Raw genomic sequence first — 71,673 nt, 5'->3', positions numbered from 1 at the left:
AAATCCTACAAGAACGGCACATTACTTCACCCACCATCCCACCAAAGCCAGGTCTGGTCAGGGCATCTCATCTGTACAGCCCCAATCTGCCTTTTAGGAGGACAGATTCTGAAGTAGATGATAATCTAGGTTAGTTTTGTTTCAACTTCAAAGTCCCTCCGTCCAAACTAAGGTCCCTATATTATAACCCACACTCTGGTCTACAAAGCTGAACGGGTTCCTAGCTGCAAAACTCATGTCTGGGTTCCTGATAATGAGATAATATCTAAGAAACCACCAGTTTCTTTCATCCAGATATACTAGATAAAAGTCTCAAATATCAAGGATATATCTAGACCAGCTGTGGGTCAGATGCTTCTACTGCGTGTGTATTTTTGTCACAGAATCAGCTCACTTGCATTACTATTTGGGAATTAGAGACTCAGCAGCCTCTGAGCTGAACGTGGCCTCACAGAGTGCCTTCTTGGGGGGCTCTCTGTTGTACCTTACTGTCAAATGTGATGGGAAATCGATGATGAACAGGAGATCCCTAATCACCATGGATACTTGTCTCTGCATGGTGTCAAAATCTGAGTTGGCTGTTTATTTTATCATATTTTTCATATGACTAATTTACTTTAGGAAGAGGAGGGGAAAGGAGGAGGCTATTTGGGGCTGAAATAAAAAATGAGAGAAGGGAAATTTGGCAGTGACTCTCAGATGGAGCTGCTAGGAGGTGCCCAGAAATCTGTCCCATATCTGCATCCCCTGAGCTTGTTGTCCACTCTCATGCTTTGTTCTGTGCTCGCAGCAGGATCTCGGGGGAACACAGCTGCTGCAGCTGCTTGTAGACCAAAAGGTGACCTTTTGAGTAGCCAAAGAATGATGCATTATTTAGTGCATTCCTGGCTAAAATGGAAATGAAATGATTTCGTGAGCAGAATGCTTTGTTTGTCCTTTCACTTGGATGCATTCTCTTTGCACCACACAACAGTGTGGTGTACGCACCACTCCTCGTGGTTTCTTCTGGGTAAAGCTTTGATAAGACAGGTACTGCACTTTGAAAACACTGATGGTTAACCAGAGAGACCCTACTAGCCAAATGTAATAAATCTCAGTTTAGAGGCACTAAGTTTTCAGAAAATAACTTATATTTAAATAATGCGTAGGAGTGAAAGCTTCCTGGTGAAGTGTATGTCTCTAGACTATCAGCTGATACTGCTAAGTATCATAACCAGCTGTTATTTCAACATGAAGTATTTTAATCCTTTCAATTAATCAAGAGTCTCTTGGAAGGTGCCATAGCAGGACATTAATTATGGGGATGTTTAACGAATAGAGTATTTGTCATTCACATAGACAGACTTTTCAGCAACTGCCACCCAGTGATATCTGATAGCCAGCTACTTAGGCACTCTGCTTGTCATTGGGCAAAGGAGAGAAGGCAGATGGGAACAATTTTTCACAATGTCTAACTTTATATTTCCTATGTGGTCTTCCAGACAGAGATTCAAAGAACCTGAGGCTGGAGCCTACCTCTCCTGCGGACTGTGAATGAAGACTGCAGTATACTTTGCTGCAAGTCCATCTGCTCTTGAACTTTATAAATACCTTTAAAAAGATCTATCTAACAGTGTTTTTCCTTTGAAGTTTCCAACACCATTTCTGAAGGCTTCAAAGTGGTGTTATTCACATGTTTCAGATGAAGAGAGCTGAATTGTCAAGGTAACAACTGGTTTGAGAATGACCAGTTTTCTCCCAGAGATGAGCATGTGGAAGGACCTGGGGGAAGACCCAGTGCTTCCCAGGGATTTCACCGAGCTCAACAAGCCCTGAAATGTAGGGAGGAAAAGAAATCTGCACAAAGGAAGAGGTACCCAGCAGACCATGCTATCTCATTGGACAACTCAGTGATAAAATTTCTTCATAAAATGCTAAGTGTCTGCTTCTATGGTATTATTTTTATTAGTAAAAGATTAGACGGTGTAAGGCAAGTAAACAGGGATTCTGTAAATGAATGCAGTGTTTAAGTTGCTTGGTACTGTCTTAATTGTTACAACAAACAGCACAAGATGACAAAAAATGACCACCTTTCTACTAAGAAGATAACTGCCTTTAAAAAGAAAGGAATGAAACTCAGCTCTATGATTTCTAGGATCCTAATTAATTCAAACAGACACAACTAGAGAAGTGTAAACACCTGAGCAGCTTTCAGCCATTCCTCTGGCGTGTTCGTACTTCGAGTCCTTATTTCTAACCTCAGTGTCTGCTCATCCTTTTGCAGCACCCTTCAAACCAGCCTCCCCCAAAAGATCCAGCAGACATGGTCTGAGAGAAGAGCTGAGCAGAAGCTGGTAAGCATTCACTGCAGGGAGTTCTAAGTGCTGTGGGATTTAGTCAAACAGCAAAGAACAAGCTTCTACTATGACTCATCTGGTGTAGAACTAGTGCTAAGTATTGTACATAATTAAGACAACATTATTACAGTGAGATAGCACTTCTTTTTTTGGCATGGTTAAAGTCTTGAAAAGGTGTAATGTTTTCAGCTTTGAGAGCTGTGAAGAAGATGAAGACTTCTGATGGGAGTTCATTCTAAAAGATATCATGGCTACAGTGAATTTAGATCATAACTTGCGTTATTCCTGAAGCGCTGCGTGTATATTTCAGTTGCCTTCATGAAAGGCTGTGATTTTTTGTGAGAATAAACACAACCTTAGATTAGATAAGGCTTGCAACAATGGCCTTTGTAGACATTCCAAGGTTTGCTGATTTTTATGTCACAAATCACATATCTTATTTTGAGCTACATTTCTTAAAGAGGTGCTATTGGTATTTCAAGTAACAGACATGAAAAATTATATTTACCATTGAATGCAAATGTTGGCAGTAGTGGTTCTGGAGAACTATAGATTCAACATTTGAACACTGACTGTTAGCAGGTATGGAACAGAAGTATTAGTCAGCCAATGGCCCTATCAATGGGAAAGGTTAAGCAAGTAGCTCGTTAAGATTTGCCTACTTGCCCCAACTTTTTTTTTCAGAGGTCCACAAATCAACTTCACTTTTTATGAATGCATGTTCTTGATTACAATTTCTAGTGGTATAGTGTAAACAAATTCAGCTTATTGGTTGATCAAAAGCCATTTATTCAGGTTACTTCCTTCTCATTATCCTTAACTAGTAACTGCTCTTTATGGTGTTATGCTATTGTTTCTGTTCGTTGATTAGCTGCTGACTTGCAAGCAAGAGCTGGGAAAGCAGACTGCAAGATGGTGACATGGACAATTTTAAGTGATGGGACTTTGAATGAACCCATTTCCACCTGTGTATTCCAGTGGATTTCTTTGAAGCATGCTTATGCTCTTACTTGAAAATACATTGGGTACTTCTTCAACCTAATGTTACCACCACTTTTCTTATCATTTTCTAACATGCTGCTTGTACCTCATTTTTGTGCACATCTTCAAGGAATTATCCAAGTAAGTTACAAGGACTACAGATTTTCAGGAGGAATCCTAGGCAAACAAGGCACTTAGGTCAAGATGTCTGAGCCACAGCCAGTGAGACCCTTATTTTTGTACGAGTTGAACAAACTATAATTTTTTACAAGTCTGAAGATTAAAAATTCCAAAGGCTTTTCTGAGAAAATGATCATTTAATATAAAAGATCAGTTCCTGGTTTGTTTGCACTGCTGATTTCCGGATGAGACTCCAATCTATTAGTGAAGTAGTAAATGCTTCCTCAGCAACCAACCATTGATGTTTTGAAAGGAAATCAAAAGCACCGTAAGGCTGTTGAAGAAAATGGTTTGAAAGGAAAAGAGTGAAAGATCATACCATTCCTATGAGAGCTGCAAAAGTTTGTAAAGATTACAGCTGAGGAGAGAGATGGGCCAGAGAGAGATCAAGGAGTCAAGGAGAAGATATCTGCCTGTAGAGCTTTGTCCTGGCATGCCTTCTTCCAGGCTCACAACTTAAAACTTTGTAGAGGTTGATCTGTTAGGGGCGCACAACCAAAGGTGGAATTGTGGAAGAGAATGGATAAGCAAGAGATATAATGGATAAGATGGAGAGGGCACCTGTTGACCATGGTTATTACCTTGGACTTTGTATGGCTTTGACAGGATTTAAACAGCTTCTGGACATGTGAGAGAAGTACTGCGTGCGGCTATTGTTCCTAATGTAGGGTTTCAACATTAGCTGAGCATCCAGGCACTTTGCTGTGGGTGCATGCTGGAGTTGCCCTTCTGATGCAGTCTCTCAGCTGATCCAACTTCTATCTTTACTCCAACCATAAGCTCACTACAAAAACAAAAGGAAAAGCATTTGTATTCCACTGTGCACGTTGATAGTAATTTTATGGATGTAGCAGAGCACTACAGAAAGAAACAGGTATGTGGAACGTTTAGAAGGTATTAGTTTCTTGCATTCTCCTTTTTTGAACCACACTGCAAAAGGTTGTAGTGGGAATAGCAAAGGAAAGAACTTGCAAACTTCACAAAAATCAAAGCCTACAGCTTGTGCTGGATGGGTATATTTGGCACACATCTGTGATTATGAAATACTTTTAAATTGCTTTTGAACTTCATCTGTATAATGATTCATCCTTTCAATTTCCTTTTCTCCATCCAGAACATCCGCCACTAGCAAACCAACCAGTTGTGATGTTTTACAATCCACATTTGAACCTACTTCTCAAAACATTGCACACTTCCTTAAATAAGCAAACTCGTCTCGTTTGCACAAAGATAAGGTCAGTCTTGGGAGTGAAAGATGGATCAACAACCCACTTTGGCAACCATCTTTGAAACGAGTCAAGAAGCAGTGGCACAAGAGACTTGTTAAACTCCAACATCATGTTGCAGAAATGCAACATCAACAGGCAGCTCAAGTGTTTCTGTACAAACAGATACTGCACAGCCTTGATTTGGTAGAGCTAAGCCCATTACAGAAATTAGGCATATGCCTAAAGATGGAATTACTTACATGACTGAGGTTAAGATGTGCTTAAGTGTTTTGTTGTGTATGGGCCTACACACTACATCTGTGTTTGTATTAAGAGGAAAAGCTGTTCTACAAGACATGCGGGCATTTTAAAATGTATTTTTGTTCTGAACTGGAACAGGAAGTTTTACACTGAAATGAAATTTAGGAAATCTTTAATTCCAGAAATCTTGTAATTGAGCATACTTGAAACATTGTGTGTCAGTACTGTTGAAATGCTTTGTGACATTAAGATTGAAACATTACATGCCCACATATGGTACTAAATTAATTAGAACCAACTGTCAACTAAGCATGCCGGGATTGCCTGTATTGTGCATTGCCCACACCCTGGATGCAGGAAGACCTCTGGTCTGATCTAGCTTCTTGGCTGAGGTGCAATGCTCCAGGAACACTGTTCAACCTACCACAAGGATATTCATCTGTGTATGATGTAGAACTGGACATACTAAACCCAGCTCAGCCCAATGGCTTTATGGAAGGACACCTCAAGTTTCTTGTACCAGGTCTTGTTGTGACTGCTTTAGGGACACAGGGCGCAGACCCTGTGCTTGTGCTTGTAGATGGTTTGGGTCTTTCTTGGCTTACTGGTTCTGGCCCAGATGTATCCAAGATGACTCCACACTGTCCAGGAGCCATGGTAGTTTGGGCACAGCACAAATAGATGACCCACATTTGCATCTGATGCTGTATATGACAAGTGAACCCCTATGGAGCTGAAGGCTGCAGCTCTGCAGCAACCAGTCTGGGAATAGGACTGAGCTGCAGGTACTTAAACTTGAGCTTTTTGCAGAAACTTTAAGGTTCCCTTCCCTGAGTTCCTCAATCCTGTCCTGCCAGAGACATCCCGGTACCTGGGTACTGCAACCTGGCTGCAAACTTAAAAGCTAAAATGACCAAATCAAAGCTAAACATGTATTGGTAACTTCTTAATGTTTTATCATAATCAATTGTGATTTTCTTGCAAAATTTTTCAGTGTTGTGGAATCAGCGTTCACTATAAGGAGACTGATGCTTCGGAAAAAATTCAAGCAGCTCTGTGAGTATATAGCAATAATGACAGACAAAGTCTTACCAGACTGAATATATTGTTTGCTTTGCCTGCCTCTAGACACAATGGTGGTTCAACAGGGAGTAGGTATTTGTCAATAGTCTCTGAAAGAGGATCAACTCTTTCCCCTGATCTTCAAGTTACAGTGCCTCTTCTCCATCCTTGCCTGATGGACCAAGTAAGATTGATCCCTGGGCCAAGAGCTTTTCTTTGGGTTTGTGGGGTCAAGAGGACAAAGTGGTACTGAAGCTGTTGCTTTCAAGAAGTCTCTTTCTTTGGCCCAAACACACAGCATGTGTGGTGAAATTTATTCGGACAAATATTATATCTGAAATGGCTTTTCCTGCTAAGTCTCTGGGTAGTTATGGCTTTGCTTTGTTGTCCTGTCCTTTTGTTTTAGGGTTGAAATAAAAATCTAAGGTCCACAGCCTTAGAAACTGTTTCTATCAGCTTCTGGGTCAGCTGGCTATGGCAGAGTTGCCCAGTCCCATTTTTTGAGAGGTGTTCTTTCATCCTTTAAGGCCTCAACTCCAGCAAAACACAAAACAGTAAACTTTGCTGGAGCTTGTGAATATTGTCTCTTATGAAAGACCCCATTGCCCTAGCTAGGCTCCTCTCTTACACTTTCTGTAAGAAACTAGGGTAGCCCCTAGTACCCAACCAAATCAGTGGTTTGGATTTAAATGTCAGTAAGAATAGGAGTGGGAACCTGGATTGTGTGTCAATAACAGAAAATACGATTGTTTTCTTATTTTGCTGCAGTTACTACATGTTATATTTCTGTCTGAGGAAGTAAAACGCCTTCACAGACGAGTACAAAAAGATGTGTGTTTTTCCAAGCCTGAACTCATGTGCTTGTATGTACTTTACTGTAATCTGACACATGTTGTAAGAAAATATATTTTAGGTAATTGCCAGTGGCAGCCGCATATTCTGAAAGAAAAAAGTGTATTCAACTGTATACAGTGTGTATAATGATTTGCAGCAGTATCTTCCATAAAAGTAAAGGATAATTTAGCACTTGAAAGCCAGGCCTTAAAAGCAAAAAAAAAAATCCTTTTCTTTTTCTGTGCCTAGGCTAGGATTCATCTCACCTCACTGTAGACACATATGGTAGGGCCCATCACCCCAAGCTCCCTTTGCAGTCAATACAGGGAACAGGCACTTTTAGGCCATGATTCATCTGACCTATTTACATGTCTGCTGTAGGAGGAGATGAATCACTGCCTAGACGAGATCTGTGCGGAGGATAAAGGGAGCCGACGATGGCCAGCTCAGATGTAGATGATTATACAAATCTACAGTTTGAATTTAGGCTTGCAGTTTGGAACAACAATTTTTCAGAGAAGAGTTAAATCTTGTAAGCTACATTTTTCCCAGCAGAATGTGTGTATGAATATATATATATATGTTTTTTTTCTTCCTGCAACAGAAACAGTTTCAACAATATCTTATGAAAACTGGCCCTATATCCCCTTCTCCAAATGTTCTACCATCTGAAGAGCTGCCACTTCATCTCTCTCTGCCTCTGCCCTTCTTTCACACATACAGACGTGTACACATGCCATATTTCAGAGCTGGGCCCTCTGAATTTTCAGCATTAACTCAAAATATACTCGTCTGTGTGTGGTAGCCAGAGCTGTTACACAGAGATATATTAGCTGGTTTTGGTTTTTAAAAAAACCCAAAGCAAAATATGCAAACAAAACCACCAAATGAACATTTCTGAAATTTGCTTCTGTTTAAAAATACCATTTTTAATTCATCTTTTCTGCTAGAATCTGCTGTACTCTGCCTGCAGCCTTAGTGAGGCAGGGCATCATAGGAAGGGGAATATTGGTTTCTGGGAGACAAGAAATGATGGAAAGGGAAGGAGGAGACAGACCTGATCATCTAAGAAAGGGTGCAAGTTGCGAGTGAAGCTCTGAGAAGACAAGAGGGAGGTGATGTTGTATTATTATGTATAGAAGATTAGAGTGGAAGGAGTCTGGTTTACGGGGAGTGAGGAGAATGTCCTCGCAGGTGGGCTTGTGCACGTACTATAGTATAATATCCCAGTTCATCTGAACATGGGCCATCTAGACTGCAAATGGCACGAGGGTAATATATTAAAAAGGGAAGAAAAGATGCTGCCCCGTTGCAGGGCTTTGCAGTGCTCAGCTGCTGCCGAGGAGTGCTTGGTGTAGCTACAGCAGAGTAGTGGTAGGCAAAATATCCCTCCCATCCAGCCGCTGGCACGCAGCACAGCAACCCGTTTATGCGAGCACCTGGTTGATCAGTTTGCTTGTGACAGATCTTGGCACTCCCTCCCCTCTGGCTGTAAAGCTTTACTGACTCTTGTGTTTTGCAGGATTATTTTTTTTTCCCCACAAACTCTTGTCTGGCATGGGAGGACTTGGAACAGAGCGATACTGGCTCCGGCGACAACAGGAAACCGCGTTTTGGATAACCCATCACAGTGCAAGCTTTCCAGCCGTTTAAGGGCTTTTCTGTGGGGGGTGGGAAGGAAAGGCTGTCCATCATCCAAAGTCCCATTGCAGTCAGTGGGAACAGCGCCTGTGACCGCAAAGGTCTTTGGCAAAGACCACGAGCATCTGAAGGCTGCCTCTGAGAAACGGGCATGGGCTCGCAGCTCCCCATGGGGGTGCAGCCCAGAAGTGGCTTCAGGAAGAGAGAGTGCTCTTTTACTGGTCATCTCAGTGCATCATTCATTAAATATAAGGCCCTACAGGAAAACCAGGGCTTCGTGTTCTCCGTGCCCCTCCTGCATCAGCCCTGACGTCAGTCGTTTCAAACCATGGAAGTTAAATTGAGGCCAGCACAGTCTAATAGGCAAGGGAGAGCAAATGCTAAGAAGTCAAGGTAATGAGAAAATACCTGCCATCTGGAGCTGTCATAAGCACGAATTTACATCACTCCCCGCAAAATAAATAAATTACATCCTGCGCAGCATTACTCTCCCTGGATGCAAAGCCCCGCTCCCGCTGCTGCCGCCAAAAATTTTGGCCTCCCCTCTTCCTGCGTGATGGTCGGCTTCTGCCGAAAGCCCCAGAGAGATGCACGTGGGCAACGGGGAGACCTCCTGGCAACCCCTGGCTGTTGGAGCGCGACGGCTGGAGCGGGATCTGTTCAGCTGCATCCGCTCGCTCCCTTCCTTCCTCGCCCTGACGGAAAGTTTTCCTCCCGGCTCTGACAGCGCCGCAGCCACTCGGGGAAGCACATGACTTCCTCGGGAGACGGCGTTTCTTATTTGTGTTGCAGGCCTCCAGCAGGCATGGCACCGAGGCAGTATTTATATCAGTTTTTGTAACGTCGTCGCGGCAGTTTTTGTAATTTTGGGAACCGGAGCGCTGGCTGGAAGTGGAGAGAGAGGCACAAGGCACACCACGCCACGTAGAAATCAGGGTGGAAGGAAAAAAAAAAAAAAGGAAAAAAAAAAGGAAAAAAAAAAAATCAGCAGCCAGCCTCCTCCCCCAGAAAGCTCATTGTGTTTCTGGGTGCCAGGGGGGGCCGCTTGCCCTCCAGATGGTTACCGCAGGGCCCATCTGCCTAAAAGTGAGTCAATGGAAATTGCAACTCAGGAGGCCAGCAACAGGACCAGATCTGTCCTGGCAGGATGACTGCCTCCTGGGGCAGCAGGGCAGGGGAAGGGGAGTCCCCCAGCTATGGTGGCTTTCCATGCCACATGCCTAAGACTCCACTAGGGAGGCAGGAGAAAGCCTGAGCCCTTTTATTGTGGGACTGAGCGGTGCAAATAGCAAGGCTGCCTCCAAAACCTCTGCAGCCTAGTGCTGTGCCTCAGCAATCGGCCCTAGCAGGCTCATTAGCCAGGCCACAACGCTGTGCTGGTGCAGCCATTCTGTTCCCAGGTCCCTGCTGTGGAGGTGTCCTGGCTTGTGTGGAGCTACCTTGCTGTGGCCTCTGCTGGGAAATCCTCAGGGAATCGGGATGGGGTCCTGTCTTCCAGATGATTTACCTGCTGCTTCCTGTAGCAGGTATGTGACCCGATTCTCTCCTCTTCTGCCTCCTGCCTTAACTTCAGTGGTGTTAAGCCAGAAGATGTTTGAGGCTTCACTGATGCTATGGGTCTGAAAAGCCATAGCTGACTGAAAGAGAGTAGAGTCCTCTTCACCATGTTTCCTCGCTCCTTCCTCTACCCTGCAACTGAAGCAAGTAAGTGCCCACAGCTCATCCCTCTGTGTAAGAGGGAGTCTCTGCTGCCCAGACATACTCCTGGTGAGTGACTTGTACCTCTGCCAAACAGCAGTGGCTGGCAGGACAATGGGCCTGAATTTGTCCCTGTACACTGCTTTTTCTCCATGTAACTTCCATGTAACTACTGATCTGTGGAGTTACATCTGGCAGAGGAGGTGTCACACCATCCCCAGTTATCTTCCAGCTTGGTGGAACTGAAGAGTTGGTGTGGAGCTAAATTGCTTCCACCAGGCACTGCCCAGACCCCAGTTGTTTGGTGATGCACATTTTATCATGGACAAGAGCTGAAGGTAATTTGCCCCAAACATAGCTGTTTGGGGCAAAATACCTTCACCTTCCTGAACTGCACAGGGTCTTAAGAAAAAGGTCCTCTCCACTGGGTCATCAACAAGGTCTCCATGTCCACATGCCCCACAGTCCTCTGAAAGGACTGCCGTGAGGCGTCTCCCTGGAAGCACTCTCAAAACCAACACCTGAAGTTGCATGGCAGGCACCCTGCAGTAGAGACACCATTAAAGACTGGCAACATGGTGAGCACAGCTTAATGGGTTGTGTCCCTCAGAAATCCCTTCCAGTCTCCCAATTCATATGCCCTTGTGCCGTGAACAGCTCTACTCTGCCTTCCTAAAAACTGAAAATTTAGCATCCAAGTTGTATTCTTAGCCCAAGCACCTCGAAATGCTCCCAGTGAGCAGGGCTGGGGTCAGGCAGGAAGGGAGAGGGAGGGAGGAAGCGAAGACGTGCCCATAGTGGTGACAGATCCTCCGAGGTGGTGTGGGGAGGGCTTGGCAACCCTTTCAGCACTGTCCTATTGCAACAGGAGGGAGGAGGATATACAGAGATTACTTAAAAGCCCCCAACTTTCTCCAGGCCTCTATTGCACTTCAGAAATTCTGCAAGAAAAGGAAAAAAAAAAAGACTATCTGAAAAGAAGGTACCCTTGCTAACTAAAAAAATTCCTTTAGGCGCTTACTGCTATTAAATAATTGCTACATTTTGAATTGCTGTTTTCAGGAGCTTTGGGAAGAAGTCATGTTCTCAGCCATGACTATTTTCTTAGAAGGGTGGCATGGCTTTCATTGCTACATGCTTATGCTGAAATAGATGTGAAAGCAGTTTTGACTAGCTCAAAGTCTCTGATCAGCCTACATCTGAGATTTACCTTAAGGTCATTAGTGGGAGAGAAATAAGTGGATAAGTGCTTTTTTCTTTCTTCTTTTTTTTCTTCCCCTCCCTTCCCCCTTTCCTCTTTCTCTCTCTCACACTCTTTTTCAAAAGTGGATTTTCTGGGTGCAGGAATTAACCCTTCAGATATTGAGCGTTTGTGTGCATAGGAACAAAAATACAATTCTCCAGTAATCATCCACAGACTGTTGTAGGCTGTAGTATTTGGGATGATTGCAGTATGACTTAGAATGTCATTTTATTAGTGGGATGTATGTGTGTGATGCAGTTTCTGGAAATAATTTGCTAATTTGGATTCAATAATGCCATTTTGAAGGGTGGGAGAGTGAATGATTTTCCAGTTCTTTTACCTGAAACTCCCTAATATTTTTAATGCCCTGTTTCTCCTAGGCAAATACTTCTGTGCTAGGCTTCCCTCTCCTTCTCCCCCCCCCGCTTCTTCTCTTATTCATGTGTTTTGACAAACACAAAATGCCTTCCAATCCTTAGAGAGCTGTACTCCATCATTAGACTGATGTTTTCTGCCTCTCAGTTTTTATTTATGTGAGTCTAAAAATGTGTAGCTCACTGGCACCCCATACTGTTTTTGATTTCTCCCATCTTACATGTGCCACGCCGGCTTATGTTTGCTTTTTCCTTGCACTATTTCTCTCTTTCATGGTGTTACAACATTTTAAATACAGGATGACTGAAACAACGGACATAGAGAAGAGGCCTCCTCTGAATGGGAGAAGAGCCCTCCCACCAAACAACTCCAATGATGAAGAAAATGAGGTCCCTGAGATGGAGGCTTTTGGATTGATACCTAGAGGATTTAATCCAAAAGGTACAGCATACAATTAAGACATGAGTCTATTTTACATCTGCTATACTCACCTCTACCCAGGTCTTAATTAAAACCAAACCATTTTTTGCTTAGTATTGTAGTTCATGTCCCACAAGCTTCTAGAGCTCCTCGCATGTTTTGATCTCAGATAGCTTTTTGTTGCTGCTTAGGGACAAAACTTACTATAAACACCCATGTGCAAGCAGTGTCACCTGAGGTTAAGGGTAGGGAAAGTGAGGAGCAGAGAAGTTGTGTGACCTGTTTTCAGCTTGAACTGTGGGAGTGGTTAAAAAAAAAGGAAAGAACGGGTTTTCTGATTAAGAATGTTGATCACAATCACAGAGTCACTGTAGAAACTGCTGGCTTCAGGCATGGCTGTGGCAGCACTGGGGTGAAAGGGGCAGGAGGACCGTGCCCCTCTTAATGGCCCCTCAGGTTTGGATGGCCTTAAATTGACTGTAAAATTACTGCAAAGTGCTGGCTGGCAGGGATAACTTTTGCTAGCTGTTCAACTTTCTCATAAAAATGACTGCAAAACTAAAAGGAATGCCCATAGTTTTAATTATTCTCCTGTGAAAAGTATTTTGATCGTTTTGTTGGGAAGTCAAAGCAGTATCATGTAGGGCATGGGCAAGTCAAATCACTTTCTCAGTGCCAACTTTGCGGAATGAACCTGAAAAAAATTAGATAAGATTTGGTTTAAAAGAAATCAGGATTGCCTCCTGAATGAGTTACCAGACAAATGATGTTGACTTTTTGGCTTGTTTGAAATGAACAGCAGAACTTGTTGAACGTGGCAGCTCAGGGTAGCCAGATGTAATAATACTTAATGCTTGTATGGGACTTTTCATCCAGGGTTGAAAGAGTGCTTAATAAATGTGGGCAAGCATTAATTACTGCATTTCAGACATCAGGAAACATGCAAAGAGATTTTAAGCAACAAGGTCAAATTTTTATTGCAAAGCTTTATTTCTGTCTTCCTAATCATGTGCCTTCACCACCACACCCCCACACCCCCATTTTAATGCAGACACATTTCTTCAAAAAGTGTTTCTTTTAAAAAATGCCTGAAAAAACCAACTGGCATGTTAAGACTGTAGAAATTTGCTTGAATGTTTTCAAACCACCCTCTAGCTCTGGGGCAAGTATGTGTGTTTAAATTGTCAAATGTAATGCAATACAGGTCCTGACTAGATATCATTTCAAAACCAGAATGCTCACAGAAGCTGAAGATGTGTAAGGATGTAGGATACCTTAGAAGGAATGCAGCCTGTAGCTAAAGCCCACCAGTACCAGGAGAAAGGCTCCTATTGCTTTTTGATGTGCTTCACATCAGGCTCTGAATGAAGCGTGGTACTGGTGGGTGGGAGCCTCTTGCTTTTCAGAAATGCAGTGGAAACTGAGGAATGTCAGGTCAAGTGAGTTGAGGCAGGAACCCAACGTGAGTTTAAGGTGATGCTGCTGGTAAGGAAAACAGCCCTTATCCAAAACAAGGGTTTGTGTGGCCATAGGATAAACCTGGCTATAGGACTGGTGTGGCTGAAAAATAAATTTGTGCATAACAGCAAAACTCTCCTTGTACACCTGGATCAGCTCTGCTGTGCAGTTCAGTTCTGCAATGCCTGTAGCAGCAACATTCAAGGGGTAACCTGAAGGGAAGGGACAGCAGCAGCGTTCCTGTTTCAGGGCACATCAGCTGTGATGTAAGCCTGTGATACCAGCTGATGTAAGTGCGGTCCCTGGATACGCTGTTTTGGGGTAGGATGCTTAAGTCACTTGTCAGACCACGTTAAGTGTTTATGGTCCAATGCAGCTCAGACTGGGACTTACATTCAGGAGCTCTGACGGTGTTGTGCTTGGGGAATAAAGTGAGGGTCTGCAGGCAGAGCAGGGCGGCAGAGTACAACCAGGGCCACCAGCACATCCTCATAGGGGGCTGCTTGTGCCGCCTCCTTCCCCTGCGCACACCTCTGCCCTTCTGGGTTGTCCAAATCTTTTTGTAGTGGTTTCCACATTTCATTGGAAGGACATAACACACTGAAAAAAAAGCATGCAAATGCTTTTATCCTTGCTGTTACAACTGAGGTGTTTTCTAGCTTTTGGGGGTAGGATTGGACATCTGCTCTAAACATTCAGACGTCAGTGTTGTCGCCTGTGTCAGATCATAGGCAACACAGAGCTATGCAGCGAGTGGAGGTGAGGGCACAGGCTCTCCGGAGAGACAGTGGTTGTCACTTCCAGGGTGATCCGTATCCTTCTCTCAGCTCCACTGGCTGCAGCAACCAGCCACCAACTGGCCATAATAAGACGTTTCATCCCAGGCTCGCATCATTTAGATGCTTAAATTTAACTGAATCTTGCCCTTGATCTCCGCAGTGTAGGTGTCTACAGCTGAGCTAGTCACCCTCGTTTCCCTTGACAGCCAACAGAGAGAAACAGGCATTTTTAGGGTGTGATTCATTTGACCTATTTTAGCTACTACTCTGGGATGAGGTAAAACCCTGTGCTTGACTAGCTCTCTGCTGACACCCACTTCTACGCCGCTGAATCACAGCCGGAGTGAGCGGTGGAGGCTGCTGGGGACAGCTGCCTCCCCAGCCCGGTCAGTGGGATGCCTGCTGCAGGAGCCCAGCTTGCTTGCGGGAGGAGATGCTCAGTGTGGAGGACGAGCAGCCCCTGAGCACTTCTTCAGCGAGAAGCCTATGTCTCCGTGAAAACGCCCCGTGCTGTGTCCTCCCCCTGGCTCTTCCTAGCCAGCTCATCTCACCGCAATGTGTTACGAGTGGGCCTGGCGCTGGCAGCCGCTGGGTGGGAGGACGTAGCCCTGCAGCCCCATGGTCTGCAACCTCCCTCCATGCACCTTCTCTGCAAAGTTCGGCGACTTGCCAGGGAGTCGTGCTTGCCCCGCTAGCAGAGCAATGGGCACCTCCTGTGGAAACTCACACTATTCGTTTTACACTCCAGAACCTTTTCTCTCTGGTCTTCCAAGAAAGCCTGATGTTTGAAGGCTATTCTTGTTATTTGAAAAACAGCTCAAGCTTGTGCTCATTTATTTCCATGCAAGCTTAACATTGCAAGAGCTTTAAGAAAGCATCAGACTGCTGCCTCTCCTGCAGCAGACCAGGCTATGGGCAATCTGTCAAATGGATCTGACTTCAAAGGAGCCCTCGATGGCCGCCTGTCCCCCACAAACAGATGAGCAGCGACATGCACAACACCTGGACCCTTCCTTCTGATCATACTCTGGTGGTGGTGTTCACAAATTCCATTGCCCTGCTTATATTTTGTCTTCCGTAATTACCATTGCTGTAATTAACAGAGGCTCGTTCACAGGTTATCTTCATCTGGCAAGCTCAATGCACACTTTAACACTGAGAGTTAATGTGAGAGTGAAATGTGTTTTCTGCAGGTGTGTATGGCTGTGTTTTGACAGGAGCCTTGTAAAGTCCTGAGATAAAATGAAGCAAATGCTGAAGTGATGACCCAGGGCGCCTTAGCTTTGCAGCTCCTTGGAGGGGCTAATGTGAACAAAGGGCAGGGTCACTGTCGCCTTTTATTTCAGAACATGAGATGAAAACACAACAAACCCTGAACTCCATTTTTGTGCCTCCTTGGAAGGAGGGAGAAGCTGAGCCAAATTTACTGATAGCTTCACCCCTTGTAGAGCCCCAAGTTATGCAGCTTTTACATGCAGTGCTTTCAGCCTGGGAGAGAAAACAGGAGACAAAATGGGAGACACTCTCTCCTGCCCCTGCTTGATCCTTATCTGGAAAATTCCTGCCTCACATAATTTAATTGTGAGATTTCTCAGCATTATTGTGAGTGAGAATTGGTAAGATTTGCAGGGAGGGAGGCAAAGACATGCCCCACTCCACAGAGGGGCAATGAAAATGATTTCTGAGCAAGCTGCATTTAATGTTTCACACAGAAAACACCTCTGTAACTTCAGTCAGCGATAAAGCCAGAGAGGATCTACAGAAGTTACTCCAGAAGCCCGGCAAATTGAGCAGAGAATATCAATAACATCGCCATGGGACTTTAAGCCTGCCTCAGGATTGAACAGGGTATTCCAGTCTTTCTGCAGATTAGGGTTGGCAGGAGGTGGATGGTTTGGGGTTCAGTTCTCCAAGGCTTTTCCATGAAAGGATCATCATCTTGCTGTATCCTCAGGCAGTTTCCTTTCCTTCTGTTTCCCACAGGGCAGCACTAGGCAGGTGATGGTGACAATGCACGAGCAGGACCTGCTCCTGCAGCCCTTATTTCCCCCTCTCTGTTAGCTGTCCCCCAGAGCCCGGACTGGGTGTCTTGGCTGGGGCAGGAGAAGGACCATGGTGGCATCCAGGGGAGTTGCTGCCAGTGGGGCTCTGCTGATGTCTTGAAAACATCTCTGCAGACAGGCAGGGCTAATGCACAGGCTGCTGTAGCCTGGAGGCTACACACTTGAGACAGAGCCAGTCTCCAGGCAGTGTCTCCCTGCCTTCAAGGAAAAGCAGAGTACAAAGCTGCTGTCTGAGCTTCTGTGAAATGGGCCGCATTCAGCTTTTGATGACTTGACTATCCGACTCATTTGTTGAGCGCATCATTCCTGCTCACAGTGTACCCAGCAGCAGGCCAAATTAACCACAATCACAAGCACACACAGCTCCACCAGCTGCTGTAAATGTGTACCTCTTTTTGCCAGGCATGAGTTTGGCTCTGACATTGTCAGTATGAAACGCAGACATTAGCTGGTTTCTAACTGTCAGCACCTGGAAAGACAAGCTGAGAGCTGCAAATCAGGCTCTACTCTTCCATCTCTCTCCTGGTTGTGAGCAGTAATGATCCTGCTGGCAGAGGTTTCATGACTGTCTGCCTGAGCGTATAGGCAAAAGAATGATGTCCAGTTTGTTTTCATGTCGTTGCTTGTTGTGTGAGAAGACTCCCATTATGAAGACTCCCGATATGGTACAGTCATGTAGCTCATGGTGACTGCAAGTGCCTTTGGCTATCCCAATGCCACCCCACGTTGTCATTAGCTGAGCAGACTAACTTCTAGCAGTGGTAGGCTATAACACTTTAGACAGCCCTAATTTGAAGTAAGCAAAGCTTTGCCTGTGCATGTTATAGATACCTACTGCTGTTTGCCTATAACTCTATGCTGTAATTATATACTGTAATGTTATATTTAGTTTTCATAAGAAGACACTAATAGCAGTGGAGGTGTACTGAGAAGCTGAGTCTAGACACATACAGTACACCAAAACCTTATTTAATACAGACAATCCAAGCTCTCAGCTGAATGTAAGATCATTAACTGCCTCTCAGGCTCCTCAGCACTCAATAGTGGTAGTGCTCTGCAAATATTAATGTATTTAAGCGTCACAAAACCCCTGTGACTTTGCATTTGACAAATGGAGGTCTGCAAGAAGGGAGACATGAAGCCACAGCTGTCAAAGGTCCACTGGTTGCACTGATAAACCTGTGACAATGAGGCCTAGACTTGCAGAAAGCCAGTGCCAAGTGAAATATAGAGCCCAACTCTCCTTGGGGACATTCAGCTTTCCACCCACAGCAATCTACCCTTTCTGCAATTGCTTTTGCCATTCACTAGAAGACTTGAAAACTCTGTGAAAATGGCAGGTGGACAGAGAAGCGTCAGTCCTTAAGTCCCTGCTCAGCCAGGAGGATGTAAGCCTCAAATAGATCAAGCAGGCGCCACTGCACAATGCTCCTCGATGAGGCAACACTGGGGAAGGGGAGGCAGGGCCTCTAATGATGTTGATATCAATATTGACATGCCAATATACTGACTCCTTCCCTCTACGTTCATTACGTGTCTTTGCAGATTACCTGCGTGTTGTGGACATTTACATGTTCAAGGATCCCCATGAGATTAACAAGCAGGAGCACCACACTGACAAGTACTACAACCCCAAGCTGATAGTGCGTCGGGGACAGCCTTTCCAAATCCAGATTGACTTCAACCGACCTTACAGGCCAGAGACGGACCAATTCTGGCTGGAGTACTTGATAGGTAAGTGCTTGGCAAAGGCTGTGTCATATCAGCAAAGTTGAAGAGTCTCTCATAAATAGGAACAAAGTGGTACTCAATGGCTGTGTCTTTTCCTGTTACAATTGATAAACCATAAAAACAGGCTTAACCATGGGCAAGGAAGTGCTTTTCTAAACAGGGTCTGAATCCCTACTCAAGAAACTCAGCAGATTTGCTTCTGAGAGAAGAAGGAGCAGTATTTGGGGCTTTCTGTTTAACAATCAGTTGTACTTCATTGAGCTTTCAAAGTTATCTCTGGTTAATGCTGTATGGCAATGCTGAAAGGTAGGTGGAGCAGGAAATATCTTTCATTAGCGTTTAGGAGAGGAGGGAGGAGGAGTCTGTTGTTTGAGGTGGGAGAGATGATATGTGCGAGCTGGGTTAACAAAATATTGAGTAGGCAAGGGGGGGAAATTATGCAGGCTGGAAGAATAGGAGGCCTTGCAACTTCGCAGCCTGCATTTACAGCTAACTTGTAACAAGGGAGAAGGTTCAGAGACTGTAGGTTTGGATCAGAGACTTACTCAGGGTGACATCAGAAGCTATCTTGATTTTCTGCAAAGGGAGTAAGAAAGCATTTTTCCTCTCACTGAGAGATTTTCATCAGAGACTCAGGTCCTAATGTATGTGCTGGCTTTTTGAAGGTACAGGACTAGAGAAAGCCATGACCTCACTAGAGAAGGGGAAAAGCAAGAGACAGAGTGGAGCTTCCCACTATGCTCCAAAGACGGCCCCGCTGGATGCTGCTCCCTACATCACAGCTCTGGGAAAGCCTCAGCTTTGTCTAGAGTGATCTGGGAGTTTCTGTGTTAAGACATCAATGTGCCCCTTATAAACTCTTTAAAGCAGGTTTGAATTGATGTTTTAATTTACTTTCCTCAGAGATGCAGTTCCGAAATTTGTAACATTGATTTTTTTCCACCGTTGAACTATGATGATGTGGCCATTTATTAGATTTGTTGCCTTTTAAACCTAGATGGGCGTTTATCTCTTAAACGTATGTGCAGTGAAAAGGTTACTGTCTGCACATTTTTTTTCATGGGTCTCTTCTTTCTAATTTAAATTAGGGTTGGGAGGCATGTTATGACAGTCCAGTGAATGATTGGCTGAACAGCCACGAGTGCCTTTAAAAATTTAATATGCATAAATATCATTAGTTCTTTTGGGATTTAATTAAATTCAAGACTGTTCCCTTAATCTTTATATGTTTAAAACAAACAGCTGTAGCAAGAAGAAGTGGAAAATGGAACATTTGGTTTTTATTGAATTGTGTGCAGTTTGCATTTGTTTTAATCAGATATTCTATATTGGAAGAAGAAATTTAACACTTCTTCTGACATTGCACAGTCCACTTAGGAGAACATATTCGCTAATTTTCCTGTTGCTCTTTCCTAATACATCTACCCATGGTCTGTACCATGAATCTCTAAGCGTGGATGAAAACCCCTTCATACTCAGATGCAGTAGGAAGGGGGTTAAATGCAGCCTGAGCCAGGGGAGACTGCAACAAACTCAGCTCTGAGTGGTGACTTTGGAGTCAGCCCTGAGTCTGTGGTTGACTTTCCCTCACTGTTCTTCACTGTTGCTCTCCTTTCTGTGAAATGGGAACAGCAGCACGGATGTCCTACGTGTGGTGGCTGACAGCTGAAGGAATGTGCTGTGTATACAGGATAGTATTCAATGCTATTGCCCTCCCCTGCTTTTTAAGTGTCTGCTTCTGTGAACACCACTGCCCTCTTGCTACAAGGAATTTAGCTCACAGAGATTCAACTGGGAGAAGAGATGTTCAAGCTTCTCTTACAGGAACTGGTTAATACTCTGTTCTCCACAAATGTTTCTCTTTATGCACATGTGGTGAAAACACAGTACATTTGTTCTCAGAGGCTAGCAGAAAACAGAACAAAAATAGTCCATAAAGGAGAAGGAAATTATCCAGAAATTATCTGCTTGATTCTTGCTACTTCTCCTTTTAGTGGCAGGTCCAGTATTTAATGCCCTGAAGGGGAGAAAGAGGAGATTTCTTGTACTTAGGAAAGGGCACTGAGTGCTCAAGGTTCCAGTGCTGTGCTCTCAAACCTTTTGTGATGGGAAATGTGGCCATTCATACCCAGGTTTGTTCTGTTTGTCTGTCTGAAAGGCAGGTATTCGCTTCTCATAATGCCAGTTGCCTGAAAACCAGAGCCCAGTCCAAAACCTGTTGCCTAGGCTGCCTCTGTCAGCAGAGGAGGGAGGCAGGCACCTCCAGGTGGCAGTTTCGCCCTGCTGTCTTAAAATGGGATGAACTCTCTTCTGGGCATATTTTTCCTTCCTCCATTGACTCTTCCTGATAGACCAGAGTCTGACTTTAACATCACCAAAGACAGGGGAGGTGCATCCCACCCCTTGGTACTGTCAGGCAGGAGCTACACCTGGGGACTGGCTCAAGGCAACAGCCGTACAGCAGAGGCAGCTTGAGCTCAGAAAGTCTTTTTGCACTGAAACAACAGGTACATCTCCTAGGAAAGTGCTGAGTTTGAGGGATTAAAGTGATGGACACACAGAAATATTGGTAGATTGTTGTAATTGATTGTGTGCCTGAGCAGTAGCTTTCAAATGGTGCAGCGGAACTGTAGAATAACCGAGGTTGGAGGGACCTCTGGAGGTCTCATGTCCAAGCCCCTGCTCAAAGCAGGTCCAGCTTGCCCTGGTTGTTTAGGGCCTTGCCTATGGACAGGTTTTGAGTATCTCAAAGAGTGGGGAGGTTATCCCAAGCAATGTAGACCAGCTTGTCCACAAACTGTAGAATCTTTTATCTGTTTCAAGGTGTTATTCTCATAAGGTACAAAGAAACTTTTGGTAGGGATGGCTGGCCTTGACACCCAAGAAATTCAGCTGGAGCTGGGAAAACTCAACCTCTCTTTTTCAGGGCTGTACCTAAAGTGAGGACTGTTTATTCAGTAGCACTATATAAAGGTATTCAGAAATTATTAGTTCCCAGCATTTGAAATTTCCCAGCGTTAACATTAATCCATCACAGAATTTTTATCTATTAAAGACTAATTTTGCTCCTGAAAAATGTGACAACGATAATGGCTTGATCCTGAATGTGTGCAGAACAGTTCTATTTCCTTTATTCCCTAAAATTTAGTTTTACTTCTCTCTTTTTGCTCCTATTTTGCTTCTTTTACATCATTAAAAAGATGATTAATGAAGCAAGTAAAGCAAGTAGAGACTGCTTAATCCTTCTAATTGATAATGAATCAAGGGTACCTGGGACAAATGCTTCTTGCGTCATGTGAAACTAGGTCTGAAACACTCACAGAACAATTTTTAGTAACAATCCTTTTTAATCCATTTAAAGACCGTTCACAGTGAGTCTAGAATTCATGGGCTAAATTGCATAAAAAATATATATATATGTAAACATATAAATAATTCACCTCAATCTCTTAAAAGTCACTTTTGCTGATATTTTTCTGCCATGGTTCCTTATGACTGAAGTCCTTTCTGCTTCAACAGACTGCTTTCCGTAGAGTCATCATTGGTGAAACTGGCTGAAGTGCTAACATGTGAATTATTATAATTCAGTTTTGCACATAATGCTTCATTAAATTAGGACCATACTTGTCTGCCGAAGTATGGAAAACAATGAATATGCCAAAAAATCCACATGGAAAAATATCCACTTATAAAGAGTAATTGAATGTTATTCCAGTTCTGGTGCTGGACTGCAGCCTTGCCTCAGTACCTGTGGTTTGGGAGCTGCTCCATCACCACAGATTTCCTTCCTCGCAGCCCACTTCCTGGCTTTAATGAGAGGAAAGGTGAGCATCACTCTTTGGGGAAATACTCATTTTATTGGTCTGGGGTTGGGATGAAAGAGCTACAAGAGAACTGTAGATGCTGTGCTTACACCCAGTTCCCTACAACAAAATGGTTTCAGTTTGCTTGGACCCCCAGGGGGCCTGGAGGAGCCAAGGACTCCTTCACTCATCTTGATCTCTCCTGACTAGTGCCTTTGTGGTGATGGGGACACTTTGTGCTGCTCTTGGCTTTCCACGGTGTGGGGCTCAGCCTGTCCGAGCACAGCTCCTGCAGCTGGGACAGCCGGTTTGGCATGGGTATTGCAGAGTTTCCACAGTCACTGCTGTACTGGCAGTGATTTCTCTGAAAAGCAGATGTATGACTAGATGGGCTTATACAACCTTCAATCTTGCTTTTAGTAGTAGTTTCCTGTGCATAGCTGTAAATTCTAGAGTGGTTGATGAGTTTATGTTGTACATCCTTACTCTAATGATATATTTCCCCACATCCTCATAAATTGTTGTCTATTTGTATTTTCCTTAAATGGCTTCATAAATCCATTTATATTGGTCTAGCCCTAAATATTATTACAAACACTTTATTCGTTGGCATACCTCTGGAATGATCATAGACTCCAGTCTACTACCACCTTTCCACACATTGGACACCCACCCACCTGCCCATATGCAGTCCTCAGGCTTCTACAAATCAATGGCTTTGGCTGAGATGACAGCAGAGACTTACTGTTCCTTTTCCTACACTCTTCCCAAGCCTGTTCCAAAGGAATAGTTATAAAGACATGAAAGCAGCTAAGAGCATGAAGATGTTAGAGCTGATCCCATATGGCTTATTTAGGTGACACTGAATTTCCATTTATGGTCAGAGGGGCATCTGAACACAACTAAATAACTAGGGTCTGACTCAGGACACCCACAGCAGAATCAATGGACATCTTCATACTGTCCTACAGTGTGAACAGCCTTTCCCTTATTTTACAGCAGTGTTAGGACATGGGCTATTCCAGGAGTGTTGAGGTTTTTTTCCTTTTGTCAGACAGTAAACCTGTCTTAGTGGGAAGTATTGCTACCTCTGCTGTCACCTGTGCTCCTCAGCAGCTCTGGGGCAGGGCAGGTGGTAGCTAATAGAGTGGCTGGGACATGAGGTGTTCCTCGGCATCTCTGATAGGATGTTGAAGTGAGTTCTGCCTCTGGCAAAAGTTTCTCATTGGAAAAAGTTGGATCTTGATTTTTTTAGGAACCTTCTTGGCATTATACAAGAGCACCTAACTCTGGTGCTGGGAGCAAACTCTGTTGGTGCTGGTACTTAACCCAGTGCTGAGAGTTTATTGAATCACTATATCCCTGTTTAACAAAGAACTACAAAAATACAGAAACACCTGGTCATCTGAAAATGGAATCCTATTTTGGGGAAGAAAGAAAAATGTATTAGCTGTAGAACTTATTTCCTAAAAATTGACTCCAGACAGAAAAGACACCTGTTTACCAGCTCTTAGCAAAGAACAACAGAATTCACTTTCTAAATGAAGATGTTGGGGTATTTTTTTTCCTCCCTTCTGGAATTCCAAGCCAGGCCCCAGAGGAGCAGAGAGGAGGGAGTCCCTCGAGATGCTCTATGAATGCAGTATTTCATGCAAAGGAACCTTTATCATGTTCTCCTTTTGCACTGCTGCTGCAGCATTAACTGGCACATAAAACCTAGCTATATTTTGTAATGGTTTTAATAGCTAGGTTGCGTGACTCCGATGTGTGTTTTACAACTGTAAAGTACCAGAAACATTCACTCCTGGGACAGAGTGGTCAGATGTTAAGCATTCCTAACTGGAGCCATAAGCAAAAATTATTTCAAGATATTTGGGTTTCCTACATTTCCAAATTTGTCCGCAGCACTTCTGAAGGCAATGGGATTTGAGGGTGGGAGGAATCCAGATGTGATATTAAAGCAGTGGCTAAAAGACTCTACTGTTTTTTACAAATTTTTTCCCCCTTCTTTCTTGTTTTGTTTGTTTGGGATTTTATTAGACCATCTCTCTCCTTTTCAACTCCTCTCCCTCTCCCTCTCCCTCTCCCTCTCCCTCTCCTCTCCTCCTTCCTTCTCTTCCTTCTCTCTTTCTTCTTTTTTCTTTTCTTTCTCTTTCCCTCTTCCCTTTTCCCTTTTCCCTTTTTTGACATTTGTTATAGTTATTCATAGTGATTAATAAGGCACGGTTCCAGTATGCTAACACCCATCCTCAGGCTGCTTACTACAATAAACCTACCTCTGCTATACGGCTACTCTACTTGTGGCTTCCAGCTCAAATTTATTTATCAACCTGCCACAATTATTATACTTCCAGGCCTGGCATTGAAACAGATTCTTTACCCTTTGTATGAAAGAGTGTATCTAGGTAAAACAAATGAACCTAACAGGAAAATTGTAAACTTTACTGTGTGTAATCTGTGTCCCAAAGGGAGACAAATTCCTCAACTCCTTTAAAAAACAATCTGCTAAAGAGAGTTCCTAAATAGACTATTGAGAAATAGCTTTGTTCACCTCTCTCTCTTCTGAGGTATCCTACTTCTATCGGGGAGGAATTGTCCTCTGAAGCTCACTATATTTCTAATCTCTGTGTTGCAAAATTTCCCCTCCTCCCTGCTTAAAGCAAAACATCTTCTCACTTGTGGAGGGCCTATCCAAGAGTGCCTGTTGGTCCCTCCACTGGCTGTGCTAACTCTGCAGTGGCATTTAGGAGTTGTTTAATGCACAAACACATACAGCAGCATGTATATCCTCTGGGGATCGAGGGAAAAACTAAACTAGGTGGAGATAAGGGCTTTCAGGGACTGGCAGTGGAGGAGGAAGAGGGTGGTTTGAGCAAACCCAGGTCCCTGTTAGTCACTTGGAAGGAAAAACAGCAAACTTGGGTAACTGGAGGAGGAATGCTCGTGTTTTGCCGACTGAACTTGCTGTACCTATCTCCCGCTCTCCCTCTGTTGCTGTAAATCCCTCTCTGGTGTGGCACTTTTACATAGAATTAAACACAGCTTTCCTCCGTGCCTGATGAGCCCAGAACTGACATGATAAGGAGCTGAGGCATGTGTTAAAAATAACTCACTTCGAATGCATGTGTGTGTGGCTACAGTTCTGTGTTTTAGATGGCTTATCCTTTTGCTACTGCGTAACTAAGACTTTGGCAAGCTTTAACCAACACTGCACTCTGCTTTTTGTCCCTGTAAAGTGTGTGTGTGTGTGACGGGGGGCATCCCAGACATGCTCACACCCACAGGAGTTTCAGTCATGATGGCCTTCAGTCATGTCTACTTACTTTCAAAACTTTGTGATGCAGCACTGAGGGAAGGCTGATTTCCTTTAATAGCAGCAGCAACTATTTTTCTCCTCTTTTCCTGGGTGCCTGGAAAGCCCAGGAGGTGTAGAGCAGAGCTGAACTGCTACAGAAGTGGGCAGGAGCTTAAGGAGCACAGCTTGGGTAGCTACAGCAACCAAAATGGGATAAGAAAGAAGTACCAAAGGGTTGCAGGCCTGTGCGCTGTGAAGCAGGGAAAATATGTTTGGGCCATTAAACCTCCTGTATAAGGGAGGTTTCTGTAAACATAATGTCTTCTGGCAATACCGTGGCTCAGTACCTAGCACTGAAATGCAAAGAGTTGGAGGCCCATGAAGGAGGGCCACTGTGAATTCTCTCCTGCCTCAAAGGCAAGAGAGTCAGCAGTCCCCATTCATTGCCTGATATCTTCTGAGTTGCAAAAGGAGCCCATAAAAATTCACCCTGTTCCTGGTGGTAACAGGGCAGCAACCTCCAGGCTCTCCGAATTCTCAGGCTGGATTTTCCCATGTCCATGTGCTGTTAGAGAGAGCGTACGGGGACATCCCAACAGTGTGATGTCACGCAATGACTTTGTATTTCACAGAGCAATTGGCTGTGAAATGTCCTCGAGTGAGGGCCAGGGCCTCCTACACCCAAAGCACACGTGAGCATCAGGGAGTGAGGCAACCACAAAGAACTGGCTGCAGAGCATGGTTCAGGCTGCCAGCTCTTGGAGCAAATCGGAGTGAGAGGGATCCTGAGCCAGCTGATGCTGCTGGCAGAAGCACCATCCTCTCAGCATAAAAAGAGTTTATCCTCTCTACATGGCTCCTGGTCCTGACATGCACCCAAACACCCTCCTGCCTCTCTGTGGGTTGGGTTAGCACCAGGTAACCTGCAGAGAATTCTCTGCTAGGCATTTGCAGGCCATGAGTCTTTGGATAGCATTGAATCTTCTTCTTTAGAGACTCTAACCCAGAGAATGAAATCACCATTGCGTATTAGTCCTTCTGAGAAAGGGCTGACATTACAGATATCCTATCTATGAGCCAAAGTTGGACCCACTTTTCCACTGCAGCCAGAAATATGTGCTCAAGATGTAGATAAAAGTCAAATGGCCAAGCCATCCTGAGAGGACTTCCCTACGATGTTGATAAACACAGTTCTGAACCAACATAAGGATTCTTTTGCCAGCAACCTTAGCATGTAATGCCAAAGTTATTCATCTTTATAGTACTCTAGTATCAAGAGAACAGATGTGTGTATATGAGACTAGTGTGGCTGGTGCTGTCAGGTGACTAGATGTGTGATTACAATTCAGCTCCATAAGCTCCTGTCAGAACTAACAATTCCCTTGCTCTCCCATTTATATTTTGGTTTCTGTTTCAGAAGATGAGGGAACCTGTCTTCTCCTTGAAGAAAACATTGGATAATGCTCACTGTGCTCTTTAGTGCTCTACCCGTCTTCCCAAGTTTCCTCATGGGTTCAGGATTTATACAACTGTTAGTGAGCACCAAACCCTGCTTGTCTGTCAGAAGCAAACAATGGCCTCTTGTATTTACTGTTTAACATCTGCAAATTATCCTGACTTCTAGGATATCCCTTCCCTGGCATCCTTGTTATGTTAGCAGCAATCCAGGCAATACCCCAGAGCATCTTCTCCTCATGGGTGAGAAATACAGCACAGTGGCCTCTCTCTCTTACTGCATGGGAGCAGCTGTGTAGGACACGCACAGGCTACAGGCACTTTCTTGTCAAGCAACAGGTATATTAGGCTGTTTTGTGGCTTCGCATGCAAGAGGGACTTCTGTTTCAAAGGGCAAATGAAGCTTTGCATGTTGAGGTTTCATAAAAGTGAGAGAGGCTTGGTGCTTCATTAAACCTGCTATGAGATGCCAGTGATGGGGTTTCCATAAGGATGTCTTGCAAAGGCCTCATGGCGTCTTTGAGATCTTAACTGGTTCCTATAGGCAGATTTACTGGGGAGTGATTCTGCAGCCTCCCCATTAGCATGAAGTGCACATGGACATGGTGTTGCAAAGCTGCTGCCACAGCACAGGTCCTTATGTCCCCAATAGCCTCCTACACCAACATGCAGCTTCCAGTGAAGATGATAACGTCAGTTCCTAACCACATTAAAATAGCACTCTCCCTGCTTCCAACTTTCTGAAGAAAATAAGGGAGGTATTTTAAAAAGTAGCACTTGTTAACGGTTTTCAAGGATGTCAGTTCAATTACTTGGTTTGCTCTGCTGCTTTGTTTGCATGGACTGCTTTTTTAAAAAAACAATTATGTCAAAACTAGAAGCAAAATATCAACTGCAGAGGCAAGCTGGGTCATACCCAGTTGCACTACAAAGAACAAGAGCATGTTCAGCTCTCAGATCACAATTGTTAGCAGGCGCAAGACTCTCATCTCTGTTACCTCTATAGGCTCTTCTCTCTACATTGGCTTTCCTTTGATGGCTTATATTTGAAGTGTCCAGTGCTTTATCTTCTAGTGTTTTCTATTGATTTTGCTCTCTTATTCTAGTCCCTTTTTCTTCTGTAGATCTTTTCCTTCTGTTGTGTCCCTCACTGATCTGAATGGGTTTCGTGGGTTGCAACATCCCTGGCTGACAGGGCAAAGTGGGCTATTTATGTGCACTGAACATCTGCAAAATGGAAATTCATGTGCACCAAATAATCTCTTGGATGAAGTACAGTAGTCCCAGATTTCTTAGAAACACTGATGTTGTAGCAGCTTGCAAGCTTCAGAGTCAAAGCTGCAGTTGTCCTTTCCCAGAATGTAGCAGTGTTCAGATCTGGGATTATCTCTGCATCAGCTGTATAAAAATAAGCAAGCAGGAAAATCAACGCCCTTGTGAATTTAATTTTGAAGTTCTTAAATAGTAGGAATGAAAGATATAGAAGTCTGTCTCTCTGTCTGCCATTCATTACCCGATTTTTGAATGAGAGAGTCTGACTTCCAGCCTAAAATATGAAATGAAGAATAGACTTGAGGATGAGATAAGGAACTCAGCCTTCTCACAAATGTCTTTTCTGTCTACAGTGCTGGTTGGCTTTCAGATATAGTTTGGCTCTACCTCCAGCTCAAAGGGTGTAGATCCTCACACAACTTTGAATCCTGGCAGTATACATGTTTATATGTAGCCTGTCTGTGTAGATGCTTTCTATAGTTGGCAGAATAAAATAGGCTTCTCTGGGATGGGATTTGTATTGCTATGAGGCAGGCTATCACTGCTTTGGAGGTGTGTCATATTTTGGGGTCTTATTGCTTGCAGTGAAAGGTTGGCTATCCCGCCCAGATGTGCTCATCTATACTCTGGATGTCCAGAGTTGGTTTCCACTCCATCTGTGAAGAGCAGGCGCTCAGGAGGAACTGAGTGTTGGGTATCTGCTGGTGGACTGACTTGTATTTCCTCCATCTGTGTGGACTTGTGTGAAAGAGCACTTGGTGTTTGCTTCTCGGCGCAGTGGTGTAGTGACATGAGGCTCTGCTCTGCCGAAGAGTGCCAAAGCCAAGCTCTATGCCCCAGTGGGCACTTGTGAGCTACCAATGAGGGTGGTGGGTGGGCATCTGAACTGGAGGCCCACACTTACCAACAGCATAGCTGACACCACGGCATGGAGTAAGCTGGAGAGCAGCTTGCTGTACTAGGATAAACAGTGGTGAGCAAAGAAAACCTGGGACAGCCTCTGTTCACGCTGACAGGGCTACACTCCGAGCCAGCAAGATCTGAGCTTGCTGGAGCGAGGTGGGTGGGATGTCTGCACAGGCTGCCTTGCTGGGAGGTGTTGCATGTATTCGTGTGGCTGTACTGCCAAGTGACCAGGCACTGCGTGAAGCAATGTGGGAGGTAGGTGGTTTCCACCCACTTAAAGCTTGCCACCTCCGTTGAAAATAGACAAAGGGATGGAGGACTGCCAGGAAATAAAGGGACTGTCAAAACAAAGTGAACCTCTTCATGGAATTATCCCCCCTCTCTCTCCAGGTCGCTACCCACAGCAAAACAAAGGCACCTACATCCCGATCCCAATCAGGAATGTGCTGAAACCCGGCGAGTGGGGAGCCAAGATTACCCACAGGGAGAACAACTCCATTCGCCTGTCCATCATGTCCTCTGCCACCTGCATCATTGGGAAGTTTCGCCTGTACGTTGCCGTTTGGACTCCCTTTGGCATCCTTCGGACACACAGAAACTCGGCAACTGACACTTACATCCTCTTCAATCCCTGGTGCCAGCGTGAGTACCACCTTATTAAAGTCAGGAGTTTCACACTTTCTGCTGCTGGGCTCATCAGTTTTTGCTAGGTACTTCCTACCAGGAAGGGGAGTTTAGTACCAAGGGGATTGGAGACAAGCCAGTTGGGGCCTGGAAATGATACAGGAGCTCTGCCAAGAGGCAAGTCTTTCAGGCTGGGGAGTAGCCCTGTGTGAGTGGGGCTCCATGCTGCAGACCTGTGCCTGTGCTGTAGCTGCACCCTGCAGTTTTATGAGGCCAAGCCTGTGCTTACAGGCTCAGGCAGCACAATGATGCTCCGTTTCTCATAGTAAATATACACCAAGACTTTGCTCTGACTTTAACAGGCATCAGCGTGAGCCTCCTGCCTGCCTGTGTTTGCTTTGAACTGACAAGTCAATACGGGTATGTTTTATTCTGGGTTTTGGTGTAGGGCAGGATGTGGCAGCGTCCCATACTCTGTTGAGTTATATTACTGACTGCCACATTTAGGATTGAACATCTGCAGCTAAAAGCCTGCTGGAATTCCACGGGAGCTGCTGCTCCTGCACAGGTCAGATGCAGCCGACCTGCTGTGGCATCACTGGTGGTGCCTTCTCACTGCTGCATGATATTTGCCCTTATTACTTCCCCTTTAGTGGTGACTAATTACTGGCAACTCTGTTTTCTGTGAGGAACAGAACATTTCGCAAATGAGCCTTTTTTTATACTCCAGTGGGTTGAAGAACAATTCATTTTTTTTTAGTCTCCCTGGATCCCGCGTGAAATCTGCCCTTACGCTGACAGAATTGTATTTCACCCAACAAGCTCTGAGTGTGGCTTTAAAGGGAGGGCAAGGAGGACTGCAGAGGTCTGGCTCAGCCTTTTGACAGGCTGTAGCGCTGTGTCTCAGCCTCCAACACTTGCAAGGCTCCAAGTCTGGCATACACATTGCTATATATTCAGCTCACCAGGTAACTTTAATATTTTCCCGCCAGCCTCCCTTTATCTTTCAATATGTTTACCAGAGTATTTACATCAAATAATCCCGTACCAAACAAGAGCCATCCTACCAAGTGACGAGTAAGTTTAGCATTATTAATAGACTCCATTATTCAGCTGCACTACTGTCAGTACATCGAATGATTTGTGCTGAATTCATTACTTGCCCCTGGTCCAAGGGAATATAAGCAATGATTAGCTTATGAATTATTTAGGAAGATATATGTTAATGCTGAGTAAAGCAGAGTTAGTTAAGTGGGAACAAGAGGGAAGGGCAGGGCCCAAGGCCCCATGACACCATGAGATGCTTCTGAAAGCAGTGTAGAGGTAGATGCCTCTTAGCAGCATGCTAAGAGTTTATTCTGGGAGACGAGGGAGAGTGTTTAATGGAAAGAGAGGAAACACTGCCAAAGTTATGACCCACTGTGAGCAGACAAAACTGCTCAAGGTTTGTGAAGGCGTCATCAGCCTGTCACAGCTCCAGCTAGAGTGGTGTAACTCTCCACCCCAAGGTAGAGCATCCCTTGGCTTTAGTCATGAGTGTCATAACAGCCAGTTTGTTAGCCAGTGCGGTGACTGTGCAGTGGCTCAGCACCTCCTGGAAGGGATAAGCCCCAAAGAAAAAACTTCTTAAATTACCTCAGGTGGCCTTATAACTAGCATACAACCAGCTAGGGCTGTATGCAGCCATAATATGGAGAAAAAAAAATTATGTGAGGGGCTTGGCTGTCCCAATGTGGTGTGACTGGGACCACACAGGCTGATTCAAGGTGCTAGTCAGGGACTGGAAGGGGAGAATCAGTCCCTTCTTCTCACCTCCTTCCCCGCCAGCTCTGTGTGCTGACTGGTCCACACCTGATCATTGCACATGGGAACTTTGCTCTCCTGTGCACTCCCTCCCTCACACCTGAGCTGAATGGGGCCAAAAGCCAACAAGATTAAAACCACAGGGTGGGTGTAAGCCCATAGTGAGCAAGACATGAAGCAGCTGCCTCTGGCAGCAGCCATCGGCAAGGCTGATGAAAAAGCTCTGCTTCAGGAAAGCAGAAGAGAGTCTCTGGGCAGCAAGGATGTGCTGTGTACCCCCAGGCCCAGGGGAGGCAACTTGGGGTCACCTGTGGAGGACCACGGTTTTTGTCTCCAGTTTACATGTTCAGGTGTGTCTCGAGGACTCCAGGTACTGGCCCTTTTTGACTATTGTCATTTTCGTTTTCTGCATGTTTCGTTTGGATTTGGATTTATTCTCATTTCTTGCTCCTACTTTTCCTCCTAGGTAGTTTAGGCTAATTGGCTCCTATATCTCCCTTTTCCCTCTTTCCTTGCATTAGAAAACCAGGGAGTGTTTCTCCATGCTTTATCCCCTAGCTGGAAAAGATTGTTCAGCAGAGTGACAAAAGGGTATAAAAACTCAGGCAGTTAAAGTGCAGAGAAAACAATAGCTTGAAAATCTTCTAGACTTGTTTGCTGGGTTAATAGCTAAGCAGAAAAGTCTGAGTGAAAAGCCTCATTAAAATGAGAGAAGGCTGATGCCAGGAATGAATGGGGATTGTTATAACGGGGAGCGGAGTACGGGCTCTGTCAGTGTCTAGTGCAGCTTTCCGACTCATCATTTTGGAGAAACATCAATGTGTCAGTATAAGCTTTTCTTTAAGACAGAGGCATTTGTGCCCTTTCTTATTACTCCTTTTCTCACTATAGTTCTGTTTTGACATATCTTCCCAGCCTGGGATGTGTGGTTGTTTCTGCTGTTTCAGAACAAGTTTGAATACTTTACCAGTCAAGCAACAGAGTATTTTGCTTCCAAAATCATCAGATGCTTTTACGTGTTTTAATCCCTTTAACTGCATTTAAGGTTTACCACCAACTATACTTTAAAGATGCGGATGCAGGGCCTGATCCTGCAAAATTATATATACCAGCCCCAAAGATCTGAGAATTCAGCAAGCTAGTGGAAATTTCAGGTACTCAGGTGAATTTGCATTACTTAATAAGCAAAGTAAAGCCTGTGAGAAGAGGCAGCATCCTTTCTTCAGCCAGCTGACACAGCTGGGAAAAACAGGTGTGCTTTTGGGCATGCAGAGCCCTCTTCAGTTGTGAAACAGAAGATAAAAATGGCAAGTAGTTAAGGATAACTTCTTGGAGTTTAACTTAACTCTTAGCAGTATCAGACTACATAAAAGCAGAGAAGGGCTCCTTTGATCTGGATAGTGTGAGCTCTTTCCAAGGAGGTGCTGAGCCCCAGCAACTTTCTGCTGGGGAGCATTCAGTGTTTCTCGGGAAAAGACCTTGTATTGACGTGCGTGTGTCTCTCACAGGTGGAGATGCACAGCCAGATGTTGTGCTGGGGATGGGCTCCCCCCCTGTACTGAGTAGGGTCCTCTCATGCTCATTCACTTTCCCAAATTGAAAGGGCCTTTCTGCACTCCTCATCTCTTTTACAAGGTGCCCATGTTCAGTGGGATTCCTCACCTGCAGTACTGTCTTCAAGTGAAGTGTATTTTCACCTTATCCATCTTCAAACAGAGAAGCATGGAGGCTAATTTGCTTCTTTGTAGCATTGCTAGTGTCTTCGTAATTTCCCAGGATAAAAGAAGTGAGTAAAAGAACCCCTCAACTGCTAGAGAAAAAGAACAAACGAACCCAGCACATTTCCGTGGAATTCTTCTGTTTGTCAGACATGAGCCTCCACTTGCACAAAATAATTAGGAGTTGTACTATGTAGAGCACGCTTAGCATCAAAGTAGTTGCAAATGCCTTGTATTTTCTTCTAAACAGTCTCAAGGGTAGTGAAAGCTGTCAAAAATCAAAGCAGCTGGCTTCTCTATGAAACACAGAAGCCTTTTTTACTTTATCAAAAAACCACAAATATTTTAAAATAATTGACAGAGAAGTTAATCAATTTTCATCTGATTTAGCAAAGATCACGCAGTCTCAAAATAACATAAGCATCTCAATTGATACCAACCAGATCAATATTGATATTTTTAATCCCTGAAAGAAAACAACAGCTGTCAAGAAGGCATACATACACACTCCACTGAATATGTAACTGTGCAGAAGGTGGTGTGAGTTCTCCTTTAAATGCATTCTCTGTACCATTTGTGCAGATGTGCTTCAATAAAATCCAAAGCTCAGTGAGTGAATGCATATAGTTGTTCAATCAGCAAATCGGGCAGATCCAGCCTAATGAAACAGAGCCTTCATGATGTGTAACATCTGCAACATTTTTGGTGGGATGTTATACAGAATTTGTTTATAGCTGGGAGCTGGACCTCAAAAAAGTCATGTAATATAGTTTCATAAGTGTGAGAGTCCCTGCTGGCATAAATGACTACAGCTTTTTGATTCGCTGTCAAGTTTTAATGTTCTCTTTCACCTGGCAGCCTCTGAATATAATGAACATATAATCTTCCACTTTGTGCAGGTTGACTAGGTCATGGGTAGTGACAACCCTAGCAAGAGACTTCTTGATGACCTTAGAAACTGGGTGAACACCATCATCCCACCAAATGCAAGCGCAGGTTTCAGAGCTGCCCACCTCAGGGAAAACCCTGTGAAACCTGTCACTTTTCCGATTGCTCAAATTCGGATGTAGGCTGCAGAGCCTGTACAGCAACTCTGTCAAAAGCATAATGGCAAGCGCTGCTCTCCTCAAATGCTTTCTTACATCTAATACCTGCTTCCCTATCATTCCTTGCACACCGGTGTGGAGGTCATTTTGTTACATATCTATGCTTAATCCTTTCTGTATGCATAGACATAGAGATATAAATATCTCTTCAGAGAAAACAAAACTTCCAGCAGGATCAAGCATGTAGACTGGCAAAACCCATCACCTAGCTGAAGCCAGTGTGAGTTTTGCCATTGTTTTTGGTTCTGGTTTGGTTTTGTTTTTTCAGAGGGCTCAGATTTTGCTTATTTTGAGCCAAATTACAGTTTTATGGACAAAGAAGTTTTTGAGGATGAGGTTTACAAGGAAGTACAAATCTGATTTGCATTTCAACAAAATACAACAAATCAATAGGCTTTTAAAAGTGAAATGATCCTCCAGTAATTTGTAGTGAGATGGTGAAAAAATCCATTATGCCAGTAGCAAGTGGTAGTTTTGTAGTTGCCCATATCAAGCTATCAGAGGTTATTGCTTCCCTTTAATTTGCTATCTGGTATCACATTACTGATTTCCTCAAATTAATTAATTCCCACACTATTAATTGTTACACTGTATCTCTTAGTCTCAAAATACAAACATTGGCAGAGGAAGAAAAATCCTCAACTGTTCTAGCATCACAAAATCACGACCTGCTTCATACTTAGTTGTGAGTATCTGAATAGTTTCATGTCATTCAGGGTTATTTATGAATATTAATGAAGAGTTATTTAAATTTGTGAATCATGTTTGCAGGGTGAGGGGCCACATATATGCTCTTGATATAAGACCAGTCTAGGATATACCATTTGTATATGGTTTGATAAAGATCTCTTCCAATTACTTCCAGTTTTCACTTGGACACTTGAATTTCTCCTCATATCAGCTGGTCAGTCAAGTTACATAGGGGAGGGACACTACAGTCAATAACTTATGTACAGAAAAAGCGATCAAACCCTGCTGTTAATACACTATAAACATTGTATTCCAATTTTTTTAATGCACTACAGATTTTTCTTTAGATGTCTTGACTTGAGTTGTTTTCCATTAACATTAATAGGTTTGAAATTGTTCTTTGATCTGTTTCTACGGATGTAGAATTGCGTCATGGTGCTCCGGCTTTTAAATTACTGGTACACAGTAATCATAAAATTCTTGATAAGATGTGACATTTTAATCATGCTTCACAGATCCTGAGAAAACAGGCAGGAGTTGTCAGCATTTTTGCATCTTGCATGCTTTTAAACTGTGTATCATATTCTTAACTGGGGTCACTACCTCCTTATTCTTGTACTCTGTTGAAGAAAGTAATGCTTAGTTTGATGAGAGAGGGGTACTTTTCATCAAAGATGACTGTATTATATGCTAAGAATTTTTATCTGTCCTATATAAAAACTTAAGTGACTGTGTTAACAATTTTTTTTGGTAATCTGATGCAGAGGATGCCGTGTATCTGGATGACGAGAGGGAAAGGGAAGAATACGTCCTGAATGATGTTGGTATTGTTTTCCATGGAAACATCGAAGAAATAAAATCAAGAAGCTGGAGTTATGGTCAGGTGAGCTATTTAGACCTTCTCTGACTGCTCCCAGCAGGACAGCAAATGAGTTTAATTGGCACCAGACTGTGGTTGAGACTGCGGGCTCTGGAGTGCATTATTGGTCTCTCCTTCAGAAAGACAAGGGGAATAATTTTAAAATTGTATGAAGTGGGTATATGCCTAATCCAGAAAAGCAATGTTATAATAGCTAATATTTAAAGATCTTGTTTTAGGAGCATATTTCAGATACTAAGAGGCTGCCTGTTGAAAGTTATAATCATTAGCTGAGATTACCACAGCACAGTAGTATTTCAGGTACTACATTATTGCTGCTTCAGGATCAAGCCGTTTTGGTGAAAGAGTAGAGAGATTATTTTTTTCACTTTTCAGCAGTAGGTTGTATTGCTTTTTGATTCCTTTTAGTTCTAGCAACTTGGTGGAAACTATTCTCATCTGCTCGGGGCTGTGGGGTGGTCAGCTTGCCACAAGGTTCCTAGGGCAAACTGCGACTTAATCCCAGGGTTTCAAGTTTCCTTGCCACAGTGACGAAGGAGGGAAAACTCTCCCTTTGCTGCCTGGGCTTGCCAACACCAGCCTCCATTGGTCTCTTGCAGCCAGGCAGGTGTGTGGCATTGGTGTGTCTGCAGTAACATCAGAATCTTGTTGCCTGCTTGCCTATTTTACCTCGATCTGTTTGCAAGCATAACCAGCCTGAAAATCCCTACGGGAGGGAAGAGTTAAAACATCCTGTGAGAACGGGGAAAAAAGACATTAGTGAGCAGAATCAAAACGAGCAAAACTAACTCTAAACTGTCACTCAGAGGGGCTCCAATGGACAGTTATTGGACATGGTGGCCTCTGGTCATGTCACCTCCCAGATTTTCACAACAGCACAATTAAGGAAGCATTGAAGTATTCCCCTAATACTGCGGTGACAGATCCATTTGGTTTCCGTGGCACCTCCCCAGCAAAGCCTTGCAGAAGAGGCCTTCTTGCTTTGCTTCCCTTCCCTCAGCTCAAGACAATCTCAAAGCTGGAGCCAGATGGGTTGCCAGTGTGCTTGCCCGGGAGAGCTCTTTGAATTCACATCTCTCTTGTTTCCTTATTTAAGGGTACAATTTCATCCTTTTTCCTGCGGCAGCACTGCCTTAGGGAGTTCCTGCCTCTGCACCATTCCTTTGGTTGTGTCACTGCAGTTGTTTGCGGGGCCTGACTGTCATCCTAACTGAGCTAAAAATAACCCTTAAATAAGGCAGAGGGGAGCAGGAATTCCACAAGCTGATGGCGCCTCTGATATAAGAGATGTGGAAGCAGATCCTGAGGCCAAAGCTGGGTGTGCATTTTAGTTGACCAAAAATGCCCCCTCCTGGCCCTTCCTTCCCCCTGCAAGTGCTTGTGCAACTGAGCACTCAATCGGGCTGGAGAGGTGATCTAGCTGAGTAAGCATCTCCTGGTTTTGTTTTGTTGTTTTTTGGTTTTTTTATTTCCACTGGGCTATTTTTTGGGCTTGCTCTTTTCCTAGATTTGGGATTTACTTCTTGACAGATGTAAGGGGGAGGGAGAGAGGGGAATGAGTGGCTGGAGGTGGATGGTGCTGCTTAAACCAGCTGCTGGATTTATGTCCTAAGATACTAAATTTATGGCCTATGCTGGCTTGTCCTGATGTGCTTATATTCTGCAAATCTGGCACCTTCCTGACACAAACACCAGCCTTCCTTCAGAAACTGCATTATTTATTTGGTCTTGCTAGGAGGTAGCTCTGGCTGGGAGGTTAGGGTTTTTCCACATCCCTTTGTCATGTACTTTCATCCCTGTGTTGTCTGAAATTGGGGACCTGATTTCCACACTGTACTGTGGTGCACCTTTTGCTGTCACTTGCCTATGTGAAAACTGAGTTTGGCAGATGCACCTAAGGGGGCCTGAGCCAAGAGTTTTAAAGGAATCGATCATTTTGTATGGGTGTAACAGACATCTCAAACTACACAGCAATGGAGAAATATTCTCCTGGGTCCCTCACTTTCAGTGAGATGGAGGACGTGATGTTCCTGATCTTACCCTAACAATTTCCAAGCATTAAAGACAAGCATCTTCCTCATTGTCCTGGATGTTAAGAAGAGCATTGCTGTGAGTGAGTAAAAGTATGAGCAGCAAGGCCTATGTTATGGATAAATCATACAAGTATGCATTTTGTATTTATGATATATAGCCCTCTACAGCAGTGTAAGTGAAAAGTGTAAGGCCACATACAGTCATAGAGGGGAAAGCTATATGGTAATATTCTTAGGCTAAAAAATTGCTTTGAACAATGAAAGCTTTAACTCAGGTTGTAAATTAAAAAGGAACATACAGTTCAAAACTGGGTTAGTAGTGGGAGATGATTCTCACAGCTGCTGTCTTTAATGAGCAGCATGAACATGAGAGGAGAAAAGGCAAGATAAATGGAATGAAGAAAAAAATCCAACAGACCAGTTGAAACATGGCTGTAATTATGAATGAGGATGGAGGTATTCCTTGTAACTTGACTAAGATTCCTTTATTCTAAGAAAGTGTAAACAGCCAGATGCTCAGAAAAGCCCACAAGGGTTTCAGGGGAAATTTGGCTTTAGAAGAATTCTAGGCACATAGGAATTCTCTAGCTGAGAAGTGTCAGAAGTTAGATGCTATATTGATCATTTAACATTGTTTTTTTGTGAGAAAAAATAATACAGGTGGACATAGAGTTCTTGTTGCCATTGTGAGTTGTCACATGTCCACACATTGAGCTGTTTTAGCTTTGCTGCCCACTGTGCAAATGTAATTTTACAGCAGATGCATATTTGGTCAGATCAGGCAACATTGAGATCAGATCTGCCTGCAACTGACTCTGAGAAATACAGCCCTCATTCAACCAGTGCAAAAGGTGATACAGACCCTCTTACTTTGATTTAACTGGAAGGTCATCTATTAGAAACAGGTTAGTGTGAAATGAGACTGCCCACTGAAGGCCAACCCAACTAAATGCGTTGCTCCATAGCACAACACACATCTGTGTGTAGACAGGATAGAGAGAATCCCTTTGAAAACACCCCTTTAGTGTGTTTTCTCGTGCCTTGTTTTCCATCTGTAGTCTTTCCCAGGTGGCCCTGCCAAAGCTCCTCGGTCCTGCATTTGGTTTATTTCCATTTCAGCTTGTGTTGAGCAGTCAAACTGCAACTGGCCCAAGTTCACTCTCCTGCCCTGGCCACATACTGCTGCTCTGGTTCCTCTGACATTTCAAGGCTATTCAGCCTTACAAGTGCTATGTTTCTATTCTACTTACCTCTAGATAGCATTTTCATGCCAAAATTGAGAGGAGGAAACTGATTTAGTTTTATTTAATGTTTTTAAATCTTGGGATATTGAAGAAGGGCACAACTGGTTTTAGAGTTAAGGCTATTCCTCATTCTACACTACTGCAATAGTGTACGGCAGTTAGACTTTACAGCTTGTCCTATATCTCTTCTCCTGTTAATCCAGTTATTTTGCAAGCATTCATGTCATTTCGTAAATGCTAAGGTGGAAGGCAACAACCCTGATAGCAGTTTCTTTCCTCTTTATTCTTCGTCTATATGCTGGCAAGATTGACAGTATCTCATAAACTGTAGATGAGAAAGATTTAATTTGCAGGGTAAACTTCTTATTGATTTAACTCAGGTTTTAGGCACTGCAGATGACTTGAAGTGCAGAAAGCAGATTTTGAACCTGGTGAAAGTGATAAATCATGGAACCCAACCAGAAGAAAAGTGAACTTAAAGCAGGAAGGATGGCTATGAGGGCCCAGAGTTTACATTATCTGTTGCGAGGATTCTCCTTGGAAAGGAAGGGTCTTCACAGCATGGTCGTTCACCTGAGATTATTTACATCACATACTAGTGAAGTGGATTGGAGAGTCTACCATGCAATTATTCAGCTTCCCAGGGATGATACAATATTAGGAGCAGGTCCCCTCCTGTCCTCTCTTTCCTCGCTTGCCCTAGCACCATGAATTCAGTTTTGCTCAGATTCTAAGGTGTTACTTACTAGTGAACATCTACTCCAGAAGTAATTCGGTGCAAGTGTGGGTGATGATGAGAGAGGTGTGCTGCCTTGGAGGATGTTTGCTGAAAAGGAGCCATACCTCGGTGGTACCCTGAGCAATGAGAACCAGGCAGGTTCAAGGCAGGGGCAAAGAAGAGGACTTTCCTTGGGCAGGAAATGGCTGAGGGTGGTGAAACACAATGGTGCCTCTGCTTTCTTGGTTTATGCCAGTAAGGGAGAGGTCAAAGGGTAAATGGACTCCCTGGAGTTTCAACCCCATCCCTCCCATCTTCCCTGCCACATCAGCAGCAGCCTTGGCTATTCAGGGCTTCATTTTCAGCTCTCTGGTCTCACTCTTCCCTCGCCTCTGCCTCTCCCTGAGCTGCTGAATCAGCAGCTTGGTCTGGGCTGTCGCTAACTTCCTTCAGGAGGCAAAACTCAGATTGCCTTCATCTGTCAAGGAGCCCTAAGCCAGCATGGGGACAGCTGCAAAACCAATCCAGTTCTAGTTACAGCATGAGAGCAAGAGTTCTGTTAGCCTGAATCGTATTCTTAATGATGCAAACGTAGAATGTAAAGCCTAACACAGGTAGGGGACAAGCTCTGTGGAGTTCTGTCATAGTCTTGAATATTAACATAAGATTGTGTTTTCACTGAATCTAAAAGACATTTGTTTTATTAGTGTATGTTTCCCCGTCTCCTGCCATTTTCCAGGGGACAGAGGTATTTTCCTTTGCTATGCAGTTTCTCCTAAGGAAAATGAAATACATCACAGGGCAAGTTCTGTGACAAATGGTTTCTGGTCTATTTAGGCACCTCTGCCCTCAATTCATTCTTGTGCTTGTTCATGCTGGATTGAAGAAACTGTACCTTTTCACTCTATTTTTGAAGAAGACTACTTTAGGTCACTTTGTATTTTTGATGTCTAAGTTTCATAGACCAGGACTAACCCATATAATCAGTGTTTGGCTTGTGAATTTTAAATATATTTTAAAATTAATTTTGAAAGGTAAGTGTCTTCAAATAGACTTTGGCAAACCATTTATTGTTCAACTTCCCAATACCACATTGGCTGTGTCAGAGAAGTCCTGAAATTAACAGGTCTGGAATCTGTGAAGGACATGAAGTCCTTCGTGAGCAGACTAGCTTCTTGTAGTTATTATTATAATATCTTCCTATTATATACTTGTTAGCACTTAAAATTTTATGTCCTGTCAGAAAGGTTGTGTTGTCATTTTAACCTTCTGGAAACTGGACTGAGATTGAATTTAAAATGACACTCTCTTTTGCCTCACAGCCTCTCACATTTTTTTGCTATACATGGGTGATTATTCTAGAATAAAACTTTTTTAAACACAGAACTTTGGCTTGACCAGCTGTTTTTAATGCTGATCAGTTATTATAACAACAATGAAAAATAACTTTTCCTTTGCTTTGGAGCATAAAAAGTGACTCAATTTTCCCTCTGTTTCCCTTTTTATTGTTTTTTTTATCTAGTTTGAAGAAAACATTCTGGATGCTTGCCTGTTCCTGATGGACAAGGCAGAACTGGAGCTCTCTGGGCGTGGAAACCCAATCAAAATCTGCCGTGTTGCCTCTGCAGTGGTATGTAATGGGTGCCTAATACGTGTTAGAAGCAACTCATAAATCAAAGCCAGACTCATTTAACTGGCCCTCATGCCCCAATGTGCTCACTCTAACAGGTGCCAGATCAATTGTCCATTCTGACCTCTGGGGTCTGCCATTTTATTTCGCTCCATTAAAGGTGAAATACTTATGTCAGCTCATCACCTTTCCTGAGAATAGTACCTCCCTGGTAGGAAAGCCACTTTTAGACATTGCATTCCAGGCATGATAACATTTCTTGTGACACTGCACTCACTTTCTGGGAGCTGAGATAATTGAGACAGCTGTTTATGCCATGGATGCTAAGGCAGCATGATGGGTGGAATTTGGGATGAGGAGCTGAGAGACTATCTGGACTTCAGCACGAAACTCAACGAGGTTTTAAGACACTGCAATGATGGGTGTTACTGTGTCTGATTTTTAAGCCCCCCAAATTGCCTAGTCAGGCTGACAACATTTATGTGTGCTACCTTGGCCCCAGAAGAAAACACAATGAGAGCTGACATCTTGAACATGGGGTCCACAAAACTCACCGCACTCAGAATGGAAGTACCTAAAATAACCAGAAGCAAACAGTAAGGAGAAGACTTTCCACATCTCCATTCTTTCCAGCTCCTAGGCACCTGGAGTCGTGCTGTGGGTGCAGGAGCATCTCCATCCCTAATATTAAGGATGGAAAATTTATCCAGGATATGGAAGGCAAAGGCTGACTTCTCTCCTCTGCCTTATAGAGGTCTGAACTGATGCCTTCTGCTTCCCAGAATAATACTCTAGTCATTGAGGTAGCATCATTAGATATTATCCCAAGTCAGCTACTAAAATAGATTGTCCACAAAACATGGCTGCTGAACATGGATGATCTTTTAACCCACTCGTTACAGTATTTGCCCAGGCTTTAAGAGAATGAGTTCTTTGTCTTAGATGATGTTGAAATGGGATCTCCAGTTTCAGTGTCACATGCTGAATCTCACATAGCATCATATTAAATAGAATAGCTTTAGAACAAGTGTTGAAAACAGCCCCACTTTTCTTTCTCTTTTAACCTTTTGGTTACTGCTTTCACCCCAGACGTTAGATATATGGCTTCAGACCTTCAGATAGAAGTAAGAATTGAATGTGATTCCCTCTTCACCGGGCTAATACATGTAAAGGGTCCCTCATTCAGGGACCATCGAAGCCCTAAGGGCAGAATAGTACAAAGCTTATGAGCCCAAAGAGGGCTTGGATATTACTTAGGTTTTGAGCCACTCAAAACCATTTTAGGGAGGTGTACACGTTCACCATTGGAACTCCAGGAGGCAATGGACTTTAGGTCTAATCTGCAGGATTAGGCTATATCTGGGTGGGAGTTTTGGCTGTCTGAAATCTGGACCTCAGTAAGAAACAGCCAAGAAGTGTTGAAGTCCCACCCGGGTTCCTAACCTTCAATCTCGCTAAAGTTGAAATGTGGTAGAGTTGAGCACATTTTAGGAGGTGCCCCCATGCTGAGATCCTTCTGAGGCTTCCTGACATTGCAGAGCAGATAGAGTTGCTGCTTTTTTCCTCTCTTTGCAGCCAGAGGAGAGCCTGAAGATCAGCACACTGCCCTGTCTTTGAAGTGCCTCTTTTCTTGGCATGTTTCCCGCAACAGGGAGACGGGCACAACCCCTTAACCCTTTGGTTATGACTCTGAATGCTTACCTTTATTCAGTCCTAGGGTTCACAGCAAGTCGATTTTCTAATTATAAACCAAGTAGTTAATCCAGCCAAAAGCTTTTAAATGAGAATTGTGATTTATTTGGCTGGCGTGTAGCTGTTCCACATTAGCATAATTAAAAGGTACAGAGCGAATGAGCGTTTTGCGCAGCCTCAACTGGTTTGGTTCAAATTGCAGCTAGGAGATGTATTGCTCGTTAATGTCTATCAGTATAGCCATTAGTCAGCAAAACTTCTTGCTTTGTATAATCTTACCAGGGGAAAACTTACACAGCAAATTCCTTCTTGTTTTCATCTGTGCTGGACTGAAGAAATTAGTTTTTACTCTAAAAATAACAGTGGACTCGTTCTCCTCTCAATCTGCTGTAAATCAGAAGTGATTTTATTAAAATCTCTGGACTGATACAGAAAAACAGGCAATGTTAAGAAAGAATCTAGCTTAATATGTCTGAGGCTTGCTGATCAGTGTATAACTAATCATGTTTATTAAAAATACATAGCAGTAAGCATATTTAGTGTTAATAAAACTTACTAGACTGGCAACATGGGTACTCAGTGTGATGATTTAATTTCACCATTATTTTTAAGTGTCTGACCTTCATTCAAAATTGTTCAGTGATGGAGAATCCATGGCCCTTAGCAAGATTGTTCTATTCATCTCCTGCCTTCATAATTAAACATTTCTGTCTTACTTCTAGCCTAAACTTGCTATATTCAGTCTCTCCCATCCTATCTTTGTCTGCTGGGTTAAATAGTTCTTTATTATTCTGTCTCTGACATCCCTAATGCTCATTTCCTTTGCCTTTAGATCAACTCCAGGGATGATGATGGTGTGATTGCTGGATCCTGGGACAATACGTACTCTAATGGGGTCCCACCTTCTGCCTGGACGGGAAGTGTTGACATTCTTCTGGAGTATTACAGTTCTAAGCAACCCGTGCGATATGGCCAGTGCTGGGTCTTTGCCGGTGTCTTCAACACATGTAGGTACCCATGAGAGAGAGCGCTTTCAGGTTAAACTAACTAAAATACTTCCTGGCTCTATGTGGTGTTCAAGAGTAAATGGTGGGGATTCTTAAAAATACATGGCTATAATAGCTGCTCTTTAAATAAACCTTTGGCATCTCCTTCAGTTTGACTGCTCTTCCACACAAATCTGTTAACTATTTATTGGTTCAGTAAAATGTATTCGGTGACTCACGAGGATAAATTTGGGAGAGGGAAAGTTAGTCTTTTGGCACACTCCACATTTCTGTTAGGAAATTTCAGATGAACAGGGGGCTTGTTATCTAGAATATCTACAACATGAAACTATTATCCAATATGGGATATGTGATGGTGTTTCTGCTCCAGAAAGGCCAAATCTCACCTACCAAGGATTGTTCCTAGCAAAATTGTCATAACATTCTCTATGGAGTTTGTGAGCCAGAACAATGAGGAAAATGCTGGCCTGCTTTATGAATTGTGTAGCTCTACAAGGTTAAGCCTCAACACACTTGCTCGACTAGAGTTTCGATGTTTCAGCAGGTGAAGTGTTGCAGGTTGTAAAACCCAGTAGGGAAAGCAGTGTTGGATTGTTCCCATTTTTTCACTGTCTAGCACTTGCTAACAGCAGCATCCCAGATGACCACTACTAATACACTGGCACACACTGCAGCATATTAGAAGTCAAAGAGATTATGTGAGTGTAAAAAACTGTGCATTATATAGATAATAGGGACCAGACATTTGGAAGCAATGCTTATGTCACATGCCAATGTAGAGCCAGTCAAACCATTCCTATGCTTATGGCACTGGCCAATAGTAGAAGCTGAACAGAAACTAAAAGTGCCTTTCTTAAGCCCAGATGATCTTCCTTAGAGGCACTTACAAAATATGCATTTAAGTATCAAACTGAGGGGGACCAGATCAGCTTAGGACCCGGGATACATAATCAGTATTTCTGAAGGCTTGGAGCTTACTTTTTATCAAGTACTTTTCAGCCAGAGCTGAAGGTCCAGGTTTTGGTCCTTGTATTTAAGATGTGAGAGAGAAATTACAGAAAAAATCTCAGTGAAACCTTTCGCTTTTTCATCTGACTCAAGGCTGTCACATGTTGCTGTCTCAAGGAATAGAATTAATAGTTCTCTTTATATTATACTTCTATCAAAAATGAAGGATATTAATCACCCGCCTTCTGCAGCAAACATGGAAACTGAATAATTAATGATAAGTTACAAGACTGGTTCTTCATCCCCAGGCAGCCCTGAACATCTCTACAATTTTACTTTATTTTTGCCTGTTTTGTACATGTATGTTTCATTTTGTACAAAATTTTCCTCCAATCTGGATCATTGAATTTCATAACTCATTTTATTTCCCTGAGATAGTTCAAAAGCTATTTAAAACAGTAAGGACCTCAGAAATGAAGCTATCTTCTGAACACCCAGCCTTCTGCTGGCACATGCTTCTCACAGCTGCATTGGGGGATGCAGTTTCAGGTTTGACTGCTTCTCTTTCATATATCTGGAGAGGTTCCTGTTTTGATTTGGGGAGGTGCTGGTAGGTGCTCTGTCCTTCGACACGTGAAACAGTTAATTTTATTCCTGGTGCAGTGGGATAATAAGCAATCACCCACATCCAAAGAACCTGAGGGGCATCTGCTCCCTTCACTGCCTGAGGTTGCATGGTCTGTACTTGATGCTCCTTAACCTCTGCACAAATGCAATGGGTTTGAAAAGGCTCTTGCAAATGCTCCCTATGGTTGCAATTCCTCGCAGCGGCTTCTACGGGCCACTTTGTCTTCTCTGCCCGTTGCCTCATCTAGATTTCTCTAGATCACAGACGCACACACACCAGTTCTCCTATCTTTCCCCTGCACTGGCCCTGAATCACTGCTTGGCAGTATTTTCCCTGCAGGCCGCTGTGAAACTGGGGCGACGCAGCAGAGGCCCGGAGCCTGCTGCGTCAAACGGAGCCGCGTGTTTATCTGCAGCAAAAGTAGAGATGGTTTGCTGACTAAGTCAGTGAAATCAGGGACCTGCCATTTCAGGATTGCTGAAGTATAAAGTTTGTTGAAAGTTATGAAATGAAAATGATGTCCAGTGGCTGATCTGACACGTAGCTGCTGACACGTCCAGCTGCCGGCCACCGCACAGAGAGGACAGCAAAGGTCTGAACAGCCGTGTGCAGCTAAAAGGGTTGGTTTTGAGCTGATTTTGAGTCTTTCTCAGCTGGCAATGTTTTATCATTGTGACCAGTCCAGCTTTCCAAGGTTACTATATTGTACGCTCTGGATAGCCATCCGTTAAAAATGCTAAAACATTCTGGAAAATGGTCATCAATCTTGAAATTGTCAGACAAATTATTTTCAGTGAGCCCTGATGGCTCCTGTGCTGGAAGCCTGGGAGGACACTTGAATTAAGTTTAATCAATAGGTACATATGGTATTGGATGCATCCAGGTAATTTGTCATCCAGGAACTTGAAATGAATGTCTAACATTACACTTTATTGGGAATCACAGTAGTGACACTAATGAATATACAAAACCCAGCAGTAGAACCAAGGGCCGTTCAAAATCGCAGCATAAGAACTACTTTTAAATAGGGTTCTCAATAAAAATGCTTTCCCTTTCCAAAAAACCTCTCTGTTTTCTGCACAACTATGTTGGCTCCTGAATTGGAAAACAGGAACTTTTTTGGCTAAGATACAAATTATTTCATCTGGAGAAGCTGAGATGATGCGTTACCCTGCAGCCCCACTCTCTCCTCAGGGCCATGCTCCATGCCTGTTTATCAGCCAGGGTGCACCACAAGCACAGAAGCCTAATGATGCACTGCTGTACTTCAGACACGGCCATAGCATTTCCACATTTCCCAAATTTACCACTTGTCAAATGGGAAGAAGAGCTAACAGTGCTATATTGTGGTGATCTGAGATTTAGGGGTAGAGGAGGTAGGGGCTTTTTTTTCTTTTTCTTTTTTTTTTCTTTTTTTTTTTTTTTTTTTAAGCATTTTCAGCTTCTGGCTCAACGATCAGAGAGCAAGAGCGCCAGCTCCCCCAATCCTGAATGAGCTGCTCGGTTTGCTTGCTTATGCAAGCATAGTGTGGTGTCTTTGTAGTGGACAGAAAAAGAAAACCAACCACCCCGCCACTTTTGGAAAATTGTGATTCAGGATAGCCCAATGTGCTCTACAGGGAGCCGCAGCAGAGCGGGGAGGGATATATTTAGCTCACTGTGTGCTCAGGATTGCTTTGCCTTTGGCATTTGGGAGTCCTGGGGGTTTTTTTTTTTTTTTTTTTTTTTTTTTTTTTTTTTTTTTTTTATACTCCTTTATGGGAATGCACTATTGACTCCAGAATACTATTACTTAGTAATCAATACAAATTATGTAATGCATTTTGTTCAGACTCTCTAATTCTGACATTTCGCTTGCAAATAATGCAGCTTTTCCCTTGTTAACAACAATTTTCTTCTTTATTCTTTGTGTTCTCCAGATCCCTTCTGACAGCAGATGTCAAACAGGAAAACTCCAAATCAACCAGAAGGAGATACTTTCTATTAATTTTCTTTTTAGCACAGACTCAAGATTCTCCTGGGTTACTGATACTAGGAGATCTAATATATTTTGCATTTCTTGTAAGCCTAAACTTATTTTTCTTTATACCACCTTTGGTCATGCAGTTGACCCATTTCACCTAGATCTGTCCTGAAAAGCTACGGTCTGTTCACCATAGCAAGACTATTCTAAAACCAATGGTAATGAGCTGCTTAGGCTATGACTTTTGTACCGTTACACATCTTGAATGCTCATCATTTTAGGACCAAATAAAATATTTAACATATTCTGTATAAAGACAGATAAGAGGAATTATTTGGGTTGATTTGACTGAGTTTTCCCATTTTATTCTAGTTATTAATAGTTTCTCTCTATTCATCCTGTCATCCACTCTTCATATTTGTCCTTCTGATCACACTTGTCTCTGCCACAGTTCTGAGGTGCTTGGGGATACCTGCAAGACTCATTACCAACTATTCTTCTGCCCATGATAACAATGCCAATTTACAGTTGGACTTCTTTCTGGATGACGAAGGGAAAGTGGACACCAAACTTACAAAAGACTCTGTCTGGTGAGTTCTCCTGATGAATGTCTTTAATGTGTCAACTATGTAAGTAGTAAAAAACATGACAGCAGTGCCTGTGGTTTGTTTATTTCTCTGTGCGTTAAAGAACACCCCTAGCTTACGTAAAACAGAATGAATGGATTGTTAGTGGGCTTACTGATATGAAGTGCTTGTCATGTAAGGAGACAAAACCTAGGGGATCCCACTACTAATGTTACCATCCAGTGCACATTTAAGCACACTGGAGAGCTGGAATGGGTTTGTGCTTCTTAGGGCCAGGCCATTTCTCAAAACAAAAGGGGAGGATGGGCACTTCCATCAGACTGGAGCCAGGCTCAAAGGGATACCCCAATATCTATGGAAAAACACCCTTCTTGTTCTGCTTCTGCCAAGTTTCCATATTGGTAGGCTGATTTTACATTGTGTACATGCAGTCACTGTCACAAATAGGTACTTTCCAAAATAAATCCAATTCAGTTGAAAAAGAAACAAGTTACTGAAATGCTATCATCAGATTTGTAAAAAGAAAACTCCCTAAGAACAAGAAACGGAGTCTGCACATTTTTTTGGAGAAGACAGTTCTCTAACTCGCTCATTGAACTCTTACTGTCTCCTGTCTGACAGGAGAGTGTAGCAAATATTGATTATATGCTTTGTTCTGTAGAAATTATGTGTAGGTTATTTGGCCTCAAGCTTCTCCTCCTCAGAGTGAAGCAGTGACCTCTATATTCCTATATTCAGGGGATACTTGTCCTATTCAGTGTTGATATACCTGATTTGTGTCAATGACATCGTCAACTCATCAGCATAGCTGCTCATCAGCATGTTTCATTAACAGCACAATCTCTACAAGTCTTATATTAAAACCGTAACAAACCCATTCTGTGGTGGAGGAAATGACAGAACCTGTTGCTGTGACCTCTTTTATGCAATTTCCATAATCTGCTATCAAGAGGGAATCTAAGGAAAACAATTAGGTTCATTTACATCTGAAGCTTGTATCACAACATCATAGGATGATTGAGACTGGATAAGACCCCTGCAAGTCATCCAAATGCCCTGCTCAAAGCAGGGTCACTAGAGCAGGTTGCCCAGGGCTGTGTCCAGGTTCCAAGCAGGACCTTAAACAGGCCAAAGCCTGCTCTCCTGAAGTTCAGGGTTGTAGTCCTACTATTTGCCTTGTTCAATCCTGTTAGAATCCCTGGGGCTTCCCAGTTCGCTAAGATGCATCTGGTCTATGTAGCAGCAGGATCTCGGTATGCCTTATGGTGCTGGTCCTTCTACAGCTTGCAGAGCTGTGAAGGAACAGTCACTCTTCTGAAACTCCTCTGCCTATAAATCATGTGAAATAAGACTCAATGACTGGCTGCCCCACTGCTCAGTCCATATATATCCAGTAATGGATTATTGCCATGCTTCAGACTTCTCACTGTCTCATCTCTTCTTCTTCTCACCTTCTCACCCTGCTCCATGAAACAACTCTCACCCACTTTTGATATTTTCTTTTACTTCCTTACCTCTCCACTTCCCAGATGATTCCCAAGACTTCTTAATTCAGTCCTGGGTTTTTTCCCATTCTTTTGGAGGAGGGCCAGATCATCAGCTCCACTGAAATCCATATGCAACTGCACACCAGCATCTCATCCTCCCATCTTACATTTGCTTTTATTTAGCTTGATTACTTTTCAAACTGCTTTGTTCATCCTTTTGTTCTCCATGGTGCACATAACCCTTTGGGCATGACTTAATATATTACACACCTCTTTTCATTTCTCCTCTGTGTCCTTTCTCTTCATTACTCTGTAACACTCCATGGTAGCCAACATGCTGACTTTAAATGGCTGGTGTCTTAACCTTGATTTTATTTTTAATGTCTCTTTTATTTCTTCTTTTTTTTTTCTTTTTAAAAAGAGGACAAGATCAAGGTATTTATAATGATTTTTTTTAAATGTATTTCTCACTTTTATTTATAAAGTCCTAAAAACTGAAGCAAAGCTCTTTTTCTTTATTAATATATCATTTCTATTGCCTTGTACTGCTGGAGGTGATCTGTCTTCAGGTTTTAAATACTCTCAGACTTCAGGGATACTTGGAGCCAGGATTTTTTGTCCAATCAATCTCTGAGTGTGGGGCTCCCTCTGAATGTTATCTGACATTTATTTATTTTTATTAAAGATCATCTTCTCCCTCAGGATAGGAAACAACAACAACAAAACACATATACAAAATTACACAGACTTTGCAAAAAGTTATTTTTATAAAGCTGGCCGGATTTGGGCCCATCAGTACTGCTTCTGTCCCCTTACTTTGTTCTCCTTGTCTTTCTTAATGATGATATAAAGACACTTAAAGAATATTTCTCTTGGATGGGAATCAAGACTCACTCCTACTGTGAGGTCCAAGCAGACCAACGTCAGTCCCTCAGCAGAAACTTGCTCGAAGTCACTCAGCCTCATGAGAGTTCATTCATGTCCAGGCCCATGGAGAAAGCCTTTCCAGGCTTTCAATCACTTCCAGTTAACTTTTCTCTAATTTCTTACTAAGGTTATCACTGCCTCTCTCAACCCCAATGCCTGAGCTTATTAGCTAATGAAAGGGCAGCAGCTGTTTCCAGCATGTGCCTGTCTCATAAGCAATACGAAGTACCCCTCTTAAATTGTCTTCCAGGCATAAAACCCACCTGGTCATCTTTTATTAATTTCCCCATTGCTTTGTTTAGTCTATTCGTAATTATCTCTGTAAATATTTAATGGTCACTACATTGATCTGTGTAGCCATTCTTGCTTTCTTTAATGTTTCAGGCTTGCTGTAGAATACAAGAATTACAAAACAAGACTCAGTTTAACAAATTATGGCTGCAGAGCCAGTTCCTCCTCAGCTGTGCTCACTTCTACCAGAGAGAAGTTTCTGCTGCATTTTGGAGAGGCAAACACTCCCCTCAGCCTCCTTTTCTTAAAGTTCATGTGCTTACAAGCAATGTCTTTCTGTCCATTCACATAAAATATCCTGAAGTGTATTTGATATTTACATGGCAGCTGACCTAAAGAAATTGTTGTCCTGTTGTGCCCAACACCACAGCAATAGAAACCAGTAAGAAAGGTCCTGCCCCCTTGAATGAATATAGAAAAAAAAATACAGAAAAAAATGCATTACCTAGTTACGGAATTGAAGCAGAGCTGCAATTTTCCCCACTGTTATCCTCCTCTTTGGTTTTGTCACACTTGCCTCTTGCCTGCTCTTCAGGTTCTTTCACAGAACACAAAGCCAATGACACAGCTGAGCTTGATTCATAGTGAACCAGTGAAGGTTTCAGGGCAGGGATTGTCTCTCTCACGTGTTGACATAACAGTTTTCAAAAACTCAGCTGCCACAAAGTACATCCCCAATCTTTGGTAGCCCTCAGCAATGATCTGCAAGCATGATTCAGCATTGACTACTCTGAGCAGCATCAAAAATTCTCTGAGTGTGCGTCATTTTCCTTGAATAATTCCTTTTTCTGTAGTGCTGCTTCATTAACTCTTCTAACTGACAAGTTTTACCCTGATCCAAGCTTTCATTTCCACTTTGAAATGTCTTGTTAGACAAGCCTCAGATCCTCCCGACTCTGCTCCATGGCTGGTTTTCACCTATTATTAATGAAATGGTCAGAGTTTAACAATCCCCATTTTGGTTGCTAATATCATTGCATGTACTAGGGGCTGTATGAGCAGCTACACAGATGTAATTTTATTCATATCTGCTGTAGGATATGTATAATTTGCAAGCAAAATTTCCCCTTTCTTTACTCCTTTCTTCTTTTATTTTTTGCAGTAATGAAATCCAAACACTTCACTGGCCTTACTGCAAGACCCTCTTCCTAGATTGTCTTTTTTTTCATGGTTGTTCTCTCCCTTAAGCACCAGTAACATTGCAGGAAGCTATGAGATCTGTCCTTTTCTGTTCATCTTTGAAACATTCTGGGCAGACTCTGAGGGTGCTGTAGTCATCGTGGTTTTTTTTTCCTGAGCATCCAGCCAAGTGAGGGCATTACAATGCTGAGCACCTAGATGAACCACTCTCAGAAATTCACCTTTCAGCATACTGTCCTGGGCCCTAAAGGCAAGACTTGGCCCACAGTGGTTGGAAGTGGGCTTTATGGAAAGCTGTATGTTCTAGGAGATCTGACCTCCCTCATTGGCATGATGAACCAGGAAGACCTTATAAGGAATCCACAATGAGCGTAGTCTTATAAAGCCTATGCAGGGTCTTTTTTCCAACCAATATGGAAACCAGCTAAGCATGTTTGTTTTGAGCCATGAAAACAAAGCCACCCGCTGTACATTATGGAGTTGATTCTGAAATCTCTTCAGAAGAGCACCAAAGCTTCATTCAGTTACAAAGCAGACCAAGCTTCAGTGGCTTGAAGAAGATTCAAAGCTTGCTTTAGCAGACTGAAGTGGAGGGGTCTGGCTGGAAAGGGATTGTAGTTTGTGTAGCTCAACCCCAACAATCTCCAAGCACTGGAAAGTTTTCTCAGAGACATTTGCATTCAGAACACAGCAGATGAATCAAAAAGCTTCTTCAACTTGCAGTCAAGAAACTACAATGAAAGATTGTGGCCTTCAGGTTGTAATAGATAGGTACCAAACTTTTAGACCTAAAAATCTTTTCTCTAAAAAGAACCAGCTTTTTAACCCTAAAATGGCAATTGGTGTTATTGAATCAATGGCAGCACATAAATATACAGGTTTGGTTTGCTCTGTATGCTTCTTTCCAAGAATTTAATATTCTGGTCTCATCTCTTGTCTAAGGAACTACCATTGCTGGAATGAAGCCTGGATGACTAGACCTGATCTTCCTGTTGGTTTTGGAGGATGGCAGGTTGTTGATGGAACACCCCAAGAAACCAGCGATGGTAATATTGCTTTAAGTCCTCCTTAGCTATCTTTCCAATGTTTGGGTTCTTTGTGGCAAACAATGAGCTGAGCCAGTGCCCTCATATAGCTTCAAGAAAATGTAACATTTTGACATGTTATTTAATTTAATCTCTCACTGTATCTGTCTTCTCCCCACAGGTATGTATAGGTGTGGCCCAGCCTCAGTTCAAGCCATTAAACATGGTCACGTTTGCTTCCAGTTTGACGCTCCTTTTGTTTATGCTGAGGTACATATCTGAAAATTTTTAGCATGTTGAGTGATATCAGTGGCACCATAGGTGAGACAGAAGATGGGGCTCCACTGCAATTTATGGACTTAGAAGTCACTTTACGTATGCTCCACATCAAAGAAAAATCTCACAATTATATTTTGACATGCAGGCTAGGAGATGGGATATGGCTGCAATGAATGACAGAGATTTCTCTAATCTCTGCTCACCAATGTAATACGCAGAAAAAGCTGCCCTGGCTCAGATGAAACTTCAGGCTGCGGTCATTTATCCATCACAGATTCCAGCTGTGCTGGCAAATGAGTCACTAGTTCTAGCTGCTCATCTTCACCACTTGTTAGCTGTTACCTCCTTCTCAGGCTTGCCAGCAAAGCTGCTTATGTTAAGTCAAAATGGTTGCAGTGATTTTAAAGAAGCCTTTGCTCACTGCGTTCATTCTGGCTGCAGTAAGTCAAGGAGAGCTCACATGGGTGGTTTGACTGGCAGATCTGAGAGGGAAATATCTCCATAAGGAGCAAGAGGGCTTGGTCTGGAGTTTTAACCTCTTGCACCACCATAGCTGGTGTGCCCAGAATTGCAAGTCTCTCTCTAATTGAATTGTACTAGGCAGAAGGAATTGAATTGCTTAGGACAGAAGAGAATAAAGATGTTTTATCTATGAAGCATTCCCCTCTTTATGGTCTAAAACTTTTTGGTGCAGGGGATGTGTAATCACACTCCCCAAGTCCGAATGCCTTTCTCTGTAGCCTACTCAAGTTTACGCAGTCTGTTGTTCTGGAGCTGTGAATAGTAAAATGCATCCAGTCATTCTTGTAGCATATGACTAATTTTACACATGGGACTTCAATGCAAGAAATTAGTGGGACTTCCGGTCAATGTGTCATTGTTTTGAGGGGAGTTAGGCTGGTTTCCCTTCCTCTCTACTTTCACATGTCTCAATCCTTTTTCATTCAATTTTACAGGTGAATAGTGATATTGTTTACTTAAGAAGGGAGAAGAATGGAACCCAAGTGATAGAAAATATTGACACAAAGCATGTTGGGCAGTTAATTGTGACCAAGGAAGTTGGGCGTGATGAAATGAAGGAGATTACTGAGGAGTACAAGTTCCAAGAAGGTAACCTGAAATGGGTTGGGAACATACCGATGTAGATTTACCTCAGTCAGACCTTAGATGGTGGATTTACAAAACTCTGGCACTGAGGGAGCTTCGTGAAAAGCTTCCAAGGTCCGTCTGGAACTATTTATTTGTAACTCCATCCCAGAAACACTGCAGATGCCTTGATGAGAGCACAGACTTTGCTACTCAGAAATGCTTTAGACTGAGTAAGTGCAGTGAAAGCAAAAGATAGTAATGGAGTAATTCAAAGCATTCAAAACAATTCAAGGCTTTCTGTACAGCTGTTTAGATATTTCTTATTCAGGCCAGATGTTCGCACAGAGTGAATCGGTGTAGCTCCATTAATATCAATTAAGCTACATCAATTTATCTGATATGACTTGAATCTAACACTCCTCTCGGAAGCTGGGAATTTCTCCTAACATTAACTTTACCCCAGGAAGGTTCACTGTCCTCATCCATTCATTTCAGCTACCACAAACTATAGAAGATGCCCCTTGTGATTGGTGAGATGGTTTAGCAGTATCCCTGTTTCTTTTCTAAATTTGATTTTCATTTATTTCTAGGCTCAGATGAGGAGAGACTGGCTCTTGAGACTGCTGTGATGTATGGCGTTAAAAAGCAAACTATCCAAGATACCTCGTATCAGCCACAAACAGATGTTGACATGGAATTCCAAGTGCAAAAGGCAGTCCTTGGCAGTGACTTTAAAGTCACTATAATTTTCAGGAACAAAAGTCATAACAACTACACTGTTACTGCCTACCTTTCAGGCAACATAGTGTTTTATACAGGAGTCACAAAAAAGGAATTCAAGAAACACTCTTTCAGTGCAAAACTGGAACCCTATTCAAGTAAGACTTCCATTATTGTTTTCAAACCTGCTAGCATTTTTTAATCTGTGTCATTAACTGTCTGATGTCTCTTACTTATGGGTAGAGACAATTCTAGTAGGGGTAGGATACTCTATTGGGTATCAGGAGATTCCACTCCTAATTCTGGCCCTGCTACCATTGTACTGTAGAGCTGGGGTTGTTTTCTTCAGGCTCTTGCTCCCTGCATAATGCTCTTTTCCACTCAGTTGCATGTCTGGGAACTGTTAATTTTTCTTACTTAGCACAAAAGAAAGGAAAGGAGTGCAGGTATTAAGCTGCAAGGTGTTGTTTTTCATACCTTAAGTCTCCTAGCAGTATAACAGAAAGTGAAGGAAAACTTCTGGTTCCCCAGGGTGCCATCTACAGGGACAAAAAGTGAATATCTTGTCTTACCTGGTAGAAGCTGACAAGCTCTGAGTGGGTTCAGGTGCAAATCTGGCTTTGGAGGACTGGGTGGGTCAGGATTTTGTATTTACAGAGGTCTAAAAAGTTTGTGTGTTAACTAGAATGTGTCACTATAGAGCAGGGGCATTTGTCAGCTGGGCAGGTGCCCCGAAGGTGAGTTATCTTTACAGACGCAGCATTTGCTTTCCCTAGTGTCCTCTGGACTGCGGTGGGGAGATCCTGCCTCCCTCTTGTTATGAGAAAAGCAGTTCTGGCAGCCTAGCTCATGTGGCTGAGGGCAGGATTTTGCACTGCTCAAGGTAGGGAAGAGGGATGTTCTCCATTTTTATTTTGGACATAACCAATCTACTTCACAGCAGCCATATCAGAGCCCCATTCAGAAATCAGTCAGCAAGTGTTAAGGACTTGCTGTACTCCTAAGTGCCAGGGAGCAGGCTGTTTGTAGATCCCTGGCTTCTCCAGTGACAAGTGGCTGCCAATCACTTGTTCTCCTGACAGGCCTGAGTGCTCATGGGTCAGTGCCTCCAGCTTACCAAAAGTGATGAGAACGTGCTCTTATGGAGGCTAAGTCAGAGGATCTTCCGCTTGAGTTCCCTACTGAGAGAGTCAGGAGCAATGGTTTTGCCTTCTTGACACTGCTACCGGGCAAAAGCAACCTCTGCTGAGCGCAGCGGGAGTGGCAAGACTTCAGGAGGAAAAAGGATGGGCCTCTAGATCTGGGTCTGGTGCTGGATCACGGCAACCCTGGCTGACCTCTGAGCTTTCTCATCTCTCTTGTCTATCTTATCCCAGCTCAAGAGACACTATACGCCCTCTCATCTCAAAGAGGATGGGTTTTGTCTCAGTGAGAAGCCTCCATGGTACCACAGTTCCTGCTGTGCCATGAAAAAAAATCTTCTGGTTTCTTCCTCACTTTGAGCATCATCTAAAACTGCACATTTTTATTTGGAGCCGATTAATCTCCGTAAAGTAGGAGTCCAGTTACAGGAACCTACAGGTGGAGGTTAATAAAAATTCTACCTCTGGTCTGTAACAAAGCCATGACAGCTGCTTGCTGGTTCTTTCTAACTCCACAACTCATTTGTGGGGGATCTAGAAATGAGCATTGAGCTGTTTCAACACAGCCTATCAAAACAGTGTGGGGATTTACAGTGGCTTGCATCAGTTACTAAATATTCAATCTGAATTACTGCAAAACATTTTGAGACTTGGCTAGGTACAGTAAAAAAATTAATTTCAGCTGCTCAGTCTAAACTCTGTGCCACCTCTTTGATGGGGGAAAATTCAGTCATCTTGTAGGAGATGTGCAAATACCTGCTACACTTTGCAGTTGTAATTTGTGCTTGGTTCCAGGACTTATGTCTGCTCTTGCATCAAAGGTCTGTGTAAGGTATTACCCAAAACAGAGTTTCTGCAGTGCTTTGATGCTCACCTAGCTCCTCTGTGCAAGAAATGAAATTAATAGATGTATAAGCATCACTGAGCCTCATAATTGATTTTTTCTAACTTAAATAAACGGTTTGTAAAAAAGCTTCTTGAAACCGTGCTGGAACTCTGAATTGACTGACAGTGAGTGAACACAGACTGGAGAGAATCACCTGAGAAAACAGAACATGGATTTTTTTTTGCATGTGTACCAAAATTAGGTTCCCATCACTGCTTCTGGTCAAGGACACCAGTATTAAAGTCTTACCAAATTTCAAGGTGGGAATTAGCTTATGTCTGAGCTACCGTCATTGACTTGTGGAGCACTTTGTCCTGTTACAGGACAAAAAAATTCTCACAAGTTATTACATCTCTGAAGGTGATACGTAAAACTTGAGCATGAATTCTTTCGCCTTTGCCTTGGAAAGGAGTGCACATATGATCATCATTTGCAACTGTGAGAATACTCTGTCGGGTAGGATGGTGATACCTTCTGAGGTGATAGTAGGATACCTTTCAAGGCACTCAGGCAGAATTTGTAGGCTTTGTTGATAGCAAGAAGTGTATATATGTATCTGGAGGTAACAAAAAATTATAATATAATAAAGATGTGTCAGAGGCATTCTTCCAGCTCATGCTACTGAAAGAATGAAGCAAACTAAGTTTTCAAACAGGAAACGAATGCAGAATAATTTCAGAATAATGATTAAAGGAATTGTGTGGGTTGAAAACATCTTTGAGGATTTGAATAGCTTAAACCTTCCAGTGCCTTCAAAGGTGCTCTTGCATCTACTCAGTTATATTTAGTTTTCTTTTTTTTTCTTTTTTTTTTTTTTTTTTGAAAGGCTGCAAGGCAGCTTGGTGTTGTGTATCCCTTGGCTTTCCCAGGTGCTGGGAAGTTGCCAGTGCTAAGCACAGCCAGTGCTAAGGAAATGGAAGTCTATTATTCTTTTTTTTTTTCCTGTGGTGATAAAATTTAAACAGAAAAGTTCATCTTTCCTTCCACTGTACAGTACGTTTCTCTTTGATTGTAACTTATTTATTTATTTATTTATTTACTTTACACGAATGAGAAGTACCTTGCCTGATTTATAAATTACAGTTTGGGGCATTATGGGAAATTCTTTTACAAGAGATACAGAGTGAGAGGGAGGGAGGGAGGGATGGAGGGGGAGCACATCAAGTAAATTTAAGGCTGGCCTGGTAAATCCAGGTCAGGTGGTCACCAAGGGAATAGCTTTGAAACCAAATCAAGGAACTGTTTTTTTTGATGTGCGCGGATCAAAAGAGTGAAAAGGGGTGAATGTCATTTACCCAACTGAGTTCAGTTATCTCAGTGTGTACAGTGTATGTCACAAATACAATACAAATAATGAATAACAGTAATAATCATAGTTAACAGATGGGAGGTCTTGATATGTTTACTAGGGTTATAACGAATGTTTATAGAGGCAAGAGCTCCAGAACTATATATTCTGCCCAGTCACTTAGTTAGCAGGTCTGCTTCTCTGCATCACATTCTCACATCATTGTGGGCCTGGGAATTGCAGTTCAATATGGTTAAAATTAATGATTCCCTGCATCTTAACCATCTAGCTTAGGGGAACTGGTTCCTTCCAATAATTATTGTCAGGGAGCACATGAAAGTTCTCTGGAGGGCATGCCAGTGACAGGAGGACCTCCTTGGTAATTTTATGGCAATTTCAGTGTAGGAAAAAGGTCTAAAAAGAAATAGGGCAAGATCTGAGGGGGGAAGGTGAGGTAAAGAAGTCAAGATAGTCTGGGCAAAAAAATCAAAGTCATTCTTTGGTGGTAGGCCAACTTTTTTCCAAGGCACTTGTGTAAGTGGCACTGGGCATGCTAGGGGGAGCAATTAGCCATTGAATTGTTTCCTGTGGTCTCTCTTCAGCTGGCAATTTCGATGTTGTGATCAAATCGAGTGAGTACCTGAGTGACCTGCTGGACCAAGCCTCCTTTCATTTCTTTGTGACGGCGCGGATCAATGAAACAGGGAAGATTCTGGCCAAACAGAAGGCAACAGTCCTGGAAATTCCTGCCCTGAGGATCAAGGTAGTTTAGGGCTGGGGTGGAAGGGAGCAACCGCAATGCTGCACATGGGCTGTTGTCTACAAGGCTGTCACATTGACTTCGGGGATGGCGGGGAGGGGGTTGTACGTGTGTGTGTGTATGTGTGTGTGTGCACGTTGGACCTTTACTCTGACATGGACCTTATAAAGCAGCAGCTGGCTAGAGTGTACGAGGGTGTATAGGTATGTTATACATTCTATGGAGTATCCCTGCTCTGAAGTCTGATGCTGACAGCATCACTGGTAGTAGAGAGCTGAAGTGATCTCAGTGGAGGAAGGAGGGGAAAAGATCTGAGAAAGCTGGAGAAACTCAAAGGGTAAGAGAGATTAGTCACTCAAGTCTTTAGCTACTTCAGAAGTCTGTTACATTTAAAGCAACACAGCACAGAGGCCTCTTGCTGAGGAATGAAGTGCTGTTGAAGTGAATTTTCTCGGAAAGCTCCTGCAGATGTTGTGGAAAGTTCCTCCTAACTTGGATGGGCAGCACCCTGCTTTCAGGATTTCAGGGCTTTTCCGCTGCTCTGAATGTACTGTCCATGGAGTTTCCTGGAAGTTCAAGCATTTCTGCAGGCAGTGGCATGGTACCTATGAAAATGTAGAAGTGTTATGTTTGTGATAGGACAAGGACCTTATGCCCTATGTCTGGCAAATGCAGGGCTGAGATTTAGAGATCTCAATTCATAACTGGGTATCCAAATAAATTGCCTCATTTTAAAAAGTGCTGAGCCTTCATCTGCTTTGAATGATGTAATTTGGATCTGCTTTTTTCCTAATACTAAAAAAAATTCATAACACCTGTTCAGGAAGCTTTACATCAACATGAATGCAGTTCCCTACAATTCTGAACCTTGAAAGAAATCTAAGTTTATAGGCCTTTTCCTCCCTGTATATTTATTTAAACAAATGTTCGTGTTTCCATTTAATAATACCTGTAGTAATCTTAAACAGCAGCCTTCTGTAGAAAAAGCTTTTTTTAAAATTATAGATCAAAACTACAGCGAAGTTTGCAAAATATTTCATGGTCTGCAGAAATGTCGTTATAATCTGATCAGACTATTGGTATTTTCAAATAAAAGTTTTTTAGTTTTCTGAGCATTTTAGAGAGGAGGTAAACAAGACACATAAAATCTACTTCAAATACCTGTCTTCAATAACCAAATTTTGAAAGGAGAGAGTCCTTTCAATTCAATACTTAAACAGAACATCTTATAGAGGATCCCAAATATAAGCTTCAAAATAGTTTATCCTCCCTGCTGTTATGAAGAAAGGATATTTAGTATATGAGATAGTTGTTGTTTTTTTTTCCAATAACCATGTCTTCTAGTAAAACTGAGAACTGAGTTTGTCTCTTCTTTGCTTCTTTGCGATATGTAAAAATAAGGTGAAATTTTAATAGCTGGGTTTTTTTAAGAGTATGTGTGTGTATGTGCACACATGTATATACCTATGTATTTACAGAGGAAACTTTGATTTATTGAGTTTTTTTAAAGAAATCTGAAGAAGCTAATCTCTACAGATTTCTTGTCAGATTTCTTCATTGAATTTGACTGGCAGACTGGAGTTTTTAATGTGAGAGTAAGGGAGAAAAATGAAAAACCGTATTTCCCCTCATGTCTTCAAATACACCTTTGATCTTTCTCTGTTGGTCTAAGGAGATTGTTGGAGTTAACAGTGTAGGAAATTACACCATATTCTAATTTAGTTTGAGACCAGGTTACAAAAATAAGACTCAGCAAATACAGATCATGATCTCAGTTGCATGTGTGGGAGTTCAGGATTATTTTGAATCCCCACCATGTACCAGTGATCTTAAATGGGCAACTGAAATACGAAGGATGTAAGACCTCTAACTGGGCTAGGACTCCTGAAAATGTCACCCATGTCTTTTTGCAAATTCAGGTGGCCAAATGTTGTTGAGACCTTAGCTGTGAATACCACATTCTTTACTCCAGGCAAAACTTCAGCATTTGGTGCAGAGTGATCCCGTAGACCAGAGTCAGCTTTTTCCAACTGTCATACTCCTTAAAAATTTGCAGTAGGGCTGCAGACCCCAGTATAGCCCTTTAAATTTACTGACAAGATACTTGTTTTTCTTAATTACCTTTCTCAAGGCTCTTTAAAGTAGTCCATGGACTAGCTGGGATCTGCCAGTCATAAGGTGAAACCCCTTGCCTGAGCTTTTTATATTCTACAAGAAATACTGTGTTTCCGAGGTGGGAACAAACAAAATCCCCGTGCACATAGTCTTTGCTTAAAAACACGTTCATTTGGAGGTGTTTTGCAGGCAGCTGTAGTACCAGTCCTGGTCTGAAGGGACAGATGGATCCCTTCAGCTGTGTACTGTAATACATGTGGAAGTCAATACAATCACTGGTCATTAGTCTCGTAGTTTAATATTTGCAGTGCAAAATATATTGGTTTTTTGCTATGTAAGTGTTTTGGAAAACAACTGGCTCTCAAGTCTACATAGAGATCAGGGCTAGAAACCCTTCAGAGCACGGGACACAGTTGCAAGGCAGGGGGAAGGCAGGCACAACACTTTTGGGGCGTGCAAACAATGTGACTCTGTTTCTACTTCAGTGTAGTAAGACCTTCCCTTCTCTTCCAGAACTTACGTCCCAAGGAGGCTTTTCTTCTGATTTTCTTCTGACTAGGCTTATTCTGCCTTACGGTGTTTTGCTGTGTGCTCCATTCCCCCTCCTCTCCTTCTTTGCAAGTTCTGTGTATTTAACCCTACAGATTTCACCACGGGGCATTATTATCAGCTTGTGGAGCGTTGCCCTTTCCTTGTCTTGCAGACTCAAGGTGCGATGGTAGCTGGTAAAGAAATGACTGTGACTGTGGAATTCACCAATCCTCTGAAACAAACCCTGGAAAACGTCACGCTCCGCCTCGAGGGACCCGGCGTGCTGAGAACGATGAAAAAGGAGTTCAGGTAGGGAAGAAAGAACAACCAGCTGGGAGTTCATCCCCTGCTGTCTCACAGGAGGAAGCTCACAAGAGACACTTATCTAATGCAGCTCTGAGTAATTCAATTGAGACGATTCTCTCCTTACTTTAAAATTCAATACACAGGGGAGCTATAGGTCTCAATAGTCAGAAGTCAGGCTGTCCAGAGAGACTGTGAGAACATTTCATCTGTTCACTATCAATGTAGGCAGAGGTAGTGGTTGTGGGTGGTTGCTAATGCAGCCTAGGTTTACTTTTTCACTGTATTACGTTATTTTTAGCACTTGACAATAGCACCTATGAGCCACTATCACAGAAAGAAAGACAGATTTATCCTACACATGAAGTGTTTACTGCCACCCGCTCACGTATGTGCAAATCAAGCCCTGTGCTGTTTTTCAAAAGGGGCTTTTCTCCACACATGTTAATTGTGATTATACAAGAGGTTCAGGTAGCTCAGATGATCTTTGCAAGCTTACGTTGAGACCTGAAATGTGTGTCAGGTTCAGCAGAGCCTGCCGGGAGGGCTGCAGTGGGTGTGCAAGCACGGGGCTGCCCTGGCACAGGGACATGTGGGGAGCAGGGTGCTCTCAAGCCTGAGGAAAAAGGAAAGTCCTTCAGCCACCTTGGTTATACCCACAGTTGCACTTCATGCTGACACGGTGGTACCTGTACGCTAAGCAAGTTGTTTCCTAACCCTCTTTCACAGAGTCAATCACCCTGGTTGGAAGGGATCTCTGAGATCATCAAGTCCAACCTTTAAAAACAAAAAACAAAACAAAACAAAAGAACCAAAAAAACCCCCACAAAACACAACACCCCACCACATCACACCCACCCACAAACCAATAATCCTGGGCACTGGAGCATGCCCTGAAGAACCACATCTGCACATTTCTTAAATACCTCCAGGGATGGTGACTCCACCACCTCCCTGGGCAGGCTGTTCCAGTGCCTGACCACTCTCTCAGTAAAGTAATTCTTCCTAATGTCTAATCTAAACCTCTCCTGCCCCAACTTCAGACCATTTCCTCTGGTCCTGTCATTATTCACTTGGGAGAAGAGGCCAACCCCCACCTCTCTGCAACCTCCTTTCAGGTAGTTGTAGAGGGCAATGAGGTCTCCCCTCAACCTCCTCTTCTCCAAACTAAACAAAACTTTCCATTGGGGTTCAGTGTTATAAGTTCAGCATTAGCCGGTTCCAGGATATATAACCAGGATCCTTGGAAAATTTTGCAGCCACGGCTTAGTTTTGGGCAGCCAAAGCAATGTTATCTATCATTACCTGAGCTGACGGTCCCCAGGTGTGTGCAAAAGGAGTTTGAAAAATTGCCTGTGCTTCAGCAGCGGCATAAATTGTCAGCATTATCTGCAGCCAGTAGGGGAGGTCTGAGCCTGATTGCACCTGGGCCAGGGATAAAAAGATCAAAACCAGCCTCCAGAGTGGAGCTGGATAGAAAAATGACTGTGAAAGGGCATCATGCTGTGCTTGCTTTGTGCACGTGGTATGTCGCAGACACTGCTGAACATGACTCAGCGTGGTCCACACGAGTTACACAAGTTGCAGCAGTAGCCCTCGCTGCTGCCCAGCCATGCCAGCCTCCCCTGTTGGTCTGCATCCTTCTCCATCCAAAAGCTGCCGTGGGCTGTTCTCACCTTCAAGGATGCAGAAGTTGTCAGGTGCATCAAAGACACAGAAGTTAGGGAGACAAATGACTCACGGAACAGATGTAATTTTCCTTCAAGTCACCATGTTTTCCCCTTTTCAGTACTGCCCTTGGCACCATTTAAAATGGAAATGGATCAGCTTAGTCATTTTAAGATTTGACTTCTCTGAGATGAATGAAGGCTGCAGGTTATACACACAGAGGACAGAGCAGGGGGCAGTTGTAGTTTATTTAAATAATAATCATATTTGCCTCCATGCATTCAAAGTGATAAATGGCTCCAGCGTGGTGATGGCTCAGCATATTACAGAGAACCATTCATCACTGAATTCTCTCCCAAGAAAATGAGGTTAGGATGGCTTTACTCCATTTGAAAAGAGAATTAAACCTATTCTAGGCTTTCCCCACCCTTCCATTGCTTCCCTGTCCATCAAGGACTGTCATATATGGGATGTGGCTTTTGCAACTCCTTGTGGGGGTAAGATTTTTGACCTTCCCATATTTTTAAAGTAGCTTTTCTGTGTCACTTGGGTTATTCCACAAAACAGGAATGTGTGATCCAGCTGATTCAGCATTATTCTGGGAATGAAGTGGCTTGAGGGCTTCAGTCTTGACCATTCATGAAGACTATATATATATATATATATATATATATAATGATATGTAGCTATTAGCCTTAGACAGATGAGGATCATGACTTATGGAAAAGCCTTTGGCAGCAGCAGTTCCTACATGGGGCATAATCTTTGGATGACAAATGAGAATTAACCAGGCAGTGATGGATAGTGTTAAGAAGATTTTAGCCAAGCATGCATTCACGCTAGCAGGTATGTCACTTTGGGTGTTTCTACACATCAAAGCTCAGCTAGCATCAGAATTTGTAGAGAGAAGCAAGTTGTTTTGGAAGTAAGGTAGTAAAGAAACAAGAAAAGGTGGGTTTGGTTTTTTAGTATAGCTGTTGTCTTTCTGCACACACACACACAGAATCACAGAATCGTAGTGGTTGGAAGGGACCTCAGAGATCATCGAGTCCACACATATATATATGCAGAGATAATAGCACTATAAATTAGAGATGATAGTGCTACCCTCTCTCACTGGGGCACCATGAAGATGTGGTCTGGAAACCTCCATCCTCAGATAATCTGGCCCCCAAGTTTTCAAGAAAGTAAACAGAATTTTGCTACATAGCAGACTTCTATAATATCTTCTTCACTTTCCATACAGACAATCCCTTGCAGATCATTCCCATAAATTCTAAATTTAAAAGGATATTTAACCTTGTGCAGCAACTGAAGTCATTGCTTTATCATGCTACCATTTTAGTGGGCATCTAGTGGAGCAGGCAGGCTGGCTGAGGGGAAAAGAATCTCTCTCATTAAGAACAAGTATAAAAAGAGGGAAAACACTTGCTGGAAGCAGTCTGCACATGCACACACCAAAAATATGATCTTCCTCTGCTTTTTCTTTTCTAAAACTGGATACATGCCCCAGGGTACCTATGATTGCATATGCAAAATGCAATGCAATACCATGTGAAGATACCTAAGGATACCTAAGGCTAACCTCTAAGGAGCTAGAATACTTCTCATTTTAGTAGGGACAGACTTGCTCTGAAAAAAGATTCAGGTGGGAGGATCACAGGCTAGTTCATTTAGAGATAATTAAGGTTTCTTGTCTTCTGGCAACTTGTGCTAAGCCTGGGCCGTCATTTCTGACCTGATCCTGGCATAGGACATGGTATCTGAGAGCCAAATCCTATCAGACAAGAATTTGAAACAGTAAAGTTTAGCCTTGCTTTACTCTCACTTTATTCAGTTGTTTGCAGAACAGCCATGTGAGATGAGAACACTGGCCAAACTCATAGTCCTCTCACTTAGTGCTGAGGAAAAGATCATTCATTTTTGTAACTAGCTACCCATCACACCACCTTCTCCACGATTCCTTTGGAGCAGCTGTAATCTGACATCCCCCAATTAATCAATCAATCAATCAATCATCAATCAATATTAGCTGTCAAAATCTGCATGCAGAACACAGTGAAAGCACTGAGAAAACAGAAAAACCCAATACTCAAGGCTCTCCATGCATCTTAATTATAGCAAAAATTGAAAATCAAGAGCACAGAATATAGCTTCCTTATAGTATGAGTTATCAAGAGTCATACATAACATAAATGAGTAACTGCTAACCACAGCACTCCTAAGAACACTTTGACTTATTTATATGGATATGAAAAAGACATCTGAAATGCCCAGTGAGGAGATCTGCTGATGTTACCACCATGGCAGGTGGTACAGAGTAGAAGCTGGCAACTGGCTCAGCATCTCAACAGTACAGCATCGGGTTTGCGTAAGAATGCCCTGGACACTTTGTAACAAGGACTTATTTAACCATTTAAGGAATCACCAACGGGTTATAGGGTATAATAAAAAGATAAAATGGAATTACAAAGTAGAAAAAAATCTTAGTTATAAAGAAGATCATTCTGAAAGTGATTGCGAGAGGAAGTGACAGGGGGCAGAGAAAAATCGATTCATTTTTTAAATTTAAAATTAGCCTGGAGGAAAGGCTAGAAAAGTCTTTGACAGAGTCAGTTCTGCGAGGAATAGAAGATGGAGGGAATAATTTATAGGACACTTATGAGAATAGGACACTTATGAGACCCGGGTTCGCGGCTGCAGTGCGGCCATTAACTAAGAGCAGGCGTCCGCGCCTGAAGCCGGCATCACAGCGGCCAGGGCAACCCCCAGGAGAGAGAGGGGCAGAGCCGCGGGGAGGTGCTAAGGGGAGACCGGGTCGACCCCCGATGCGGAGCGGGTTTGAGAATGAGTGAAACCAAAAAACTGAGACATGTTATATTGTCCACTTTCAGTTTTTCCAGGTGTGGGTCAGGTTGAGAGTATGGGCTGACTAATCACAATATTGTTACTTTCCTTTTCCCTACAGACAAATCCCAGCAAACTCTACCTTGATCTGGGACATAAAATGCATCCCAAACCGACCAGGGTTACGGAAGCTGATTGCAAGTCTGAATTGTAATGCTCTGAGGCATGTGTATGGGGAGCTGAACGTCCAGATTCAGAAGCCATGAACAAAGGTGCTGTCTTCATCTCTCATTTAGCTATACTTCAACATACTACATTACAGGGGGGAAAAATAGAGGTAGAAATCTATTTATTTTTAATTTGGTCATCCTTGTCCTGAACAAAATTTGTTATGAAAAAGTAATTGATAACACCGGGGAGAACTTGAAAAAGTATCTGGATAGTGAATGATTTAAAATTAGATACACGTAATTAAAGGCAATTCTAGGCCATATTATTCCTATAGTTCACTTGTATTTATGGTCTTTTGCATTAGTGCTGCAAGGGAATCTGGAAAGCTCTGTTCACCAAAGTAGCCTGAACTTTATTTTTAATTAAGGCCTGATATTTCACTGAAAATGAGAAAAAAAGAACCCACTGTTATAAATTCTTGGACTGAATTACACAACCTTACGGTAGATCATTCAGGCTGCAATAAAAACAGGTATTTCTAGTTAAAGGGACTGCATTATCTCATGATATTAGAATTTTCCAGTTCATGGAGAACTCGCTTTCCTGGAAGTATCTCTCGGGTTGTGTTATCTTCAGAATATTCCCAGCCCCTTGTTTCCTCTTCCTGCTTTCCTGTTCTTTTTCATATATTCTTCCATGTGTGCAGGCACCCACATGTACTCACTCCTTGATATCTTGCTCTTCTTGCCCTATTGATACCCTGTTTCTCTCCTCTGCTCGATGAAAATTCAGAGTTTTTCATGCACCTGCTCAGAGTTCATCATTCCGAACTTGCATTTCCTGGTCACATCTCTTTTATATGGTGTGGTCTCTCTTCATTCTTCTCTCCCTTTCCTTCTATCCTAAACCCATACTGTAGCCCTATTTCCTCTGTGTGTGTGTGTGTGTTGGGGTGTTCCCTGCTCCAGAGCAGTCCAGGCTCTGCCAGCTGATAAATGAGGTTAAGAAGAGAGGAGGAGTGGAGGGGGCAGCATGAGGGTCTTCTCCTGCCAGCCTCACAAGCCTAACAAATGTCCTGCACTGGAGCTGCCACCTGGGGAGGATGAGTCTAGACTAAACCATGCCTGGAAGTTTCCATGGAATGACAGGTGAAGCGGAATGATGTCCTGTTACGTGAGCGACCCCAGGAAGATACAGGGACAGAAACTCAGCTGCAAAAGGAATAAAAATGTATCCTGAGTCAGAAATGCCCCAGGCTGGATCTGGTTCCTGCCTTTCTTGCAGCATATTCCTCTGCAAGGTGCAGTGGGGCTTCCCAAAGTATCGCTCTTCCCCTGAGGACCTTCTGGCCCAGAAGCTGCTCTGAATCTGTGGTTTCTGTTAGTCTTCCACGCAGGGTACCGCTCCATCCTAAGCCATGTACCTCATTGCGCCAGGGCAGCAGGAGAGGGGTGTGTGTGTTCATACCTCAACTCCCCTGACATCGTTCTTGGGATCTTTTTCCATGAGGTCAAGATGCACATGCCACAATCTGCAGCAACTCCTCTCCAGTGGCCAGGGTGTGTAAGAGCATGTCCCGTACCAACAGCACAGGTGAGCTAGCTGAGCTCCCAAAGAAGTTAAAAGAAGCCTCATGCTCATTAGACACTGGGACTTTATTGTGCTGTGTATGGCTGGGTCATTTTGTCATCTCATTAGTGAGAGAGCAACAGAAATAACTTACCTTCTGATCCTCTTCTTGCTACACATTGCCTCCTGCAGAACTTGTAATCAGCTGTTAAAAACAAGCAAGTCCAGGGAGGGGAGAGAAAAAACGCAAGCTACTCTTTTGCTGAAGTATGTAGAACAACTCAAAGATTCACACCACCTCAGTGCTCCAGGAACTCCAGACTTTTGGGGGCTTTCATTTCAGGCATAGGCACACGCTCGTTTTGTACAGCTTATGTGACCACGTTAGAAATTCTGCAATGTCAAAGTTTCCCAAACAGGTCTTCTGGTGTACAAGGGACTGAAGAGTGTGTTGTAAATGCAAGGTGACAATCTCTGTTAAGTAATTAAGCAGTCCTACCGGAGCATACATCATCTAATGAAATTATCCATTTTTTGCTCTTGCATATAAACCTGCTTTCCATTTTTATAACCACAGTGTAATAAGAATTTGAAATAAAGCACATGTGATTGCACTTATGTCTTGTGTTCTGTATTTTGACTAATCACTTCTGTGTCGCAGCATTATAACCACTTGCTGCATCTTAATTGTAAAAGTTAAAAAAAAATTGCTTCTGGGCCATGCTAATAAAGGTGCCTTTTTTGGTGCTAAGGAGAAAACCTTATCTTTATTTTTAAAAAACACAACCAAACATTTACCAGTTGAGTTTAACTACTTCCTTTTGTTTTCTTTTTTAACAACTGACTACCTAATGCATTGGAGAAGGGGACAATTTCCAGAGCACATCACAGTGCCAGCAAAGAGAATCCCCAGATTCCCCTGGAAATTGTTTTAACATGTCAGAGCTCACTAAGTGGCTGGTGTGTTCCTCATGAAACCCACTTCTAAAGTGTGTTTCTCTCAGCTAAATATTTCAAGGTATTTTATTAACAGTCGTTAAGCTGAATGATGTTCACCAGGAGACAGGAAATATTTTTATTGACAGTTTATAAAAGAGTATATTTACTCCTTATGTACTCCTTATATATATATAAGGGAAGTGATGACTGGGAATAGAGGCCACGGATGTCAACAGCCTTTGGCTTCACCAGCCCATTCACTCTGTACAGAGTTACTCACAAAAACCGAAGGACAAAATGAGGATAGCCTCTAGGATTTCAGCCACTCATCACCCTGTGGCTGGGCTGTTGCATGAATCATGGGTAAAATCCGATCTAGGAAGCATTGAGTGCTGTGATAGCACTATATGTATGCATAGGAAATAATCAATAAATAAAAAGGTCAGATTGGCAACCCCAGATCTGGAGGATCTTTGAACCTGAAAAAAGTTGGCAGTGAAACTCTTCAGCTGAGGTCTCTTTTGAGTGGGGTGAACTTGTGTCCTCAGCCCAGCCATCACATCTCGGATATGGACCGGGGAGAAAAAAGCCCAAAACCAAACCCCTGCATCTACAGATCCCACACTCCAGCAGCTCAGAGAAGACAAGTACAAACAAAAGTCTGTGCACTCCTAACAGCACACCTCATTTATTACCAACTTATTACATCCAAGCTACAGAGCAGGTTGCTTCAATTACCATCAATTTGTCAGATTCAAAACCTTCTTATGGACAAAAGGAAACACACCTTACATGCAAACTTAGGAATAGGATATAAGACTATCTATTTCTAATCTTATTAAAAATAGTCTAATCAAATTATTATTATTATTATTATTAGCTGAGGTAATTAGGTGGTGAAATTATATTCTTGTATTTTTCTTACAATGATACTGACACACTCCAAATTATATCAGGGAAAACCGATACACATAAACTTTCTAGCATATTCTCCTTTCTCTGCCTCTCATATGCACCACTACGCTGCCCCTGTTATGTCTTCAGTCTGGGGTGAGGGCATGTGTAACAGCAAGTCACCAGTGTCCTCCAGCAAGCAGAATGACATTAGTGGGGGGAGTTTCTCTTCCTCATTGCTGTGATAAGCAGAAGTGAAAATTGCTTCCTTCTTACCACATGATTCACCAGAGGTCATTGTTACGTGCTTACTAATACGCTCCACATATCGTTCTTTCTTCACTGGTTCACAACTCCACAGTAGACCCAAATTTGCTATATGTGATGCATTTTACATAGGTTGTGTACTTGTTGTTTGTTCTCCTTTTTAACATCTAAAATCTGGCTTGCCCACCTGCTAAGGTTGCACCTTTTGAAGCCAGTAATTAACCATTGATGAGCTATTTGTAGCCTGAGGCCTTCAACATCATCCTGCACCTGTACTGCCAGGGCCTCTGTCATCCCATGCTCCTGATTCTTTATGCTGCATTTTATTTTGGGGTCATAAATAGTTCATTCTACACAGAATAACTACCTGCTGTTACTGTCTATTAGTTATAAAAACTACATACAAGAGTAAACATTTCACCTTGCAATTGGATAAAGCAAAGCAAAAGCTAAAACAAAGCCAGTTGTAGGCACCAGGTCATTAGATAATTGCCTTTATAGCTGTGAGAAACACCGACTCACATCTTAGAATTTAAAGAGGACAAAGTCACCGAAGCAAAGGTTAAAAAAAAAAAATAATTTATTAATACGAAACAGCGCTGAATCGGGTGCACCAAAAATAGATGCACGATGATCTTTTATCTTTCAGGTATTTTATACCTTTATCCCGGCCGCTTGAGTCTCTGTCTCCCTTCTCATTGGCTGAGAAGTTGGAGCTCACATTCTTCCCGACCGCTTGACCTATTACAGGTTTATTTTGCACTTTTTCCCAATAAGGCACACACACACCTATTCTATGAAATCATTATCCTAAATACGCCTTTGATTAGTTGATTATGCTACATGTTATTTCACAGTCTTTGTTACCATCTACTTGGCAGATTTACCAGACTGGTTTCTTTGGCCTTATTGATACTCCCCTACCCTTTGGGTTTTTGTGTTGAAGGCCATGTTCCAGTTTGTTTCTCTTTACCTAGATAACGCTTTGCAAACAAAGATCCCTTGAGAGACCAAGGGCATTTCTGGGGATTAATTGGATACAATTTATTAGACTCTACTATTA

The 71,673-nt window shown here is 42.9% G+C and overlaps 2 protein-coding genes across 2 annotated transcripts in view; both read left to right on the top strand.

The window, feature by feature from the left end:
* Window positions 1-9,449, top strand: part of LOC106887320 — a 14,089-nt gene extending 4,640 nt beyond the window's left edge. Inside the window, exons 2-5 of the mRNA XM_014940775.1 lie at window positions 1,705-1,852; window positions 2,264-2,333; window positions 5,961-6,022; window positions 8,385-9,449. Coding sequence (XP_014796261.1) covers window positions 1,705-1,852; window positions 2,264-2,333; window positions 5,961-6,022; window positions 8,385-8,847 — 743 coding nt within the window. The 3' untranslated portion in view covers window positions 8,848-9,449. The remainder of the gene's footprint in view (window positions 1-1,704; window positions 1,853-2,263; window positions 2,334-5,960; window positions 6,023-8,384) is intronic.
* A 1,581-nt stretch (window positions 9,450-11,030) lies between these two features.
* Window positions 11,031-69,128, top strand: F13A1 (coagulation factor XIII, A1 polypeptide). Its single transcript, XM_014940933.1, has 15 exons — window positions 11,031-11,183; window positions 12,118-12,260; window positions 18,085-18,273; window positions 29,392-29,643; window positions 35,707-35,825; window positions 41,340-41,447; window positions 43,972-44,146; window positions 48,137-48,275; window positions 53,060-53,163; window positions 53,324-53,412; window positions 54,378-54,531; window positions 55,101-55,388; window positions 59,149-59,309; window positions 62,125-62,261; window positions 66,892-69,128. Exons 2-15 carry the CDS (start codon window positions 12,119-12,121, stop codon window positions 67,034-67,036), a joined length of 2,202 nt encoding a protein of 733 aa, XP_014796419.1. The 5' UTR covers window positions 11,031-11,183; window position 12,118; the 3' UTR covers window positions 67,037-69,128.
* Window positions 69,129-71,673: the final 2,545 nt, after the last annotated feature.

Source organism: Calidris pugnax, unplaced genomic scaffold (assembly GCF_001431845.1).
Source record: "Calidris pugnax isolate Ruff unplaced genomic scaffold, ASM143184v1 scaffold8, whole genome shotgun sequence".
Classification (NCBI taxonomy): Eukaryota; Metazoa; Chordata; class Aves; order Charadriiformes; family Scolopacidae; genus Calidris; species Calidris pugnax.
Note: the sequence above shows the minus strand (reverse complement) of the source record. Positions and strands in the feature narration are given on the sequence as shown.

What these genes read in the sequence shown, in the direction of transcription:
- F13A1 (XM_014940933.1), top strand. Translation starts at nt 12,119, where the DNA reads ATGACTGAAACAACGGACATAGAGAAGAGGCCTCCTCTGAATGGGAGA. An exon ending in AAAACTGGAACCCTATTCAA is followed by an intron (nt 55,389 to 59,148) that starts GTAAGACTTCCA and finishes GTCTCTCTTCAG; the next exon opens with CTGGCAATTTCGATGTTGTG. An exon ending in TTCCTGCCCTGAGGATCAAG is followed by an intron (nt 59,310 to 62,124) that starts GTAGTTTAGGGC and finishes CTTGTCTTGCAG; the next exon opens with ACTCAAGGTGCGATGGTAGC.